General features: G+C 40.9%; 6 protein-coding genes across 10 annotated transcripts in view; 2 read left to right on the top strand and 4 right to left on the bottom strand.

The window, feature by feature from the left end:
- The window catches only part of lpar2b (lysophosphatidic acid receptor 2b), a 13888-nt gene extending 12324 nt beyond the window's left edge, over nt 1-1564 (bottom strand). Inside the window, exon 1 of one of the 2 annotated variants that reach the window (XM_026303214.2) lies at nt 1408-1564. The gene's annotated coding sequence lies outside the window, so the exon portion shown is untranslated. Of the gene's footprint in view, nt 1-1172 lie in introns of both variants that reach the window. The other variant, XM_026303213.2, reaches the window with a different exon arrangement.
- A 6720-nt stretch (nt 1565-8284) lies between these two features.
- LOC113128134 (bromodomain-containing protein 4-like) lies at nt 8285-22704 on the bottom strand. Of its 2 annotated transcripts, none has more exons than XM_026303202.1 (22): nt 22640-22704; nt 20916-21069; nt 18675-18915; nt 18493-18585; nt 17977-18114; nt 17732-17864; nt 16909-17348; nt 16451-16822; nt 15879-16007; nt 15104-15325; nt 14714-14934; nt 14531-14631; nt 14183-14440; nt 13577-13675; nt 13076-13453; nt 12330-12941; nt 11239-11339; nt 11006-11126; nt 10554-10693; nt 10226-10416; nt 9744-9987; nt 8285-9662 (listed from the first exon to the last, which is right to left on the bottom strand). In XM_026303202.1, the coding sequence occupies exons 3-22, from the start codon at nt 18801-18803 to the stop codon at nt 9594-9596; spliced, it is 4191 nt and encodes a 1396-aa protein (XP_026158987.1). In that variant the 5' UTR covers nt 18804-18915; nt 20916-21069; nt 22640-22704; the 3' UTR covers nt 8285-9593. The 2 variants fall into 2 exon arrangements, with proteins under 2 accessions (XP_026158987.1, XP_026158988.1); XM_026303203.1 differs by having other exon boundaries at nt 10560-10693.
- Nucleotides 22705-23535: 831 nt separating this feature from the next.
- Nucleotides 23536-31293, bottom strand: akap8l (A kinase (PRKA) anchor protein 8-like). Of its 3 annotated transcripts, none has more exons than XM_026303696.1 (13): nt 31169-31293; nt 30436-30474; nt 29846-30068; nt 27845-28448; nt 27207-27321; nt 27055-27101; nt 26711-26741; nt 26496-26598; nt 26037-26178; nt 25683-25788; nt 25314-25444; nt 25038-25133; nt 23536-24641 (listed from the first exon to the last, which is right to left on the bottom strand). In XM_026303696.1, the coding sequence occupies exons 1-13, from the start codon at nt 31191-31193 to the stop codon at nt 24201-24203; spliced, it is 2103 nt and encodes a 700-aa protein (XP_026159481.1). In that variant the 5' UTR covers nt 31194-31293; the 3' UTR covers nt 23536-24200. The 3 variants fall into 3 exon arrangements, with proteins under 3 accessions (XP_026159481.1, XP_026159483.1, XP_026159482.1); XM_026303698.1 differs by having other exon boundaries at nt 23536-24614; XM_026303697.1 differs by having other exon boundaries at nt 27207-27318.
- A 1203-nt stretch (nt 31294-32496) lies between these two features.
- LOC113128610 (uncharacterized) lies at nt 32497-36272 on the bottom strand. The gene is made up of 9 exons (XM_026304067.1): nt 35986-36272; nt 35673-35906; nt 35152-35256; nt 34748-34966; nt 34129-34470; nt 33370-33627; nt 33148-33235; nt 32992-33040; nt 32497-32907 (listed from the first exon to the last, which is right to left on the bottom strand). Exons 1-8 carry the CDS (start codon nt 36263-36265, stop codon nt 33031-33033), a joined length of 1536 nt encoding a protein of 511 aa, XP_026159852.1. The 5' UTR covers nt 36266-36272; the 3' UTR covers nt 32497-32907; nt 32992-33030.
- Nucleotides 36273-38354: 2082 nt separating this feature from the next.
- LOC113128552 (zinc finger protein GLIS2-like) lies at nt 38355-61870 on the top strand. Its single transcript, XM_026303968.1, has 7 exons — nt 38355-38829; nt 51301-51489; nt 52020-52213; nt 53965-54150; nt 55020-55153; nt 55918-56036; nt 58240-61870. Exons 2-7 carry the CDS (start codon nt 51324-51326, stop codon nt 58911-58913), a joined length of 1473 nt encoding a protein of 490 aa, XP_026159753.1. The 5' UTR covers nt 38355-38829; nt 51301-51323; the 3' UTR covers nt 58914-61870.
- Nucleotides 61871-64673: 2803 nt separating this feature from the next.
- On the top strand, nt 64674-68041 carry LOC113128062 (beta-1,3-galactosyltransferase 2-like). The gene is made up of 2 exons (XM_026303104.1): nt 64674-64717; nt 66737-68041. Exons 1-2 carry the CDS (start codon nt 64674-64676, stop codon nt 67863-67865), a joined length of 1173 nt encoding a protein of 390 aa, XP_026158889.1. The 3' UTR covers nt 67866-68041.
- Nucleotides 68042-68383: the final 342 nt, after the last annotated feature.

Here is a 68383-nt window from a genome sequence, read left to right as displayed (position 1 = left end):
TATATGCATCAGAAATACTTTATTCTCCCACATGAAGAGAAGAGCCAAATGTCATCAAACAGAAACTTCAATCTGTAGGCAAAGCTGATGATTCACCTATAAGGAAACAAGTCCCAGCCCAAGACGCTATCTAACTATCTGTTCCCTTTATGACCTTTCTTCACTTGCACAATCAACTGTAACTCAGCTGTCCCAGATCTTGCCCATACACATTAGCCAAGCAACAGACAGTCTCATCAACAACGATCCCAATAATCTGATCTTCACTCAACTGGTTTATCAGGTAAAAAAACTCCCAAACATTCTTCTCTTGAAGAGATTTACTGCTTCATTTCATTTCATAACACTGAATGGTTTCATTTGGACCGATGATGAGACTGTAATGATGTTTGCTAAAGGAAAAAAACATTCTTCATTCAACAGTCAAAGTTTTCACTGCTGAATCTGTACCAACACAGTACAGATTTAATATCCACCCGGGTACTGGTGTAGTACTGGATGGTATCAGATTATGTAAGAGATATAATCAGTTCATGACTTAAACAAATTGTCACGAACTGGTTTGTGGTTGCAAAGAAAATGAAAAATGCCAAAGAGTAAATTCACAGTAAGGTGTTGCTTTCAGCTGTGCAGGTGTGAGTTTCCGTTTGTTGCAGTGAAACTAATGAAAGTATCAGAGAGATTCTGCCCCTGTTCTCCACTAGTGTCAACAAAACTCTAACTGACCTTGACAATGACAGTAGCTGCTTATTGCAGGGCTGCTGTACTGGGTTGTGTTATACAGTACATGCTGCTCACAGCTGCTCTGTAAAATGTCAACTACTAGATCTTGTGCTGCTGTTTTCTTGTGCAAATCGCTCCTGTGCGCCTTTTACTGCAGAAAGGAACCAGGCTCTGAGAAAGAAAAGCCACAGCACGTTTCATCTGGAGCTGCAGAGATAACGCTGCTTTTCAGAAAGGTCCTAAGGTCCTGGTTACATGGAGGATGTTCGGGCTGTAATGGACTGTAATGGACCCCCTCTCCCCCCTGCACCCTGTGCAGATGCCTTTGCACGCTCCGACCTCCGGACAGAGGAACCACGCACACGCAGAAATACAGCCCACGACATGCTGCACTATACACAAAGAGAATGAAACCAGGCGACAACACACAGAGAAACAATTACACTCACCTTTCCTGGTGCCTACGAACTCGTTTATCAAGTATCAGAGTTCGCGTCGTGCCCGAGTCTCTCCCGGCGCAAGGTGAAGACGCAACAGGCGGCCAAAAAGTAACAATGGAAAGGTTTTTTTCTGTTTCTGTCGAGGGTCAGTTCCAGCTTTGTCCTTTCGTCACAGAAACTCAAATGTTAGTTCATAGTCTCCGTCACCTGTTTAGACCTGGCAGTCGCTTCCGGTAGTTGTTACCTGCGCGCAGCGTCCCGCGTCGTTTGGAGCCGACAGGACCAGAAAGGGTGCGGCACAATCCTCCTCCACCTCCGCCGCCGCTGCTGCTGCTGCTCCGTCACAAAGGAGCTGCTCTGAGCTCCGAGCTGTGCTGCTTCTGCCAACCTGTGAGCTCCGTGTCCGCCCGAGCTGCCCCCTGTTGGATGACGCGGACGCGGGCAGCCAATCACCGTGGAGCTAAGGAGACATGGACAGGATCAAAATCAGGCGGCTTTATACCCACATAGCAAAATTTGTCTGGCCCAACGTTGGGCCACACCCTTGCATCAGTGTTGGCCCACATCTGGCTGGGTCCCCGGCCCAACACTGGCCCACTTTCTGAAAAAGGACACAATAAATCTGCTCTGACCCAGTACTGGCCCACACACTGCAAGATGACTCTCACTGATCGTACTGGCCCAGTACTGGCCCACACACTGTAAGATGACTCTTACCCTTCCTACTGGCCCAGTAATGGCCCACACACTATAAACTGAGTGTTGGCTGAGAATCGGCTGGGTCCCCGGGCCAGTACTGGTCCAAGCACTGTAAAAAGGCTCTAATGTTGACTGATTGTCTACTTCATTCCTGAGCAACAGGTGGCACAGAAAGTGTCAAACATCCAAATAAAAGAAACACAATTATATTTAGGTTTTAAAGTGAAATTCGAAATTCTACTAAAGTACTTACAGTACAACACAAATCTTATATGCAACAAATAAACCAGACAAATACTAATACAAAATATGTTATTGTTTATTTATTTATTGTTTATTAAATTTTTACAACTTTACAACTAACATATTTGACACGAGTCACTAGACTGAGTGTAGGTGCTGTGCTGTTTTCCCCTTTTTCTGTTGAAGAGCACCTGCCTATGCCATGTTTTCTTTGGCAAGGAGCCTTCTCTTTCTCCCTCCCTCTCGATCTGCTGCAAGCTGAAGCCAGCGTTTCATGACTGCCTCCAGTTCTGATTCCGCAGCCACCCCAGCCAATGGGTTTTGTCGAACTGCAGCTAGATGGATATGGGAAATGGAATGGATACATTAATACATAGCCTTTATGTGCTGTTAAACATTATTTAATCATATCTTCTAATATTGGAATTATGTTTTATGCACAAATTTACTTACCGATTATGACCTCCCTCAAGTGCAGACTGGCCAGGGAAGTCTTTCCATTCACGCCCCTCCAGTTTAATCTCCTGGCCAGCACATTAGTCAGTAATTTTTTATCAAAATCATATATATGATTTTGATATTGGAAGGAGGATGGCAAAGAGCAGGACAGTTTTCTTTTAGACAACAATGCAGTGTATTATAGTATAATATAGAACTGTAATAAAAAAAAACGTATAAAAATCAATTCTTCATAGTCGTCAATGGAAAACACCAACCTTGTATTTCTTGTGGCCCACACCAGACAAATCTGACACTGGCTTTAGAAGAGAACAGTGTTTTGTTTTACCGTGTCCTCCCTCGAGCCTGTAAACATGGGTCAGGGCGTGAGGGCAGATCAGGAAGTTGCATTCTGCAGTCTCACCTATAGATGTCATTAAACCATTCACATTTTACACATTGCACCTTTAACTCACCCATTTCATGGTTTAATGTCATTCAGTTTCCTGCTTTCTATAAATAAGCTGCGTGCATGTGTCGTGCACGCCATCCTAATGCCAACATTGCCCGTCTGCACCTAGTAGCTGAATGTTTGGCTTTTAATTTGGGTGCTGGGTCCTTTAGTTTGCCATCAGGTAAAACCACATCAACATACCTGGTTCTTCAGAGAATCATATTTCTACTGCAGAATACAGACGCCACAACTTTCTGTTCATCTGGCATCTGTTCATGTTCTTCCTGTCATTACAACCGATGACAGACAATGACCACCACAGAAACAACCTCCAGCAACAATGGGCTTTCACACTCATCTTTTATTCACAGGCTGAGGGAACAAGGCGTGCAGGCGGCCCAGTTCACCACCTCAGTGAGAAAGCAGAATCCAGCACAGCTGTTTTTACAGCAAACAGAGAAAAGGACACATGTCAGAATCAAAACTAAAAGTAATGTGGCTATCTTTGTTTTTCTTCCATTGTTTCGTAGAGGACTGAGGCCGGTGAACCTGTAGCTTGGAACGAGCTGTTTGCATTTCAGATTGCTCCAATAAGGTTTATTATGGGAGTCCAAGAGCTTATCAGAAGTGCAAACGGCTATAAAGAAAACAGGGGGGGGGGGCTAAGGAGGGAATAACAGGAAGATTGCACAGCCCATGGAGATGGAGCAAGAATGAACGAGGCAGGGTGAGGAAAAAGTGGATACTGTTTCCTCTTCACACGAACGGCCAAATGAGTGGCAGCTAATTCATGAGAGCTGTGTTTGTACAGTCTGCTCACCTTATTATGGTTGCGTGTCACAGAGCACAGCCAGTAATAGTTTCCAGTTGGTCGTATCAGGCCTCTCTGTTCTCTTATTTCCTCTCAGTCCCAGACGGCTGCTCAATGGCGTGTGTACACTGTACACCGTTGCCATGGTAACAAGGATGCTCAAGTGCCCTCCATGCCTTCGACACCTGTTTGACACTGCACATGACCAGACACACACTTCGTGTTGACCAGGTCAGGGCCAGCAGCAGAGCAGAGCAGTGCTCTGGGGGTGAAAACTTACTGTTGCACCATCAGTTTTAAGTTACGTCAGTTTTCTTTGTACAAGTGAAAACTGAACAGAGACAAGGGAGCAGAGAGCAGCAAGATCAATAAAGGCCATCCAGAGTTGATTGGGAACACATGTGGCAATAACCTGCATGATTTTCAAGCATCAGTGGCTAACTTTATGGTTTTGAACAGATAAGGCCCAGTCATAGCCGAATTTCAAATTGCATGTTCATTTCAATGCAAAAGGCACAATCTGTGGATGTAGATGTGGATGAGTTTCTGTCACAGTCCAAAATGGAAGAGACTCTAGTGTTTATTATCGCAAACCATCCAGTTTTATTCAGCCTCCTCTGCTCCACCATGAACAAACGTGTAGCTCTGATCATGCACTGTTTCATTTGTGTTGTCTTTTTGTAAATTATATGTTGTAAATGTATATGTATGTACTTTTATTGCACCACAAGACCTATTCAATAGCAGCCCTGGAGCTTTTTGTTGCTCTCTTTGTTACTGGGAAAGAAGCCCTGGTATAATAGAAAACTCCAGAACAGGTGCTGCATATACCGCAACTGTGAAATAGTTATAACTGCTTCCATTTTTCCTGCGACTATTATATTAATCAGTAAGGTTTCATTTATTTATTTGTCCCTTGTGCTATTTAAGAGGTTCATAAAGTAACTGAAAAAAAAAAAACACACACACAAGGCCAAAAGGTTCTTTTAAAAGAGCCAAAAAAAGTCAGAACAGATAAAAGGAAGTTCTATTTTAGAGCAGGAAGGACAGAAAAGAGGGAAAGGAAACGTTGTGTGGATCCCAAGACAATAACGGAGGAAAAGCAGAAGTGCTTTGGAGTCATTTATCCAGAAGGGCGTGCCCATTTTGAAGCTGCGTGATGAACCAGCAGAGACAGAGAGCAGACACCCGGTCAGCAAGTGAATGACCCGCCAAGTTGCTTCCCACAAGGAGCCATGTGTGCTGTAAAACAGCAAGATCCAGAGCATGTTGCGTGTGAGCAGCAGAATGTGTCAGCAAGTGTGTTTTTGTCAGAATTATTTGGGATCTTGTGCAATGTGTTCAAGCCCGAATGGTGACTCTGAGTGTTTGCGTGTGCATAAATCCCATATGGAGTTGTTTACTGTCATCTGGGATCGATTTTGGGAGGGCCTTGATGTCCCAGTGATTCCCCTCATCAGCCATTTCCACCCCCCACCGCTGTTACTGCCATTTACAGGAAGACTGCAGCGGTTCTTACTCAATCTAAGCATTGAGAGGAAACCATACATGTGCTGTACAATCTGCAGGGATGAGGTTCTGCACATTTTACACCCCCTAAGTGTCTCACACACGGTTCCCTGTTTATGTGTGGAATTACAGTTCCCAGACCTAACGGCAGTGTGGTCACATCTGTAGGAGACATGAATTCATGAGGAAAACACACCAGGATGTGACTTCTCAGGTCTGTTTGTTGTAGTGAACGCTGTTACTTGGATGAAACTTAAATTTGTTCAGCTGGTTTTACTTCTTTTATGATAGCAGGAACTGAAAATGTTGTCAGGTGCTGGACACACAGCTCTGAGTGAATGCTAATGTAATGTAAGACACTGTTTGCTAAATAGTGAGACACAAACATACAGTATTAGTAGTGCATTACACTGATACTGGACAGGAGCTCAGAGTCAAAACGCAAGCTGTGATGAATGGCTGGAAACAGACACAGCTTATTTTCAGGGGCCGCAAGTCAAAGAGGCTGGGAACCACTGAACTAAACATACTATATATCATGCACTGCACTGCTGAGTTGGTTGAGCTCTGACAATTCTCCATATTTAATGATTAGGGAGAAAAAGTAACTTGTGGGAAGTGGTGGCCTCAAGGTTAGAGAAGTGAGCCTGCAGACTCAAATCCTGGCTCAGAAGGTTTAGTTTAGGTAAGAAAGTGAAAAAGCAGCACTTACCCCTTCCTCCATTACTGCTGCAGACATGCCACTGAGCAAGACAACAGGTCAGACTGTGGTTGTACATGGACTGCTCACTGGGGAAAAACGAGAATATTGTTCTCTGACAGATGTGATGTCAACTTTTCAGTTGCTCTTAAACGTACTGCATGAAACATTGTTCAGAAGCACTGGATTCAAGCCTGGGCTCAGAACCCCTAGAAAGGGTCACAAAACTCACAAAAGAGATGCAGAAAAACTCCTGCTGCACAAAAGTTTACTTTTGTCTATTGTTTTGCTTTTTTCTTAGAAATCATTGGATAATTTTAAATCTTTTTCTGGTGAACTGCTAACAAACTGTGGACATGCACCAGTTTGTAAAGGTTGAAGCTTTGCTTTAATGGGCCACAAGCCAAAAAGGTGGAAGCTGCCTTATAAATATAACTGAGTAAAAACTAGTTCTCCCCGTGAATTGCAGAGAAAAAAGTATTTAGTCTGACAAAACATAATAAGAGATTTGAGCTATAAAACTGTTAATACAGAAAAGAGTTAAAGTACCATTCGCCTGTAATGTTAGACTAGAGGAGGTCAAGAATGCAAAGAGCCATGCTTCTCTGCTTCTATAAGAGGATCACCTGACTGCACAGCTTTCTAGTTTCTCTTCACATGCAGCAATAACTAATGTTTCTCATTTCTTATCCGCTGCTCATTCATCTCTCGACGTCCCTATGCCTGATATATTTGCTCTTGAAACTTGGCACATGTTCTCAATTCATTAATGCTAATGCTCACAGCTTCTCTTTTCCTGTTTCACTTCTAAATCTCACTTCCATGTAGCTGCCAACAATCTTTCCGTTTCTCTGTCCTAGACTTTAGGTATGTTCTCTCTTTTCTGGAGAAGGAAGTGCAGTAGAGCACCAGTATGCCTTAGGTTTAGGTTCTTCTCTCCTGATACATTGAGTGGCCATTTTCCCTGATTTAGCTGCACTGGTCTTCTCCATTGTATTTGAAACGCAATAAAATTGAATCACACCCTGGATTTGATTTTCAGAAGTTAAATATGATACAAAACCAAAGGTGCTCATTTCAAAGTCAAAGACAATGGCTGGCAAAGGCTTCCTGTTTGGTAAATAAGATAGAGACGTGTTGAAGAGAAAGTCGGAGCTCATAGCGTACAGAGTGCATTATCAGACTGCTCAAGGCCACAGGAGACAGTTTAGGATCGAGAAAAAACAACTTTGTGTACCGTACTGTTTGCAGTGTACGCGCCAAGACTCCAGACATGTGATACTTGAGGGTCAAGGCTCGTCTTAAAATGCAAAGCAGTGATGTCGAAACTTTGGACCTGTGAGGACATTCAAACCAACTCACACATCCTCTGCTGGTTTGAGTGTTTTCTACATTTTCTATTGTTAAACAGTTCAACTTTAGCTTTTAATTACATTTTTATTTCCTTACTGTATCATTTTAACTATACACACTAATTATATTTTACCAAAGGGTGACATTTCCCTTTAGTTTGTTAAAGACACTAATGAAAAATATGCTAGTTGGCCAAACCTCTGTGAACAAAGGAATATTACATTGTTATTTAATCCAAACATGGATGTCCCTCCATTGTTTGAACATCTGCTTGTATGAACAACTCACAGTGCAGCAGACAAAAAGCATAAGCAAACATGGTCAACCTTTTTTTTTTTTTAAATATTATTTTAATACTTTTCTTAAAAAAAAAAAAGATGATGTACTCCATAATCTGAACAAGATGTATCTATTGACCTCAATGCCTCACTCACCAACACACCAACAGGTTGTTCTGGGTAAACTAAAATCAAAGAAAATTAGCAAAGGGAAAAGAAAACAACATAACCTCATAATCAAATATGAAAAGGAAAAAAAGAACGTAATGAGACATTTAAAAAAAGTGATTATAGAATTGAAAACACTCAAGGACCTCAGGGCCAACCTACAGAAACCAGGAAAACCTCCCGTTTCCAGTAAAGCACAATGGCACACGACATCCCAAAACTGTTACCATGAATGATGAAAACATTTAAAAAATAAAAACGAAAAGAATGACAAACAAGAACCTACTATACAGATTGCAGAAGCTGTGGATAGTGGTGGATGAGATGCTTATGAAAAGAAAAAAAAAAAAAAAACAAGTGCATGTTGAGTAGAAATAATGAAATAAGTAATGAAACAGTGCAGATTCAGAACAACTACAGAATGATCGGGCCTTGTAAAGTGGTGAGATGTAATGATTTTGGAACCGCTTTTTCAAACTATTACAGAGCGAACTGCTGCGTAAGTTCAGATTTAAAAGGGGATAAAGGAAAATTAAATAGGAATAAAAACATAGCTTTTAATATAAAGTGAAAAGAAGATGCATTTTACATGTAAAAAATGTGAATGAACTTTCAGCACTCAATAGTTTGGTTTTGGCATAGAGTTGAGAGAAAAAAAACAAAAAAAAAAACAAGGTATGAGAGAGAATAAGACAGGCGAAACAATCCTCTCAATAGAATCATAAAAAAGTTTTTTTTCCTTTACAGTAAATTCTACAAAATCAAAACCAGAGCTCAGACATGAACACAGATGAGCTTTGCTCCCCGCAATCCAAATCCCTCTTATGTTCTTTTTGTTGACGTTCGTCGTATATAATATATATTCATGTATTTATTTATATGTAATATGTATAATTTGTAGGGTGTGATCGTTAGTTTACAGGCCAGAGCTCTAAGGCAAAGACACCCTCTGAAGCCTTTAAAAAGCCACTGTTCCTTCCTCCTTGTATTCTCTTGTTGAATTTGAGCATCGCCTCTTTGATTCATGACTGCAGAGAAACAGCAGGAAGTGAAGGGAGGAAGGATGTCTTAGAAAAGTGTGTAAATGTGCTCAGGGGTGTTTCATGCCCACTTTGTCCTGAGAAAACAACTGACTCTCGGATGACCACAGAACCTGATAAACTCCAACACACCAGTGCACCCCTCCCGGTTAGAATCCAACTTAAAATAAAACAATAAAAAGACAAAGAGTAGGATAGGAAAAAAAAAAACAAAAAACAAAGTGACCTGTTTGTAATTTGTTCACCTGTTCTTTTTAAAACCCCTTCGCTCCTCTCACACATTAGAGAATAAAGTTTTCTTAATTTTCACTTAATTTCTTAAATTAAACCTTCCTATCGCTGCCATTATTCATTTTTTACCATGAAACTTCTGCCCCTTTCTCTTGTTTCTGTTTTGAGGGAGCCAACTGTTTGGAAAACCCGCGTCCACTTTCGATGTGTCATCGCTGGAGACCCAGAACTAACACCCATAAACACCAAGTCAGACACCAAAATGTATCTGAGGTTGGAGGATGTTATTTCAATGCCAGCCCCCCCCCCCATTATTCACACGACACAAGCCAGCTGTTTCAGCTACTGAGAAAAAAGGACAGTTATTAAGTCTGTGAGTGTGTGGCTGTGCATTTGTGTGAGCAGCAACCATGTATATCAGAGCATTGTGGTTTATAAACATTTTTTAAATTTGCTTATGTTTGTCTACAGGTCCTTGTCTCACACCAAACATCTTCTTTTTCCTCTCAAAACAGGTTCTCTTCAAAAATGGCCATGAGCTCACTCTGGAAGTTGATGTCAATGGTGTCTGCCATCTGTGGAAGAGAACAACAAGTATTAGAGACCATTTAACAATCTGAAAAATCTGTGTTTCTCCTTTACAGATTAGAACGTACTGCTTCTCTCCTGCGCCTCTCCTGCTCACGGCGGCGTGCCATCTCCCTCTGCTGGTCGAGAGCATTCTGTGCAGCTGAGGAAGGTGGGGGCGGGGCTTGTGGCTGTGTGGGTGGAGCCTGTGGTGAGTGAGTGGGTGGGGTCGAAGCTGGAGGTGTGGGAGCAAGTGGTGATTGCTGCTCGTGGCGACGGCGGGCATCTTCTTGTGCTCGACGTGCCTGCTCCATGGTGTCCTCGTCATCACGGCTATGAAATAATTAAAACCAAAAAAAGATTTTAGTTATGGGGTCAAACGTTGAGAGAGAGAGAGAGAGAGAGAGAGAGAGAGAACTGGCCAAAATTAGACTGACTCTAAGCCAACAGGTTTGATTCTAAACTGAACTTAAAGACTCTTATCAAGCTCTCAAATCAGCTTTTTAACATCTTAAAAGATATTTCGAGAGTATTACATTTCTCATCACTTCTCCACCTTCCTCCCACCTACCGCAGTTTTTCTTGCTCTCTCCTGGCCTGTTCAGCCTGTGCTTTCAGCTGTCTCTCCCTCTCCTCCTTCTCTCTCGCAGCACGTCTGAACTGTTCGAAGCTGTCACTGGAAGAACGAACAGATGATGCTGGCGTGGACTGGGACCTCTGAGCCAGGCTCGCCCAAGAACCCATGTTCTTTAACTTCACATCCTGAGAGAAAAAGGAGAAGGTGGGGGAAGAAAATTTCCAGGTTAAATGAAAAAAGGAAACCAAAGAAATCAGACGGGGGTGTTGAGTTTAACAGTTTAACATGGCTTATGACATTTTTTCTCAGCTCAAACACTTACACACACCTGTGTCTTCTTAGGAGCGATGGGAGTTTTGGGTTCTTGCTTGATTTTAATATCTTGCTGTGAGCAGGGTGGAGCTGGGGAGTCTGGGAGGTGAGAACCAGGTCGAGAACCGTCTAATGGCTTCATATCTAATCCTGACAGACACATAAATGATTATACACAATCGCCATAAACCACTGGACAGGAGCTTATAGCCCATAAATGCATTTGAAAGACAGCATATATCATTTTTCTGAAGTAAAAGGGAAGACATCTCTGTGACTGCAGGTGGCATTTTTTCTACACATATTACCTTGTAATGACCACAGAAGAAAAACTGTGAATATACTCTAAGATCCCCCCACCAAACTCTGGGCAATTTATTTTTCCTACTTCTAAATGTATGTTAGCTTCTTCAGCTTCAGATATGGTGGTCTGCAGAGGAGGTATAGAGCACCTGCACTCACTGTGTTTATTGTCGAGTTTGTGTGTGTCCTGACGCATGGCAGGGCTGAAGGGTGAGGGAGGCAGAACTGGTGACTGGGGAGGCTTCTCTTCTTTGATTCCCACCAGGTTGGACCTCTGCTCCTACAGAAAGTATAAAACATCGACACAAGACAATCCAAGAGTTTATTATCAGTAATCTGTTTGGTTAGCAGATGCAGGTAAAGTCACCACAAAGCATAGGTGGATCACTCACATGTTTCTTGGTCTGTGAGGGTGACTGCTGTCCCACTGTATGGAACTGAGGCATCTGAGGAGAATGCATCATCAGGGGAGAGGAGCTTTCATGCAGGCAACCTAGAAAACAGAAGATCAAATATTTCAAATTCTGCATTATTTAGCTAAATAGGCAGTGAGTCTGAAGTGAGGTTATGTGCAGTGAACTGAAGGTCAATTTTGCACAGTGAGTTGAAATTTGAAGAAGTATTTACTACAGTAGTGTTTCTATATGTAGTAAAAGGCTCACTAGCACCACAACATGGCCAAGTACAGATATGACACAGAATACATTGATCATTAGTGTCCTCTAAAAATTAAAGCACTGATATTTGTGTTTACTCTTTTCAGAACAGCAGCTGTTATTGCTCTGTCCCTGTAAATTTTTGGCTTATCAAAATACATTGTTGATTAAAGAAAAATAAAAACACTTTTTGAAAAATCTGGAATAGACCTGATTTAGTTCCAGTCCTCCATTCATTCTCTGTATAGGGAGCTGGAGCCTATCCCAGCTCTCTTTAGGTGAAAGGCAGGGGTACACCCTGGACAGGTCCCCAGTCCATCACAGGGCCACATAGAGACAAACAACCTCACACACTCACACTCACTCCTATGGGCAATTTAGAGTCACCAATCAACCTGACATACATGTTTTTGGACTGTGGGAGGAAACCAGAGTACCTGGAGAAAACCCACACAAGCACAGGGAGAACATGCAAACTCCACACAGAAAGGCCCCTGCTATCTATGTCTTGATGCTAAATAAAATAAGGTGTTGACTGACTTATTTTAACAAATGTATCTGTTCATGTACATCTTCAGTTTCTGTTATCCAATTAAATCTTGTCTACCTGAAAGATTTTTGGAGGCTTCAGAGAGACCAGTGTATCAAACAAACAAAAAGCCAAAATAAGAGAAAAGTCAGAAACAAACATTTATGCAACAAAATTGTGTATTTTCTTTTTTTCTTTCTTTCATCATCTTGTTCTCCATCATCTTTATTTTGGGACGTCTTATGGCACCAAGACCGACCGGTTTGTAAACCACTGTTCTGACACAGAGACATCTCACCTGCCGAGAAAGGCTCTGCTTTACTTCGTGGTGACGACTGTTGTTGATGTTGCTGCATCTGCTGTATCTTCTGCTGCAAGGCCACACCCTTCTGCTGCTGCTGCGCTGACGTGTGCATATTTGGGAACGGCTGCTGCATGTGAGCATGGCTCGAGGGGTGCCTCTGTGTTAGGGCAGGGGTGGACGTCGCCATAGTCTGCGTGTGCATTGAGGGCACCAGCTGAGAGGCGCTTTGTGTGGGTGAATGTGTGTGCACATGAAGTGGCTGTGTCTGCACAGTGGGTCGAGGCTGAAGCGACTGCAGGAAGGTGTGGGCCTGACTGAGCGGTGGAGTTTCAGAACTGTTGGGCGTTGGCTCTTCATCGTCCTCCAGCAGCGCCTGGGGAGGCTGTGCAGAGAGTGTACCCAGAATGCCGTGCGATGTAGGTGAAGGGACACGAGGGCGCGGGACAGGTTGGGGGAGTGGGAGGGGAAGCGAGGACTGAAGCTGGGGTGAGGAAGACGGAGGCAGCGAGGGGAGCAAGGATGGGACAGGGTGTGAGGGTTTGGGAGGAAGCGGTGCTGCTCGGTTGCTAGGTCTTGACGGTTGCTGGGGGAGTGCATTGTGGATTGCTGCAAACAGGGAAAAAGAGCAGAAACAAAACAGAAGAAAAAAAAGTTTGTTAAATTATTGCTTTGATTATAATCCTTGACATCTCTGTTCTGGTTAATTTGGCAGTAACGCACAAGAGTACAGTTTTACACACCTGGTGAAGGTACGATGGGATGTTGATTTAGGAAAAGGTGCGTCTCGGTGGTTGTCTGGCTGCTGAGTGTGTTTGGGTTGAGGAGGCCAGTAGCAACAGGGACAGCAGCAGTAGTAATGGCTGGATTGGGCTCTGTGTTTGACTGTGTCAGATGTGGGTTCATGAAGTGTGCCAGAGGATCAAAACCCGTGGGCAACAGCTGGGACGTGTCCAGAGATGGGACAGGTACGGGAGGAGGGGAGACAAATGATGGTTTGGACTGGACCACTTGAGGCTGTGTATGTGGAGCGACTGGGCCAGCTCCGCTACTGAGAGACTGGTGCTGTGGTCTCTTGCTGTCTTTGTTCATTGAGATCTTCTGCTGCTTGGGAACCAGCCCTGTAGTCAGAGACAAAAGGAGAACCAGACTGGAATATAAAATGACCAAACATAATATGATAAATTACAGCTACTAGTTAACTAAATACGCCATGCTGGTACACGGTGGTGTGTGTATAGTACCATTATCAGAGTCTTCGCTGTCAGAGGAGTCGCTGCTGCCAGAAGATGAAGATCCTGTCTTCATCTTTGTCACATTTGTCATTTCCTGAGGCTTCTCTACTGCAACAAAAACACCCACAACATTCAGAACTGTGCTGACAGCTCATACCTCACTTGTGTAATAGCAGGCTCTTCCAATGTGTCAAACAAAACTGAGTTACTGAATTTTGGTAAAATAATAACATGATATCATTATGCTGTGATTTCACTGAATGACAAAAACATTAAAATATTAAATAAAGTGCCCAGACCTAGTTATAAATTATGAATTAAATGTAATGATGATGTCTGAAAAACTAATGAGGTGTTAGGTGTAAAATTCTTTATGAGGTACTACTAAAACTAAATTCTGCAGGTAAATGCACAGAGAGAATTTAATTGATCTGAAAAGCAGAACAGCTTTAGAGGGAAATTATTCTTTGCGGTGATCTACTGTTTTATTGTTTTTTTTTTTTCTATAAACTGCAAATCAGGAGTAACTGGTCTGTGTAAGTAATGCTGAATCACTGGAATTACAACACTCAAGTGAAAGTCCTCTGCAAGAGGTGCTAAGCACAAACAGCCTACCTGACATTTTTTTCTTTTTCCTGAGGCAGCTGGAGACATATTTTTCCAGCTCTCTCAGTGTGGAGGGCTTCAGCGTCTCAAAGTCGATCTCGATTTCATCCGGGTTGGAATTCTTCAGGGAAGGCTCACGTGTTTGGATTATGTGCACGACACGGCCCAGTTTATCACCAGGCAGCTTGTTAATGTCCAGGCTCAGCTGGCGCTTCTCCTCGTAAGACATTGGCTTGCATCTGTCGGCGGATATGCCCCCAAATATGTCTGGAGAGGTAAGGATTAACAGCAGGTTGACAATGGACTCAAACACTTACAAGCACAAAATCATGCTCAACATCTTTCTCCCATACATACCCATGTCATCCTCTGCTTCAAGAGAGGCTGAGGGCACGAGAGGGGTGGGCCCAGACTGAGGTGGCACAGCTGGGCGGCTGTTTTTAACTCCTTCTTTTTTACTGTGATTGACAAATGATTTAATTAGCCCCAGTTAATGCAAACACAATAACACCACTGATTTTACTGCTCAGTAATGCTTACCCTGGCTTTTTCCGTTCCTTCTTTGCAATGGTTGGCTCCTTGCTCTTGCTTTTCTTGGCGGTCTGAAGCATTGCAGCAGGAGGGGCTTCCACAGGTTCTTCTGCTCCCATCTTCTTCTTGTGCTTTTCTTTCTTTTTCTCCTTCTTCTCCCTCTCTTTCTTCTTGGGCTTGCTTGCCTGTGGCTGGGAGAGTGCTGCCAGCTGCTCATGGACAGCTTTAAGCTACATGATACAAATACAGCAGTGGTCTTAAGAGACAAAAAAACAACAGTCTTCAAAATGATCTGTCCATGTTCAGTAATTACCCACGTTCAGTAAAGCTGTTCTGTACAGCCCACCCATCTCCTGTATCTCATAAGCCTCCCTCCCGCTTCATTTTCCATCCTCTAACCTGTTCCTGTAGCTCAGCCAATCGCTGTTTTCTTTCTTGTTCTGAGTCTCCTGCTGAGGACTCAGATTCAGAGGAACTGGAGCTGTCCTCTTCTGAGACAGCAGAAGGAGGCGGGACTTGTCGTGTGGACGGGGCAGGGTGTGGGGCCAGTGAGGGGGTGGGAACAGGAGCCTGCTCCTCTGGATCATCAGGCATTTTGGCAAAACGCATCTCAAACACGTCCTGTTAGGAAAGCCAGTGGTAGATAACAAAGAGCTTAAATGACACCTTCTGTATGTTTCTTTTTCTATGCAAAAATAACGTGTATCTTCATGTCTCAATATCTGCTATACAACATCAAAATACCTCAATTTTAAGTGTATTTGTCTTAGTAATTGTGCCTAGTATTATGTGTACCAACACAATGACATGTTTCAATGACTAGCCTATTGAACATACTGGAAAGTGTACATTACAATTGTATGGAGGGATTCAATTACTTCAAGTGTTCAACACAGAAATAAAGTCCAGTGTTTTTCTAATTTGAACCCCAGTGTAAAATGCAACCAGCTAACAGTACCTGTCCACATGCACTATATGGCCAATAGAATGTGGACACCTAACCATTACAGCCATATGTGCTGCTGAACATCAATCTGCTACTGAAACATCCTCCACTCCCCTGGGAAGAATTGATAAAGACATGACATGATGTGCTCCCTCTAATGCTTGCTGGGGTGTCATTCAGTGTATGTGTTTACAGTGGTTTGCTTAACAGGTGAGATGTAATGCATACCTGCAATTTGCGCGCCATGGCAACCACATCATGGTCTGGAGGATTGTATTTGTAACAGTTGGAGAACATCAACCTGACATCTGCTGCAAACTCTTGAGCATCTCTGTACCCTCTGCTGTCCAGCTTTTTCTAAAGAAGACAAACAATCATCATTATCAAAGTGGGTCCTGATTTTTCATTCAAATTGTTTGTGTTTTTCTTTTAAAGCCCAAATAAAAGCTGTGGATTGCTGAGGTAAGGATAAGGTACCAAAATGTTTGCACAGGATGCTTGGTCAGATTTTGTTATTCCTTACTTCTCATTTAATTACATATTACTTGTTTGCAATCTTCAAATTGATCATATTATATTGTAGCTTTTGTAATTTTTTGAGTTTAGAAACTGAACTAAATAAACATGTGAAATATATGTAGTGCATTTATAAAAATTATTTAAGCATCTGCCGGACATCCAGGTATTACACTGGGTGTTCTACTATGAGGAATGTACCACTACAAAACAAAAACATATATTTTAATAACAGACACATATAGAATATGCTATTACATGTGGACCAATCCCAATAAAATCACCTTGATGGTCCCAAGATCCATGGGATGCTTGATGATGTCATGGTAGTCATGGAGACCAAGACTTTTTGCATCAACAGGTTTGTAAAAAGGCCAGGCATATGTTATGTGTTTCTTGGATAGCATCTCTTTGACAAGACGTGCGCAGAAACGCAACTGCTCCTGACGTTTTGGTGTTATTGTCCCTCCTGTCTCCAAACTGCCAACCAAGTGATGCTGAGAATCTGGCTGCGATGTGTCGCGTTTGGGTTGCTTCAACGGGCGATTGCTCTCTCGGCGCGGCCGAGCCTCAGCAGAGATGGGAGAAGATTCACTGAGCTGGTCGTTGGCTGTGGGTGTGGTGGTGTCTGCTTTCCTTTTCTGACTTTTCCTTTGCTATTGGAAGATCGGAGATTAGAGAATGACACCCACTCTGCTTATGTATCATAAGAGTGGCACTTTAATCTTCACAGTCTCCTTACCTTAATGAGGGCAGGGGACGTCTGCATCACTGGGGTAGGATGGAGGCCTGGCAGTGTTGGGGCTGGAGGGGGAACAGAGGTCATGCCCTGGGCCAGGACATCTGGAGTTGAGAGAGAGAACGGGGGTCCAAGATGGGATGAGGGTGTGGGAGGCACACGTGGGGGAGGCTGAGGCTGAAGCTGAAGCTGAAGCTGAGGCTGAGGCTGAGGCTGAGGCTGAGGCTGAGGCAGAGGCTGAGGCTGAGGCTGAGGCAGAGGCAGAGGCAGAGCCAGAGCCAGAGCCAGAGGCTGAGGCTGAGGCTGAGCCAGAGGCAGAGGGCCTTGAGAGGCAGGTGTGCTATGGGCTTGTGGGGTGGTCGATGGGGATGAGAAGCTTTGTCTATGTGGGGTGGTGGAAGGGGATGATGATTCTTGGCCTGAGTCAGACTTTGTTATCAGACCTGGAAGAAAGAAATAAATGAAGTAATTGGAGGACCTAACACACCTAATCCTTTTGACAGAACATGCTGAATGCATTGTCAAATGGTACAGAAAACGCTTAAGAAGCATGATGCAATCAAAACCTGATTTAACAACAAACACTTTGTGCTAGGTGTGGCTGGTAAGAACCAATACAGACAATATAAGAACTATACATACAAGTTTGGCTGGTCAGATTAGGTGCATTTAACTGTTACTGAAATTGACTAATCAAATTCAGATTATACCAAGAACACACACAAACACAATCGGCAACTTCTCATAATGTAATATCGCCTTGTCCATTGAAGGGACTGAGGGGGGGGACACATTTTCAAAGCCGCATTACATCCTAAACTCATACCCGACTCTCGTCTGCCTCCACGGCGTCCTTTGGTAACCACAGCAATCTCTATCTCTTCCTGTGGCATCTCTGTTATCTTCTGGAGAAAGAGCTTTTCCAAGGCTTCTGCCATCAGGCAAATATCATCCCCAGACTAAACAAATAAATGCATACACGTTTAAGATAGCAGAAGCTCTTTGTACACTGCTTTAACTCTTTGAGTGATAAAATACTCAGTCACATGTCACAGGACTTTTATGGCTGACCTTGTTGTAGATGTAGCAGTTTGTGAACATTCTGTTGAAGTCTTGGATACACTCCTGGGCATTCCAGTAGTAGTTGTTCTCCAGACGTTTCTTTATTGTGCCCATGTCCATAGGATTCTTAATGATCTTATAGTAGTCCTTGAGAGAGAAGGAGAACAGGTGAAGACTATGGGATTAGTATATTGCCTGGACAAAAGTAATTTGAGAGAAAACAAAATCCCAAACTCCATGTTTTTGCTTTAAAAAAAAAAAAAAGACAGACTTAGGTCATTTTCCACAGTAAAAAAACACATTAAGTAAAGAAGGACTTTGTGACAATGTACCAATTGAGTCCAAAAAGAACACTGGCTTTCTGAGAAACCCAGGCAGAAAAACAGGACAGTGGCTGCTATCGCTGGGCAGCTTGTTCACCTGCAGTACTGTATGACAATTTGCATAGAATTTTTATTGGGCGGCTGTTACAGTGTTATGTGTGTTTTGGACTACACAGATTAAATACACAAACAAATAACTCACAGGCAAGTTGAGTTTGATGGCATCTACAGGAGCTTGGAAGGGCCATGCAAAGTTGTGCTTCCATAATGTTTTCAACACCACTTTTAGCAGGTACTGAAAGAGCAAAATCACAAATAATCAAATAGAAGTCAACACTAAACTCAGTTTATACGTACAACACAACAAAACAGAAATCCCTCTACCTGTAGCTGGTTAGTCTGTCTTTTGGGCCTGGAGGGGTTCCATGTTTCAGGGGGTGGAGGGTTGAAGGGGAGAGGCAGTGGGGCAGAGGGAGGGTTCTGGCTGCTGCCTGCCTCCAGTCCGTCTCCCATCGCAGTGGCAGGTTGCAGTGACTGAGCAGACAGTGTGGGCAGATTGGACCTGGCAAGGGCAGGTGGGACCGGGGGGGCCCCCCTCAGGCCATTACACTCCTCGCTCGACTCTCTGAAGGATGATCAACAAAAAAAGCAGCATTGCAATTACACTCTGCCATAACTGCACATTCCCAGTGACAGCTGGTTTTGAAGCTCCAACCTGAAATTTGCCTTAAGGGACTTTATAGTCTGAACCAACAAAAAAAATCCTTCCATGAGAAAAAAGGAAGAAACCAGAACCCCCAGGAAGAGCACGAGAGGAGGAATCCCTCTTCAAACACGGACAGACATGCAAAATATATCAGTACAGAATACACTTTATATTTACAGTATGGATACTCATGATGAAAAAATTCTACACTGTAAATATATATATGAAGAACACAAACATACATAGGAACTCCTCAAATATATCATCTCTCAGCTATTTGACAGAAGATGAAAAAGATGATACAACATGGATTTACCTTTTGTTTTAGTATTCATTTTAAGCGGAACATCAGACTGGAGTGTTCACAATATACTGTCCATGGACAGGGTTATGGTTTGCCTTCAGTTCTAATACAACATCAATTACTACCCTTTAAGTAGGTTTTAGTATGCATTCATTTTTGGTATGGCTTGAAATTTCTGACTGACTTCTGTGTACTGCACATACTGCAGAACATGATGACTGACGACCTAAATGCACCCTGAACTTGATGTTTATTTCCCATTAAAGATTGTTCCTCTGATGTATAACAATAAGGCACGCTTTACAACACACACACAAATGCATTCAATCCTGACCAACAACTTTTTTTAATGTCAAACTCACAGAATAAATACTGACTAATAGTTTAAGGTCAAAGCATTGTCCACCTGCTCTATTTGTGGCCCTTCAGGTAAAAGTGGAATTGGAAAATGTAAATATGTTAAGATTTCTGCACTACTCGTAGCACTGTCCAGCATTTTCTTAAGCTATTTAACATTAACTATAGTATAAAGCATGGTTTTCATATAGAGAAGAAAGCTGTCCTTAAAATGAAAACATGAAATAATATTCAGCAGGGTGAAATGTATAGACTGGAGCAAGAAGGAAGAAAATTAAGTCAGAAATATCTGGAGCTGTATGAATTACAGTAGACCATTATTTATGAACTGGCTGTAACACTTTCACACCAACTAGAAGGCAGCTCAACATATGCCATGAAAAGCAAGAAGCAGTAAAATGTCAGCAGTATCAGCAAGCTATCCATCAGGCATTGACTGTCCACTCCCTGAGTTTTTTTGTTTGATCTAAAGTTAGAACCAGTTTTATACAGTGGAAGGCACAACTGGTCTTTAGGTACTGTTGCAGTCAAAATGTTTGGTACATGTGGCAGGTGGTGAGTAGGTCATCAAGTACACATTTAAATGCAACTACTGTGCATGCAAGCAATAAGAATAAGCTTTTAAATATTATTGTATTAAGAGTTTTACAATTTACAGGCAATGTTTGGTATTATGTCTGCATCTGCAGGGATTTTCAATTAGAAATCAGATTTTAGTATAATAAAATCAGTACATCTATGAAGTAAATCTCCAGATGTTCTGGCAAACATTTATATTTTCTTCCCAAAAATTATTTTGGCAAATTCAGTTTATTTTGGCTTTACATTGTATAAATATATAAGGCGTCACACCACTACAGTTATACTTAAATCCTTACACTCCTATTCACACAGAATGTTTATATTGTATATATAAAGATATTCATTTAAGAATCTTGTACATATCATATCTAATTTCAATTTTTCAACTTTTCTTTTTAACTCCTATCTTCCGTTTTATAAGTATGACATTTTATGTTAGTTTTTGTAAGTAGAGAGCTTAGGCAACCAGTCACTTTTCTTGTTAAAAAATAAAGCTGATTCTGAACAGATACAACAATATAATGACAGTTATTTATACAAATAATACATTTTCCATTTGAAGCATTAGAAGGTTGAAAAGGATGGAGGACAAAATTTGCCTATCATCAAGTCTTTAAATGGCCTTATATCTGCCTGCACCAATCTAAAGAAGATCAATTATTTTCTAGGTACTTACATGTTTGTTGCCGTGCAGCTGTGGTCTAATCCAGTTGTGAGATCATAACTCAGTTGGTGAGGTGGTGATTTCCAGAGGGAACACGGGAGGTTTGTCGGCAACACGCTGCGGGGGCAAGGAAACCACAACACTGATAGAGGGCGACGTGTAACACCTGTGAGAGAGAGAGAAATGTGGGATGCCACATGAGGTCAACATGTCACATGTCAGTTGTCTCCAACTAATATGTGTCAATGTCATGTTTGATTCTGCTACCAATCCATGTCTAAGTTATAGATCATGTGTAGATCATGTGTTATCTTCTTTATTCCCCAGTAAACTGAGTGGACTTTAAGGACATCATTATTTTCAGCATTACACTTGTTTCATCATTTTATATGGCACCTTTCCTCATGTCCACGTCAATTATTTGTTCTTATTTTATCAGTTTTAAATTGTGTACTTTTTATATCCAGCTGGCAAGACTTTGAGCACTACAACTGAGTAACTTTAAGGATGAAAACACTAAATCCTGACCTTGAACCAGGACACTTTCCTCATATGTTACAATACTCAGTGGTCAGTTTTGGAATTTCTCTGTGACACAATCTGTCTATACTCGAAGACAAAGGCTTGTCTTTAGTCCACTGTGACATTTTGCTCCTTGTTCCCTACTGGTTTTCTTACCCAAACACGTAAGTCTTCCTTTTTTAAATTCATTTAGACGGCTTTAAGATGTTAAGAAGCTTGTCAACAGCTTCTCTCTGTTCTAAGAGAAACCAAAACTTCTTTTTACTTTTTCTACAAGTACCCACACTGTTATCAACATGCCAACAAGCTTCCAGACATTAATCTGTAGAAAAATATAAAATACGTATTCAAGCATGGGGACAAATGTCTTCATACTCCATGTTGTGATTTAAACTATATTTAAAATGAAGTATATACCAGTACATTTTATATAATGTTTGACAATTTACAAAAATCCAGCCACAACCTGAAAATGTACCCAAAGCCACGTATGGGTTATATGAGTCTTTAGTAACGTTATCTGAGGAAAGCAGAGAAGCTAACGAAGCTGACTGTCACCATGTCTCCTATCACCACCAACAAAAACAGTAATATTTTTATTAGAAAAAAACTTTGTGCTCCATCTTCGCCTGCTAAGCTTCCATGTCAGTGCACCGCCATGTCCACTGGAAGCAAGTGACAGCTCCGCACGTAAACGGACTTTCAGAATACGACTTGGCTGGGATTGATATTCTCGAAATGACGTACGTCGCACTTCATGTGAGCTTCTGCGCCATCGCGCGTAAACTACGCTGCCCAGAGGACGTAACTTATGTCACGAATACGGCCTACGGGGCTACAAACAAACAGCCTAGCAGCTAACTGCTAGCACTAGATAGACCTGCAGCTAATGTGCAGACTGACAGCACGGAGTGCCCGGTGCCAGCGAAACGACCTCAGCACAGGTATTGGTAGAAGAAACGTACGACACAGAATACGCAACGTAACACCAAATCGCGCTAACTTAAAAGACAAAACAGCATCTATCTCGTGTGCCCGAACCGGTGCAAGGCCTGTGAAGACAGCTCATGCTCCGCTTGCCGAAGCGTACACTGACAGGGCGCGAAGTACGCCACCAGTGCCCGTTGTAAGCCTTTCACCGGATCCAGGGGATCGTATGCTTTCGTTTCATATAGCAATGTCATCAACACAAAGACACACGCTGCTATTTTTACCTTCTTCAGTCGGCTGTCAGCGCTCGCAGACCTTCCTCGCCCCAAATCCAGAACAAACAGTCCCATTCGACGTCGATGACGTCAGACGCACGGGGGCAGGCCGCATGTTTGTCAGTCGAAATGTCACCTACGACCCCGCCCCCTCCCGCGGGTAACATCATGCAACATCTCGTAACAATTTCGGATATAAAACGGGTCAGTGTTTATCCCACTAATTAAGTCTTCGATACATATGTTTAAATATAGATGCCATAAGTAAAAAAATACAAACAAAAAACCTCACTTCGTCACTCATCGAGCATTCGTGCTCATCGTACGTACCCACGTAAGTGCCGATTATTATTTGTAGTAGTAGTAGTAGTAATGTGTGTATACATATATATATATATACATACATACACACACACATATATACATACATACAGTGTAGCTATCTATATATATATATATATAAACCTGAGCCCTTAATAACGTAATTTCACAGATCAAGTTATGTTATATAGAATTATTACAGAATGAAGTCAAATGGACACTTTCATTATTTTACTGGTAATGAGGTATTGGTGAGGCAACAACCAAATTCTGCCATTGAAAAACAGTTTGACTTATACCACTTAAATTTAAAATTAAAGCCAATGTAGAGAAATATACTTACTTGTGTTGGCTCCAGAGAATAAACACACAAAACTTATGATCAGAGAGACCCAAACTGATACAGACAGGACAAAAATTAGTCAAACGCAAGATCAGATGTTGTGGAAGGATGTCATTTAGTCTTTATAAGGTTTCACAAATGACCAGTCCTGGTGAACAATGAGGTAACGTCTACTTTTGTCATTAGATTATCACTCTTCTTACCTTAATAACATCAGGATTTTAAAAACAAAACGGCAAACGGTGACTTATTCAACAAGTTTATTTCTTACTCAGAGTGAAACATGACCAATATCAGGTGTGAATGATTATTCTACAAACAGTATCTCAATTATCTGTCAAACCAGCAGTAAAATAAAAGAACCAATCCGTTCTAGATTTTACTACAGTGTTGTATGGAAAACATCCATTCACCATCATCAATACTGTCCATAGAGAGAATGCTGTGGGGTTGTTTAAGCTCTGGTAAGAAAAAAAAAGGGTACATAACTTTACAACTCATGACATAAATTCTAACAAATCAATCTAAATTAAGAATAATTTTAACAAAGGCACAAGGAATTTGACATTTTGGGAAATGCATTTTTTTTGCCTCCTTTCCTCGGTGTTAAGACTGGAAATAGGGTCCTCTGAAAATTGGTCTAGCAACACCTCTAGAGACAATTGGTATATGCAAGACAATTGAGCAGCGTAAATCTTCTAGTGTAGCTTTTGGCTGCATTTTCCAAAATGTTGAACTATTCCTTTGAAAACAAATACATTTATATAAGATCAGAGCCACAAGACAACAAAAACTGGGAGCAGGTATGAACGTTTCTTAATATGTCCGCAATAAAGTGGGTTGATCAGGGCTGTGGAGTCACTAGGGGGTCCAGAGGTGGGAGAAGTCAAGCACAGGGTTCAGAAGTCATTCATGATTCCCGTCTTCCTCCTCGACCTCTGCTGCCTCTACTCCTTCCTCATGTTCCTCATCCTCTTCCAGGCTGCCATGTAATCCCTCCTCACCAATCTCATCGTGCACCACGTATCCCCCCTCCTCCTCCTCCTCTTCTTCTCCAACTTCAAAACCTTCATCCTCTTCCTGGTTCTCCTGGTCCTGCTCTCCCTCTCCCTCCATTCCTAGCTCCTCCTCCATCTTTTCCTCTAATGGTGCTTCACCATCAGCCACCTCTTGCCCAGTCTCTCCCTCCAACACTGGCTCTTCTTTCACTGATACCTCTGCCACTGCTGCTGTCTGGCTGTCTGCTGCTTCACTGGTTATCCCCATCTCTGACACCTCAGACACATCCATCACCATGGAGTCCTCAGGATCCTGGTCATCCTGGTTACCAGTGAATGGGTTTTCACCCTGACAGTGAAAATGGTTTTATTCATCTGTGAGGTCCTGCATCATTCATCTACTAAAATATAAATCTGAGACTGAATCTTAATTCATGCTTGTACATACAGACACTCAAACACACAAAACATGGATCTGTTATATCTTAATGTGCATTTTTCCTCTTGGCATTTAAAAATCATGAATATGCTCCATATTTTGCAGATAAGTGCTTTGATAATTTCAGTTCTCCTCTTGTAAACTTGACTTCACTGTTTTACAATATAATATAATTTTAGATTTAAAGCCATAAGTTACAAATGGGTAAGAAAACCAATGTTTCACATTCTGTGGTTTAAAAACAAGCAATGACACCGTTTTTAAATCTGTAATTCCTATTTCCCAAAGTAAAAAACAAATGCATACCTTGAGGTAACTTTCCAGCTTCTTGCCAATGAGTTTGTGGTTAAGGATGCTACGAGCAACTGATAGACTGGCCCTCTTGGACTGCTCCATCATACCCTTGAGTCATACAGGGCAGCGATATGTCACTCACAGGACAGAACACATCCAATGAAGAATCATCATTACAGTACATCAACTAGCAATGGCTTTAAGTTGTAACAGTACAGGTACAGGAGCTGTCAGTATGGAACTTGGATTGACACCCTCCCACATCATCCCACTCTCTTGATTGCATACCTTTCGATTGTAGTTGTGGTCAGGAGACTTAATGTGCTTCTGTATCAGGTGGGGCTGCATGGGAATGAAGAGGTCACAAGCTGCACAGTGAGCAGCTTCTACCTTCCTCATAAAGTGCTCCATACCAAGATCTGCAGATGTGAAAAACAATAAACAATTACCTTTCTGTCTTGGGTGGATTCACACACCCACAAAGTTCTGTTTTTGTGAGGACACTGACAATCAATACCCTGGACCCATACCCCAACCTTTAGCCTAAAAACAATAGTTAACCCTCAAACAGGAGACTGAAAAACTGAAGAATGGCTAAAGGGGCCTCACAAAGACAGAAATGTACACACAAACACCCCTGGTGCTGCTGCTGCTTACCCCTGGTAAGATCCTGCTCTTTGTACACTTGGCAGATGGCAGCACTGTGGTTTTCCAACTGGCTAATCCTCTGCTCTGTCTTCCTGAACTTGTTCTGCATATACTCCTATAAAACCAAACACATTTACGCCTTACGTAATGGCATACTCTGTGACCCAGGTGATGTTTTGACAGACAGTCCTGTGAAGTTAACCAGCTAGCATATTATATGAATACCAAATGTTTTATTTAAGTAGTGTTTAGCTTACAACACCAAGAAAGACGACAACAACAACAATAATAAAACAACTTGAAAATACTTCAATTTCAGAGTGAATGTGGCTGTGAATGTAATACATGACAAATCTCAGTCACCTGTAGAAAGTCTGTAGTGGGCTTGGACAGCTGGCTGGAAAGGAATTTAAAGTGGTCCTTGTGAAAGCGACTCTCAAGATGAGTTTCCATTTCCTCCTTGTAGAATGACCGAAATTTGCACACCGAGCATGCAAACATCACCCTGGTTTAAAAAAATAAAAATAAAAATATATAAAAAGCAAAAATCAAGGTTTTAGGAAATTTAGACAGCACTCCATGGGCAAATACACAAAAAGTTCACTTCATGTATTATATTTGTTATAAATGAACTTTGTTCTATGACTTGACTCTGGAGAAGAGAAGATAAACCATATTTTCAACAAAGGAAGAGCTAAATTCATACACAGTAAACAATGTATAGAGATTTAAAAAGGACAGAAAACCCACAGATGAGAATGAAAGCAAACAACAGATTTAGCACAGTGATAGAAATTCTAACCCTGGTGTTTGTCCTCTCACCTTTCCAGGAAGCCCCTTCTCTTTCTCATTTTGGGGTGTTTGTCCTGACCTTGGGCTGGGGGCTGTTTGCCCTGCGACGACTTCTCCTCCTGTTTAGGTGCAGCTAACCAAACAATAGCAGAAGATAAGCATGTTGAGACTAGAGAAGTGATGTAAACTGAAAACCATAGCAGAAAAAACTAAAATGAATAAGGAGCAACTATAGTTGACCTTACCTTTACCTCCATCTTCTGTAGGCTTTGTCTCCTGTGAAGAAAAGCATCCTATTGTTTATAACAAATCAAGTAACTTCATTTGTTTTACAAGAGCGATGTTCAAATTCATCTGCTATACAAATGCAAAGTTATGTCATATGTCATATTAACCTAGAATTTCAAAGTGGGCACCACTACTTGCATTAAAAAGCATACTGTTCCACTCAAAACCTCTTCCATATTTTATTCATGGATTAGATTAATACATGTGTAAAGTGTTGATGTTGCATAATAAGGGCACATTTAAGATCATTATATGCTGATAAAAATTCAGGACATCAGAAATAAAAACTGGAACTACTCACCACAACTTCAGTTTTTGGATCACTGTCACTGTTTTTCTCAGCATGCTCTTTGAAAACAGAGCACAATGTTTTTAGACTAAGACAGCAAAAGATATCTGCCATGTAATGAGGTTCTTATTTTGAGTATACCAAAAATACATTTAAGGAAGTACCTTGCTTGGCCTCCGATTCTGTACCCTCTGTCTTGTTCATCTTCGACTCTGGCTCATCAGCTGCAGTAAGTGTTTGTTTTCTCTTCTTCTGGACTTCACGCTGTGGTTTCACCTGCTACAGTCCACAAAAGTTAATTGCGTTCACAAAGATATTTCCTGAAAAAAAAGTGATAATCTGAACATGTTAACATATCGATGAAACCCAGATTTAATGCACATCAAAGCCAATTAGCAAACTTAGCATGTCTTTGTTTTCTGGGCATTTCCTCATCAATAATGTTTGCCTCATTTTAAGAATACCCAGGATTGGGGCAAAAGAAAAGCAAAGAAAGTAAAACACAAAGTAAAATCAGCACTCCAATGGCTAAACAAGAACTGGGCAGGGAGAAGTGTTACTTGCCTTTATTGTACAAAAAGGGCAGCTCCATTAAATAAGGGCTGGGCAGAGTTAGAAGGGCAAGGAATGTCAAATGAATGTTGGGGATTATTTGTGACAGATTGCTTTAGATGGCACATAGAGGATAGTAGCTCTTTAGGCTGACTTGCCAGATCACTGAGGATACAAAAAGGAGGGAATCAGAAAGGGCTTAACTTCTGCCCATTGTCTGAGGAGGTCTTATTTGGCTGGAGGTACTTACTTTGTTAAGGGGTCGCTTGCGGCCTCGCTGGCGGCCAACCCGTGGGCCCCCTCCAAAATGCCTCCCAGGGTAGTCGTGAGGCCCTTGAGTGGCACCCTGATGGAAGCCCCCAGTCTCTGGGTACATGCGATTGGACAGGAGGGATGGGAGCTTGCCTCTACCACCTCCTGGAGAGTGGCCACGGTGGGACTGGCCACCACTGCCACTTCCCCGCCCACCTCCGCCTAATGGGGTGGGGTCAGACCTGCGGCTTCCAAACCCTCCTCCAGCTCCTCGACCCCCAGAACCTCCACCCCTTCTGGGGGAACGTCGGCCTGCTCCAGCCCATCCTCCACCTCCAGAACCTCCTCCCTGGCCACTGGTGAAGGACTCCCTCATATTCTGTCGCATTTTAGCGACTCCATAGGAAGAGGAGGGACTGTCAAAGCCTCCTCCTCCCCCTAGCCCAATTCCCCCTCCGAAGCCCGAGCCTCCACGCTGACCCAACAGCAGGTTGTCCCCACGGCCATCGCCATAACCATAGCTACTGCCGCCAGATCTGTAGAGATCTCGGGAGGAGGTGAAAGCGGAGGTGCGTGAGTCGAATGACTCGTACTGGTCAAACCTGCGGGAGGGAGGGAGAGGATTGATAGAGAAAAGCAGAGAGCAAGGGAGGCAGGGAGGGCAGTCAGGTTTGGATTTCTCCACCTGCAATTCCTTCTCCTCCATGGTCTTGCTTTCTCCAGTGATTTTTCTTGTCACTCCCAACTTTATTTCATAAACTAATTAGACCAGAAATTGATGATCCAAAACTTGGGGTCTGTAAAAAATAATTTTTCTCTTGTTAAGTTCCCAGAAACTCATCCAACCACATTTTCTGTGGGAGTTCAAACTGTATCCTGTAGATTAGGGAATTGCAGTTAGACCCTATCCCTTGTTACATGACAGGCAGTGAAAGCTTATACAGACATGGATGTGGTCCCTCAGAACCACCGATCCCCTGAGACAAGTGTAGGAGGTGAAACATCCTGGAAAGTGACTGGATTATAGTAAATACTCAAGAAAGGGGGTGACATAAAATGGTCTTTTATCACGGGGTATAGATGCTTTTGTAAATACAACAAGGGACCTCCAATAAACAAATCAGCTTGATTAAATAATATCAAGCTAACAGCAAACTCATCTCTCTTGTGTTACCTAAATCCAGATCACAGGGTTAGGTCACATGGAGGATGAGAAACAAAGTGTATGAACAAATTCAAGACAAAAGCAATGTTCAGCAGTGCTACATAAAGATGGACTGGCTTCATGTGCAAGTATGTCAGTCAAATGGAAGTGTTGGCATATACCTGCACCTCAAATGATAGGCCATGCAGTTTCATAAACTCTGAAGATCTGGAGAAACCATGACATTTTCTTCCCAGCAATCAGACAGACCACAAATTGGTAAGAATTGCAGCTTCTGCAGATGCTGAGGCATTCAAATGCAGCCTGTGTGCAACTCACACCCTTTTCATCCCAAACAGGAACTCAAGCATAGACACTCTGACCATGCTAAAGTTAAGGTGTAAGTAAATCCCTGAGCAGCATAAAACTGTCCAGTTTACTGGAGCAACCTCACCAATCTAAAATAAAGTTTCCAACCATATTGACATTGCCTTGTTTTTGATTTACTTATTATCCTACCACAAGGCCACTTCAGAGTCCTTCAGAAGACAAGATCTATTGGACTTAAAAATAACCAAAAGCATTAGAAAGCCTAAGCATCTTTTTATATCTCAGCAAAATGTAATGCAAGACATTTACTGAGATTGCTTTTCATCTGAATCTACAAACCATATTTTGACTGGTTACAGTAACACCATGAGGTAATATTCAGAGAAATAATCGCAACCAATGAAATGCCACTTTATGACATGCAATGAACACTATAGGAAAATTAAACTATCCTATAGGCATGGATGTGTGGTAGTGGTATCTGACTGACGAAGATCAGTTAGAGCAGAAATTTTTTAAAATTACCTGTCACCCCGAGCCCCTTTTAACCCCCCCTCCAACTGAGTGAGCATGTCCAGGCGCTGGTTAATCTTAGCAATGACTGCATCTGCATGTGTGCCTGTGGATGCGAGCAGGGATGCTCCCGAAAGACCTCTCTTCATGTGGCCTCCTCCCCCTCCTCCATAGCCTCCAAGCCCAGATACTGAATCCTTATAGCCTCCCCCATACAAGTCAAAGCCACCAGAACCTAGTATAGTGAGGAATTAAAAAATGTTATTATAATCACGACCCCATCCCTTTCTATTTGTCATTATGTAGTTATGAATCACTAATTATTTGCTTTACATATGCAAAGAAGAGTTCACTTGTGCACCAGTTTAACATAAATGAAAATCATTTTTTAGAAGTTGGAAGTAAGGAAATGATTTCACTGGTTTCATTTGGTCAACATTAATCTACATGTTGATAAACTATCAATATCAATGCCAATATCAGTAAACGCACCGAGTCTGAATTCAACTCACTACTTAATAATAAAATGTTGTAATTGAATGCAGCCCAAAAACAGCCTTGTGTCTTGAGTTTCTGTGCAGAGGTGTATTCCATTGCCTTACCTCTACTGCCTGACCCACCACCTCCCCAACTGGAATACCCTAGAAAACAGGAGAAACACTGGCTGAAAAAAATGACTAATGAAAGCTGAGATTTCAATCTAAATCTGCCAAGACATTTGGTCACCACCAAAATGATATGGCTGTGTGGATTCTTTTTAGTAAAAGAGTCAGTTAGAATACAACACAAAATCCACTGGACTGAGCTTTTCTTATTAGACTATTAATCTTTTCCTTGATACTGGATTAATGCTAACAATGTAACCGTATTAACCAGGGTAACTTAGACTATTTTTAAACCAGCATTAAAAGACGGTTCTTCTTACAGTGATTCTATTTCAATAGACAGAGCCAGCTAACACGTCGTAGACAACCCAACAAAGGGCCACACGTCTCTCCGTGTTAGCTAGGCTAACCTAGCTAGCTAACTCGCGCTAACTCTATGTCAGGCTAATGGGCTCCTTCATAGAGGTAAACATGTTTCCTCTAAAATGGGCGTATTCACTTAAGAACAGAGAAGGAAAGCTAACGAAAGCTTATTTATTTCAAGACGCAGTCGGATGTGGGTTGGTTGTTTTTGCTGGCAGGCTAAAAAGCTGAACCAGCTAAATTAACTTGAACATACGGTGTAACAACGGTGGTTCACCGTTACACAGCACATGACTCACCGGAAAACTGAATAATAACTCGATCCATAATACCCAAAGCTAATTCAGAATAGCCAGAGAATATTTACCAGAACCATAGCCTCTGCCGTCCATGTTTTAGTGCGCTGTTCCCAGGCGATCCGACGAACAGACGCAGAGACTTAGCTCCAGTGTCGCTCTTTCAAAGCAGCACGACCACTCGGCCCGAAAAGCCAGAGAGTCACGTGATCACCAAAGCGTCGTTACGTCACACGCATTGGAGACGTATTTAACCCAGGTGTATTAGCCCATGATTCAGTTTATCTGATTGAATCATCCATATAATTAACTAAAAATCACATGGATGGTTCCCTACTATGAGTTTAAAATATATGTTAATATGTTGGAAACAAGTTCACTAAAAGCCAGGAGGACAAAAGATGTGTTGTATTGTCTTTAAATTTACTACACACCTTTTGTTCTCCCGGGTCAAATTTACCCATTCTGCTTATAAAGCATGAGGTATAAAATGATCACCAATTTTTAGTTTCACCTTTTTAGTGAACTTGTTTCCAACATATTAACATATATTTTACACTCATAGTAAGGAACCATCCATGTGATTTTTAGTTAATTATATGGAAGAAAACCAAAGTTATCACATTTTAACTTTTGAAAATGGGTCAAATTGACCTGAAGATAACAGGAGGGTTAAAATATATAAAATATAACAAGATAGATTTAATCATAACATGAAAACTTAAATATAAGACTTATAAAACTTACAATAGAAAAAAGTGTATTTGTTTGTAGTTTGTAGCTTTATGCAGCAACACACTGCTTGTTTAACAGGAAGTTAACAAGTTAATCTGACAAACAAATATCAGCATTAATAACATGGAGTTCATGAACAGATATGCGAAGAAACTGAAGATATGAGCCTTGCCTCCAGTCCCCAGTGACCGCTAAGGCAGGAAGTAGCTATTGCAAACATGTTATCCAACTAGAGTTTAACTTTACGTGTTGGGGCTATGAACTCTGCAAAATGCCCTGAAGGAGTTACTGATATAATCTGTGTAGTTGTAAATGTAGATGATAGTTGTATAATTGCAGCCTGTAGTATCTGAAGGTCCTTTTCAGAAAATTAAACACCAAAGAAAATGATTGTTATATACAACAGTTGTATTGTTTTACAGATATCCATCCATAGTCATTTAGCACTTACAGTAACATCATAATAAAAATGCTCCATCAGTGTTTCTGGTTTTTGGCCCCTTGAGAGAAATGGAACAAACCAGAAACACTGATGAACTGTGTGTCCACCTGACCATATTTATTGTTGTACATTGCTATTGCGATGCTAATGCAGTGATAACAGCAAAAACATACCTTACACCAAACAACTAAAACTGCTTTTGACCACTTGGGCTCAGAAAATATTACAGTCTTAAAGGCATACCATAACACTTAACACTGGTACGTGCACACTGAGCAGACAAAAAGCTAAGATGACAAAAACAGAAATGAAGATAAAAAGGCAGCCCTAGTGAACTGCTCAATTTACATTCTATAGCTGGATAAAAGATGTCCACATTTTAGTTTTAAAAGATTTTATGCCTTGACTATTTGGTCATAAAGAAAAATGGATGACTGTTCGTGTAAAGGTTATATTTTATTGCACTATATGATGCACAATAACTCCAAAAGTAAATATTGGGCAAAATATTAATTTCCTATAGGGCCCTAAGCAAAGAAGATTGTGTAAAATACCCTGCTGCTGGTTTGGTTATCTCATGACAGTCCGAGGATTCATGACGAGGCTCGAGATGTTCTTACGTTACAAATCCATCTGCAAAGCACAGTAATAAAAAAATTACCCAAACAGAAAAACACACATGCATCTGTGTTTCATGGTTTCAGATTCTGAACATACCTTGGACCTTTGTCATTAGGCTCCAAGGGTGAGGACAGTTTATTTTTTCCTGGATTTGTTTTGGTCAGACAAGGTAAAAAACAAACCAATCACGTCAGACAAACTATCTTGATTATAGCAATAAATTTAAAAGCATATGAACATCAAAGATTTTACCTCATCCACAGGTGGAAGAGAAGTAGCGGACCTGGGATCAATAATACAACAGCCAGTCGTATTATATTGATTATTAACATTGTCCTCCCTATAGAGAGATGGATATGAGATTTGTGTTACTATTTGGACAAACTTTAAAATATACACCAGGAGAAAGGAGGCTGTATATGTCCCATTTGTTTCAAAATTCAAATTGAGTTAATTAATTAAATTAAAGCCCACCATAAACAGTGAGAATCCTTTCATGTGAGATGATGTTTTTGTGGGTTTTAACAGCACAGGAGTAGTTTCCTGCATGCTGACTGCTGACTGGGTCCAGAACCAGGTGTTTGTTTTGGCTCTGTGGCAGGGTCACAGGTCGTCTGTTCAGGTACCAAATGTAGTTAGTGTTGTCAGTCACAGGACAGCTGGTACTGCAGGTCAGTGTGACTGTCTGGCCCTCCGTCACCATTGCAGATGGAGTGAATGTCACATTCAGGCCTGAAAGACATCTGATTGGTCACTTTACAATAAAGACACATGTTTTAGTGGTGACAAGTATTTAGACTAGATGATTAACAGGATGTGCACACACCTGTAATAAGAAGGACAGAAATCATTAACAGCAACATTCACTGACAGCTATAAAATGCTTGAACTGGGTCCTGAAATTCTGAGCAGTTTTGAGTGGAAGCAAAACAAAATTATGGGTTGAACAAAAAAACTTAAGAAAGAACAGAGGACAGAGCACCACTATTCAAATTCTGTCCCTCGTTTTTCAAATAAACCTTGACTAAGCCATGGTACCATCTGTACTGAATTTCAGGAAACATGAAACCCCATTGTGCAAACCTGATTTAGTGATAGATCAGTTTCACCCCATTATGCAATAATTATGACATGATATCTGAACCAGCCAGGTTAGTTTGCTGACTGCTGCTAGTATATCATAAACAACAACTAATGCTTATAGATATTTAAGCATTTAATTTAAATAATTACCTGTCACAATCAAAATCACTTTAGGAGAATCATATGTTGTGCAATCCTTAGCATGACTCCAGAGTCTGAATGAATATTCTGCTGAGTCATTCTTCCTTAGGTTGTTGATTTTTAGTATGTGGCGGCCATTCATGTCATGGATTAGGTCTACACGACCTGCAGCCTCCATCTGCTCTGTAGCTTCTACCTGACCATCTCGCCTTATTTTACACCAAAAAGTTTGGTTTGGATGCAGGTTGTGAAAATACGAGTATTCACTTGAAATGTTGACTGAAGAACCTTCCAGGGCACAGAGTCTTCTGCTATGGTAATTCACAGTCAAACAGTCTTTACGTGTAGTACCTGAAATTTAAATGAAAGATTCAATATTTCATTTCAATTAAGTGCTTTAACCTGCAGTAACATTTTTGTCCACTTGGGGGCTGTGTCAATAAGTTGTGAACATTGACATATCAACCCTTTTTTATAACCGTAACAATTATAAAACCCTCCAATAGTTAAAGCTCAGCAACCCTGATTTGAAAATTCCCCTATGAAACTCAAGCATGATTAAAATGTTTTCACAGATTTTCAAGTGCTCAATCTAATGATGTAAGACCATTAGTTGCCTCATACTCACAGACTTCAGGTGACAGTAGAGCCGTATGGCCTTTTACAGCGCAGGAGAGGCTTTTAGCATATCTCGACAGAACTGTAAAGTGTTGACTCTCAGTGCGTCTGTAAAGGTGTTTATTGTCATACCAGCTATAGGCAGTTTGAGGGTGCATTAGAGGGCAGAGAGGAGTGCACGTCATTCTGGTATGGATATTATCCACAAGAGTCTTCTGAATAAATACTTCTGTTAGGAGATGATGAATACACTTCAATTACCATCCTATGGCATATTAAACAACATTATTAATTTATTTAATTTATTTATATATTTTACAAAGGACCTGTTGTGTCAAAACATTTTAATGTACTTGAAATAAGCCTATATGCATCTGATGGGATCTAACAGATGATAGTTTTGGGAAACTTAACCTCTGGGATATGTGATGGAGCAGGGCTCTTCCACTGATGCGTTCTTATGGGAACACATTCTCCCTTTAGCATAGGTCACATTAAAGCAGGTCGACGTGACAGAATCTGGACAAAAGAGTTTTTATTGGTGAATCAGTATTTCATAGGTTTTAGAGTTTAATGAACTTTCCACTGCGTTAAAGTGTAACATAACATAACAAGGTGTATGAGGTGTACTATTTTGTTTACTTAGTAGCAATAAAGCTACAATTGCTTTGACTCCACTTTATGACCAGTGTGGACAGAAGCACAATATCAATGTATCAGAAGAATTTGCACAATACACTGCAAAGATATTTCCTATTTTCGATCTTATACATTTTGTACACTTTGCTATGCAGGTTTGAAGTATATCCCTATCTATCTATCTATCTATCTATCTATCTATCTATCTATCTATCTATCTATCTATCTATCTATCTATCTATCTATCTATCTATCTATCTATCTATCTATCTATCTATCAGGGTGTTGTGACTCACCCACTGAGACTTCAGGGGCTCTAAGATCCTCGTAGCCTTTGATAGCACAGGAGTATGTGGTTCCTTCCTCACTGCTGACCAGCTCTTGGTACCAGGGAGACCAGTCCTCATATAGAAACTCTCTGTTCTTGTACCAGATGTAGGCTGCAGGGTTTTCAGTCAGAGGACAGCTGGTGCTACACATCAGTGTTAGTGTGTGTCCCTCTGTGGTGGGAATCACCTTTACCTGCAGGTCTGAGATGATGGTGAATGAAATAAAAATTAATCTAGTGATGGGTTTCTAAAAGTATTAAATACCTGTCAACCACTGTACCTGTGACTTGGAGCTCCTTTCTATAAAACCAGCAGCGTCCTGAGATTTCATTTTCATCTTCACAGCAGTAAAAATTGTCATCACTCTCTCTCAGATCATTGATGGTTAGAGTAAAATTGCCCTCTTCAGACAGGTACCTTGTAAAATTTCCTTCCTCAGTGAGGTTTTTCAGAATATACTCCCTGCTCTTCCAGTGAAGAGTGTACCATTTTATCCTTGAAGTGAGATGTTTAGCGGTGCAGGGCAGAACCACTGATGAACCCTTTAAAGCACAGATCATACTTGCATGTCCATGGACCCCTTTAACAAAGGTTTTATTAGCAGACAGACACTAATCAGTTCCTGTAGTAATGACGGTGTGATGCAGCATATTTTAAACATTGCATGTGATTTCAAGCTAATGTGCAGTCTTTTCTTTTACTTTTTTCTATAAATTTCTATAATTCATATTTCAAATAATTAGCTCTGGCATTAGCTAATGACATACAACCTGTACTACAGAGTTTCTGTTAAAGATTTTAGTTCTAAGTGCAAGTTGAGATGACCCTAATGATTTCTAGTGCGCACCATGAGGTTGATGCTTTATCATTAACCAACAACTATTGCATAGATTGCCATAAAATATAGTACAGACAGTCACAGCCCCCTCAGAATGAACTGTAATAACAGTGATACCTTAACTGTAGATCTAGAGCCACCAACAGGTCAAATCATTTACTTTGATGTGTAACTAAATACCCAACAAATGCTTATTGTTCAAATTTACACCCTGTTAGCATCAGCATAGCACTGTCACTTTCCCTGCTGTTTGGTTTGTGCTGGCCTATCAGAGCCACTAGTATGGCTGCAGTATCTTAGCCTCCCTTCAGAGCCACATGTACAATTGTTTTCACAGGGTGAGGACTGCTGCACAATGTGAGTAAATTGAAGGTTATTGGTGGAGTATCCCTCTAACACTGTACAATGTTACAAGCATTGTACATAAAATATAATCATGAAAAGGTTCATTCAAACCTGAAATGTACATGATGAAACCCCAAAACAAAAACCCAGCTTCTGCCAACAACATGGCTGTTGTAGTCTCTGAAATTATAAACAGACAAAAAAATAGTGAATAACAATATTTATACTGATGTCTTTATGATGTTAGCAATCCAGAAAAGTAAAAATATACTCACCAATCAAAATAGTCTTGTTACAGTGGATAAACTGATGAGGATAAGAGGACTGTTGTGCAAGGACTGGATGAACAACACGCAGCCTCACGTCCTTCCTGCTTAAGTGATGATCCGATTTGAACCTTTCTACAAGCAGGGCTGCCCTTTATCTTTGAGTATGTGTTTTTTTTTTAACTGGTCTTCAGTGCACAGGAAACTAAAGTAACTAATGTAAAGTATGTGTTAACTGTGGGACATTTGTGCTCTGCAGAGGAAGCTGTGGGCAGAACATCTATGTAATTTATAAAACATGAAAAAAGTCCTTTATGAGCCACTTGTTTGTTGGCTTGTTTGTCCTATTATCCAATTTGGATCTGATGAAGATCTCACTAACATTAATGTTGAATAACTTTTGCAGTTTGTGTGAAGGTGGTGCTTTTTTGTTAATGGTGCTTTTCTGTGAAACACAGAACAGAGTTGATGCACTTATTCTCAATGGTTTCTCTGATTGACCCCTCTAGACCTAACTTTAACCTTAAAGGTATAATGTGTCTAATGTGAAAGATTTTGCAGCATATAGTGGTGAGATTACAGAATGCAACCATCTGAGCAACCCTCAGCCCCACCCCAACCCTTTCCAGATGTGATGGAGGATGGGTGCCTGTCAGCTTTAAAACAAAACTCTATTCCCTGTCTAGAGCAAGTGTTTGGTTTGTCTGCTCTGAGCTTCTGTAGAATAATATGGCTGCCTCTCTGAAAGGAGACCCGTTACTTATGTAACTTTAAAAAGCTCATCCAAACATTAAGAAAATGCAAGGTTGGTATTTTTCAGACAGCGTATTTATGAAGACTATATTCCATTTCTGCTAATTGGTCGCTCTAAATATTACGTTTCCCTAATCCTAACCTGATTCTAACTCTAAAACCAAGTGACAACCCTCAAACAGGAATTTGAAAAGTGAGGACGAATCAAAACTCCAATAGAAATATTCTCAAAATGGTCCTCACAAAGCTAGAAGTACAAGTACCCACACAGCACAACACAGTCCAGGGTCCTGTCGTGAGAGTCCACAGCTGGCAGAGGAGGCTGGATCTCTCTCTTACACCCCCTTGTGTCTCTCCGACTTTCTCTCTCGCCCGGTCTCTCTCGGTGTCTCTCCACCCCTCTCTCTCCCTCCCAGACAGTCTCTTCCCTCCTCTCCGCCGCTGGAAGCTCAGTTGACCAGCGTCGCAACCGAGCGATGCACCTCCAGGAAAACCTGTAGATTTGTGCGGCAGATCTGACATTCACATCACAGCCTACATCCTTACAAACGAGTGACATTTAGTCGGTTTTCCTTCTTTGGTGTTTTCTTTGGCGTAGGTCTCTCTAATTTTGAGAGAAAACTATTCACGGAACGAGGTTTTCGATTGCATATCTGAAAACTGACCACTCGCAACAGGCAATTTTCCCTCTTGAACGATCCCTTGTGGGAGGATTTGCCTGCAAAACGGGGTTTTCTTTTATTTTGAAACCGGACAAGACAACTGATAACTTAATCAAAGATGGTACGGGGAACAACAGACAAACTCGCTTGATTTTGGTCGTTTGTGTCCTCAGTTTGTTTTGATTGGAGGCTCGAAGGCATCTAGAGACAGACTACAGGGAGCAGAGGAGGCTGTTTCACTGTCTCCAGGCTGTGAAAAGGTAAATACCAACCCGATTTAACCCCTGACTTCCCTCCTTAACAACAAGAGCAATGTAACAGGCCCTTATTGTTATAGGTCTATAATGTCTGTTATGGCATATAGTGGGCTTTTATCTTATTGTTTGCATAAGGACCTAATCAATTTAACATTTGTTCATTACACTCATATGGTAATTTGGTATAAATGAGTAAAAATGAACCTCCCAGTCTTTTGGTTCCCTTCAAATATTTTTCCATTTAGTTTTGATTTGCATGTCACAGGTCAAAGCTATTAGAAGTGTCAATTATTTCCAGATACAGAGTTCCTTTCCTTTGTTATTTCTCGTATAAACTTGACCTAAATGCAAAAATATTATGGCCCCATAGCATATATGAGGAGGAAAAGTGCATGTAATACTATTCTCATGTGATTCAGTCTTTACAAATTTAAAAAGTCCATTAAAGAGTTAGTCATTAAAGAAAATAAATCTGCAAATCTTTTGCTTATTTATTAAGTTTCAGTAATTGTTCTGGTAAAACCAGGATTTGCTGCTTGTGTTTATCTTGTATAACTGTAAACTTATAGTCTTAAAATAAGTACCAACAGAGAAATGTAATGAAAATGTTTAGTTGTAGCCCTTGTGACATTCTTCCCTAGCACACCTTAGATATGGAGCCCCTCCAGGATCTATCCTGGGCCCTCTGCTACCACCTTTTATGCAAGTATGCCTGGTGAAAAAACTATGTTAGTTTTCTCTGGCATATCTTTAACAAAAACATAAACATTAAGAATGAATATCAGAAGTACACACATAATTGGGCACACATAATTTATATACAGCGAATTCGTTACCAGGAAAACAACCGCTTTATATATTTGTTCATGTGGCTTAAAACAACCTGTATGTTTTGACTAATCATGACATGTGTTTCTCAAGGGTCCAGGGTCCATCAAAGAATCTAGTAACGTTATGTACAAAGTGTTATCTGACAACTGACAAAGTGAACTTGATAGAAACATAGCAGGATGAATGAATGTACCAAATATTTAAGTTTGGCAGGCCATGTTTATTTCTTCTATGCTAATGTGGGTGGCAGACCATCAAAATGGCCAATTTGTAATATTTAGTGTTTTAAAAAAAACTGTTGTGTTTTTAATATGATCGGCCTGTTTGTGGAATTAATGCACAGTATGTCAGTTTGTAAAAGTTTCCACCCCCACACCACCATCATGTGTCCTTGTCCTCACTAATGGATTATACGCCTCTGCATCAGGAAAACATCACAACTCTAGCTGCACTTACTTTCATGCATTCACTTAAGCTAAAACTCTCCAGGGTCCCAGGAGGCAGGGCAGGTTTAGGGAGTGACCCATGGGTGTGTTAGCTACACTTCAACCCCTTGGTACATTTTCTGCGATGCATTGTGGTGGAGAATGTGAGGTTTCCTCCTGATGGCAGTGATGTGCAGGTTGCAGGGTCATTGCATCATGCTGTTTTTTAAATGTTGGACAGACACTCATGGATGGATTTTCAACAAGAAGCCAGAGCCAAGTAAACTCTTTTCCTGTTGTTGTTGGGTGCATCTGCTTTATAGACCCCTTCCACCCACACTGTCTGCTGCAGAGTGGAAGAGCTGCTCATATATTAATGGCATATTGTGTGCGTGTGTGTGTGTGTGTGTGTGTGTGTGTTAAAATGGTGTGTCTGTAGAAAGAAAGAAGGGATGGCAGGAAGAAAGCTAACAAAGTATAATGGCAAGACACAGACAATAAGAAGGGACAGTTCAGAAAAAGTGAAGATAGCAGAAAAGTCCAGGGAGGGAAAGAAAAAACATGTTAAGGAAAGACAGCAATGAGCAAAAGAATTAAAGGGAAGAAGTCCAAGCTACAAAGGAAGCAAAGGAGGCAAAAAAAACCCCAAAAAGAAAGGAACAGAAGGAAAGAAAGTAAGGCAAGAATGAGAAGAATTGAAATAAGTTTAAAAAATTGGCATAAAAGACGAACAGTGCTCTGGTGGCCTATGATTTATGGCGCCAGTCAACTACAATGTCCCTGGCTGGCGGGCTGAAGGAATGGCAGTGAGTGGAAATGGATGGAAAGAAAAAAGTGAAGGAAACAAACAATGGCAGCAAGAAGGCATGAAAAGTTGGCAGAAAAACGAGGGAATGCCAGAGGGCACGAAAAGAAAGATACACAGTGAAAGAGCCAAAGAATGGATAGTGAAGAAAGGTGGCGTAAAGGAAGCCAAATGAAATATGTCATAAGCAAAGGAAAGAAAGAACCCAACCCAGACTCATGATGAAAAGTTCAAAACAGAGTAGGAGCAGATTAAGAACAGTGATAAGTCTCCTCTTCCTTCACCATCACTTTGCTCCTCCTGTATGTACCTCCTGTCGTCCTGAAGTCCCCAAGCTGAACCCCCCCACCCCCACTAAACCCCTTGTGTATCTGCTGGCCTTGGCCCTCTGTTGTCTCCATACTTTCCCTGCTGTTTGTACATGATGGGTTCAATGGGTTCAGCTCAGCTATAAAGGCACCACTCCCCCTTTCTCCCCTGCGGCACCGGCAGGCGTTAGCAGGCCTCGTATGGGAGGAGGGCTGGAGGTGCTGCTGATGGAGCAGGAGGTCTCCCCTGGTTCCTCTCTTCCAAAGGCATCCTTTTGACTCTTTTTTTCTCCTCTCCTCTGTTCTCCTCTCCTCTCCTCTGTTCTCCTCTCCTCTCCTCTGTTCTCCTCTCCTCTCCTCTCCTCTCTCCTTATGTCGCCTCCTCTCCTCTTGCTTGGCTTGTTGGCTGGTTGTGGTATCGTTTTTGGGCCTGAGCCCTGGACCAGGCATTCATTTTTCTCCTCTTAGTTTCTAACCACTAACTAACCACTGGCTCCCTGCCCCCCCCCCCAATCTTAGGAATGTCTTATTCACCTCCTCTCTCCGTCTTCCTCCTCTGATTCTTACATGCTAACAGCTCACATTCATGCCAAAATCTGCAAAAATACAGACAAATGTACACGAGTGCTTTGAGCACAGATAGCAGTAATATGCCAACACAAATCAGTAAACACGTGAACATGCACACACGCACATTTTGACACACAAAAAGACCCCACCCCCCATCAGTATGTGCCGACCACCTGTGAGGGTACGCACACATCCATAAACCTCCCTTTCTTCTCCCTTTCTTTTCCATTATCCTCCTGAGAGCCCAGTGCTGGAGCCTTTACTTCCAAACCAAACATAGACCAAATTCCGCAAACCCCACCCCAACACCCCCCTTCGCCATCACTCCCCCTTCTTATTCTCCTCTACCCTCCCTCCCACTCACTGGCTCTCTCTCTTTTAGGCTTGTGTCTGAGAGGGGAGGCAAATGAAAAAGGCCTGACAGAGAGGGAGTGAACCACAATCATAAAAAGAGAGGAAAAATGGATAAAGAAAATAATATGTCTTGGCAAAGTTGGGAATAATTATTGTAAAGAGAGATCAGGTGGCATGGCAGCAGGGTGAAGGATCTATGGCTCCTAGTGGCTGCAGTGGACAGACTGTTAATTTCTCTCCCTTTTTCATCAGTCATTTTTCCTCTTGGCTGCTTAGATGATTTTGAGCTATTACTTAGGTGTCAGCTCATCAAGTTTCCCACTAGGGCTGCAGCTACCAAATGCTTTCATCATCTGCAATATGATAATTATTTCTTCAACTAATCATCTACTCAGAAAAAAAATGTCAGAAAATAGGGGGAAAAGCTCTTATGATTTCCCAGATCTATTGTTTGTATGCAGCTCAGAGAGATTAAATTGACTTAAGGCATAAAATGTTTGAGAAACTGGAACAAGTGTGTGTTAAGCAGTTTTGCTCGATAAATAACTCATGAAGATGTTTCAGTACTGTTCTTCACGCTGTGATCTACTGGACAAAATGTCAACATGCATGACATGACTGAACGCAGTTATGCAAAACTCCAGGTTAGCCTCAATTACAAACAGTGCCCACATTTTTAAATTCCTCTCCTTTTACAATATTCACTACTTGATTGATGAAAGCAAATAAACTTTTGTCATGGTGAAGGCATTCTGGGTAAAAGTCTTAGTATCTCATTATCAACTAGCTCAGCTTATACAGTGGTATTTTTCTCCTCGCTACATAAAAGGGACCGTGCTGCCTGTAGTGAAAGTCAATATTAATCATAAATCTTGAGGTGTCTTTTCACCAAATATGGAAGATAATTTTCAGGGGTACCAGGTGCTGGTTGGTGAGCTGTTGCGGCTGCCATATGACCCATTGCTAGTTAGCTAAGGTAAATGCCTAGAAAATGAAATATTTGTTGTTCCACATTAGCACTGCTCACAATAATGTTGCACAGTAATGTCTAAACTCACTTAAGTATGTCTAAATTAAACTCTCTTCTGTTGTTGTCTTCTAATCTTACATTATTATCCAGTCTTTCCTCTTCTTTAAAGTGGAAAAACTCTACTCTGTTAAGATTCAGACTGAGTCAGTTAGGTCCAACAAATCCAAAAATTCAAGATGAAATTGAAATGGCATTTTCCCATTGTAATAAAGCCAAATGAATGATGAAGTGATTGAAGGAATTTGGTAGGAAACTGGTGTTTATTTACCTGTATGGTTTTCCCCAGCACAAGTGCTTCTTGGCAGGATGGAAAAACCTTAAGATGGTTTGACTCTGAAACTGGCCATTGAAACGAGTACAAATTGCATTTTTTTCAAATGGCATGGGCTTTCTACACAAAGACCACTGACTACCAGCTCAACAGGACTCATAATGTCTTTTTGCATTAAAGCATTATTGATTCTTCCAGCTTAACTCTCTGCTGACTTTTTCCAGCTCATTACTCTGTTATTTGATGGAGCCTTTTTCCTTTCTCTCCCTCTTTGTTTCCCCACTGCAAATGAAAAGAGCGGCCTACAGTACAGCTGGGATTGGTTATTATTTACTGGCTTGGCACACTCACTCACACACACATACATGCACACACACACACACGCACACACACACACAGTGGAAACAAATTGGGTGAATCTGCTCTGCACGTAGGAATGTGAGGAGCATGTGTTTGTGTGTTTTAGGTCTGGATGACAGAGATGAGGGAATGAAAGTGGGATGTAGAGAAAGGGTAAAAAAGAAGAAAGATTTCTGGGATGCAGACTACTCTTGGCCTCGTCTGTCTCGCCTGACAGCGAAGGTTAAAACACTTTCCTCCCCTAGTCTTTCTTTCTCTCTACCTACTCTCCTTCTTTCCTCTGTCTTTTAGTTTCTCATGTTTTCTTTTCTCCTCAATCCTCAATCCTTTTTCTACTTTCAGTACAATCCAGCATATGTACACTCTTTTTAGTGGCATCTCTGGACCTCTGCTTCATCCTCTTCTCCATCTTTAGTCTTTCTCTTTGCTTCGCTCCTCAGAGAGCAGAGGTGGATGAAAGGATCAAGGAGGGGGAGGGATCTTTTGCTCTGCTGATGGTGAGGAATTACAGGGAGGGAAAGCAAAGAGGAGAAACGAAGAGGTTTCTGTGTTGACCTTGTCCCGTTGCCAAACGGTGGGATGGAGCTGGTGGTGCAGGGGATTATGGGTGGGAGTCATGAGTGAGGAGAAAGGATAGGAAAAGAAAAATGAAGGGAGAAAGAGGTGACTCCTATGGAAGGAAAAACTGAGGAGAAAGTCATGGAAGATTGAGACAGTAAGATACAAACTTTTAATTCAGTGGCTTAAACACTAACGTGACATGATTAAATTATTTAACAACAGAATGTACAACAACAGAAAGAGACACAGATGTGCCATCTCTGCACATTGCGCCACATCTGTGGTATAATTTCTGCAGTCTGTTTAGTATTTGACTGTCTTCCTGCCCTTCAGTGTGACCCAGAATTAAAGTGTTTGGGTTTCTGCCCTTCCTAAAGTGCCTTAGTGAGGTTGTGCTATACTGTTTTTGATGAGCTTAAAGATGCTAAAACGCTCCATAGAGCTGAGCGAAACTACAAAGTTAGTCATAAGTGGTGAATGTTACTGACTCCTACTACATTACATAAACTTACATGATCCATGTAAAAATATTGATTAGAACTGCGTTTAAAAGTAGTTAATTAGTATGATTTGCCCAGTTTCTTTTTCCTATATGTGAAAGTAATTAGGCTATAGCAAGTAAAAAGCAGCCACCACTTTAGTCAAAGAGTAAGACAGTCTGTGAGAGCTTGCTCCAAACATTTGTTGAACATGACTATACATGGTTAAATTCATCTTTAAGCTACAAAGAGACAAACTGGGATGAAGTAGGTTTATCCTTTATTAAAGACCCAACTGATCTGCTTTGCATTTGAACATCTCCTATCTGACTCCACATATTGGTTTCTGTCAAACTACACTGAATTTCTACATATTACAACGTGCTATTCACCAGCACAGCGATTATGTTTTAACTTGTTCCACTCTCTGACAGTGAATACAACAGTTTGAACAGTCAAGAAAAGTGGAGCTCTGCCTGTTATTAAGACTGTTACTTGTCAAGGCTGCGTTTCATTCTGGGGCTACTGGAGCTTCTGTGTAGGGGAAGAAAAAACTAGAAGAATTAAAATCAACAACAACTATTTTTTTTTTGAGTTGGGATGTTTTATAAAGAGTGCCATCAAAGACACTAAGCAAAACATAACATAAATAACATAAATGTACATTATCAACCAAGTGAAAGGAGAGAGGCAACATAAAGTGTTTCAGTGAGGTGCTGGACCACTTTGTGCACTCAGAATACCTTCAGTGCACCAGTTACGTAATGAGCAGCCGTGCAGTGACTTTACTAACTTTTCAAAGTTCTACTGACTTTTGCTGAAACCTTTTGTATAACGTTGAACCAAGATGCAAAGGAATTCAAAAATGAGTTTATATGTGTACAGAGACTCTGGGAAAAGAAGTGAATTACTAAATAATCCCTGTTTTAAGAGATTACTCCCCCACTTCCCCTCCCCTGACACCCGCCACCACTCCCCTCCTAAGTGGTGAAGACGCCAGTGTCAGTATGAGAGACACTGCACGCTTTACTGGTGGCGATTGCAGACTTGCCCTGCAGAATTGCATCACTTAGTGCTGCTGAGACACAAGAGAGAGGGAGAAGGAGGATAATACTGAGAGAAATAATGGGAGAGTGTGCGGAGAGGAAAGGGAGGGAACAGGGGATCTGACGCCCACTCTTTCTGTCTTCCCCTCCACCCTTTCTCCTCTCTCAAATTTTCTACTTGCTGTTTTCACCACCTACTCACTCTGTCTCCCCATACAATGTCATATTTCTCATCCTGAGGGGAAATTCACTGCTGGCATAAAAACCACATGGTGAATCATATAAAACAGTGTTTCAACTCATTCACAAGTTGTGAACACTGACAGTAAATTTCCTTTTCACTTCCGTGGCGGGCAGAAACCACCTAACTGCAGTGGCAGTGGTTTTGTTTTTGTGACTTGAGTTTGAAACATGATATGGTCTTTAGTGCTGGCATTGGTTTTTGAAAACAGTCAAAAACATATTGTGTAATCTAAAAAAATGCTTGGACTTCAATGGTTGTTTATCTTCCTTCTTCAACAAAAAAAAAATTACCTCCAAGAACTTGTCTCACCACAGGCTGTGTGAAGAGAAGAACCCTCTGCTCTTTTCTCCAAGCGTCTCATCTCATGTTTGTGTCCTTGAAATCTATTTTTCTCCTCAAAGGAAACCACTTTTTTGTTTTTGTTCACTGCTGGTAAAATAGGTGTCGACTTTCAGCCAATTACAGCCATTTTCCATGAATGCACATCAGCCTTTACAGCTAGTCTCTGTATGCCTCAAGACACAAAAACAAAGCCTCCTGTCATCCTCACTGTTGCAGCAGCATTGCGTAATACCATATAAGGACATGGGATGGAAAGATGAAAGGATGTAACCTCTAAAAAATAGGGACTGACATCGTTTCTGGAGTGATGGACTCTTATGCCTCCCTCCCTTTAGAAGTTTCTCTGCGTGCACATCAAACTGAAATCTACTCCTACAACTTTTACAATCCTGCTTGAGAACTCTGGATTAAATCCTTACAAGTTTACACTTTTACAGTTTACGCTTTTTGTTTATTCTCTGTTCAGAAAAGAAATAGAGGGAAAAGAATGAGGAAACTAACAAAAAAATGTTATAAGTATATAGAAGCAAGAATGACTTCTTGTAAGGAGTGATGAGTGATATAATTTGTTTCTCCAATGACAGAATGACAAGAAACTGAAGAATAATGTAGAAAAGGGTTAAAAATGCAGTGCAGATTTAAAAAATGGGACAGAAGAAAAAAGAGTGGGAGGTGCAGAAGAGAGGGGAGGAGAACTGGAGAGGTATGCTCTGCTGGAGCGCTGGAAGAGGAAAACCACAGGAAGGAGTGAGTGGGAGGGATGTAGGGGGAGAAAGGAGTAAAAAAATGGGGAGGGAGAGGCCAGATCAGGGCACTGTGGAAGCAAAGGGTTTTCTGTGACAGGACAAAAGACTCTCCTATGTGTGTGTTGGTGAATGTACATTATACTCAATGGGCATTTGCTCTGTGTATGTGTGTCTGTGCTGTTGTCCATATAATTGTGGAAAATATATTTATTTTCTATGACAGTCTCTAATTTTCTAAGTGAGTTTTGGTGTGTGAATTTGCTTGTTGCATGTATACATTGTGCTCAGAGGCGCAGTGCTCTGAATATGGATGTTACTGAATCTATATAGATATTAGTATATTTCTGAAGACACGAGCATCAGCGACACTGTGAAAAGTGTTTTGCTTCTGGTTATGCTCAATTTATGAGACAATGTTTTTTGTATTCCATTGTGTACGTGCACAAAATGCTGTAGCCTTCAGAATATGGACGTGTGTTTGGGTAGGGGAGCTTTTATGGTATCATTGTGGAGACTAACTTCAGTTTGGAACAGTGTAGTGAGGACAGTTCTTGATTGTGACGGCATTTTGGCCCATCTTCAGTACTTGAAGTTAAAGACTTGGTTTTATTAAGGATTGGGAGGGCTGGTGTAAGGGATGTAGTTAAACTCAGTTAAGCGCTAAGGGCTGGGGAATGCAATAAAGATAGTGAGAGCCCTGTGTGTGCTGTTGTTTTTTGCGTGAAACATTGCTACTCCTTACATATGTTGAAAATATGCACTATATCTGACTGCATGCATTTGTGCAAGGGTATGTTTGCGTGCAAGCGTGTGAACCATCAGAGTATGTGTTTTCCTAGGCAGGAGGGGATCTATAAGAGGGCCCGGGCATGCTGCCCAAGCGCAGGTCATCGGGGGGAAAAGAAGGGGAGGAGCTGCTGGAGGTGGGGGGCTCACGTGTGGTTAAGAGTTTTGCGCATGTCTGCTGGTTGTGACTTCAGCCTGCATGTGTTCCTGGACACATATGGTCCTGCATGTGCGTGCCTTCAAAATACTTCCAAATAGTAGCGTGTGTGCATGTGTGTGAGAGGGAGAAGTCAGCGAGGTTGCTGTGGAATGTGAAACCAGTGTGGTGAGGTAGCTGGCAGGCCGGCAGAAGGACCTAAACACTGACTTCATTGTGGTTTAGCCTCTGCCTCATATTATGTCGGGGGATCCTGTCAGTGATTGTGGAAGAATTTGTGGTGACAGCAGTTTAGAAGTTAAAGAGGTGTACATGTAGCTGGAAAGTTGCCTGTTTGAATGCAGCCAGTGAAAGTAAATTAAAAAGGCTCTTGCTGCCAGCTATCATTAAAGTAGTTTATTAGTGAGACACCCAATAGAGGTTTTGCAGTTGTGTCACAAATTTACTTGTAACCCATGTCTGGCGCCATTTTGAAGGTTTACTGGAGGCACGCTGGCTAAAACTACTGTCTAGAATGACAAGTACCTGAAAAGTGCTGTGTGTGTAGGTCTGTAGGACGGATTTGTAAAATGTGAGTTTGACATTTTGGAGAAAATTTTTTATTTAGAGGTGTATGAGAAAATTGGTGTCACGCTTGATCCAGGAGGAAAAGAGGAAAGAGCCAGTCTGGCTTCATCCAGAGTTTATAAATACACATAATTAACAGAACGCATCTTGTTTCTTATAAACACACATGTAAATGACCTGTTGTGATTTACAGCGATTTACATGCTCTAAGAATTTATTGGTGAATAACTATCAGCAGCTGACTTCTTTATATGATCAATCTTCTCATCATTTGACTTTCATAGTGAATGAAATAAATAAAATAAATAATAAATGTAGCTTCTCTCAGTCTCAGAGCAACAGCATTTACAAACTAATGGTGAGTTATGGAAAACTAACATGCAGAAATAATCTCAACACAAACAGACGAGTGAAGAAACGGCAGCTAGCTCTCAGGTGCAAATGTTCTGTAACAGTGTGAGCAAGAAGCAGAGTTTTACTGAAAATATGGGTCCTGTGTCAACTTTCCCAGCAGCTGTTGAGCATTTGCTGCAGGTTTGGTCCACTTCCCTGCTGCTTTCCTCCTGTGAGAGTCATTTCTTTGAAGCTGATATCTGAATCTTGAATCATTCGCTCTAACAAGAAATTACAAGTTGAGTCACAGACCAGGGGAGCTTTTTGTCTAATGCTTCATCCAGGCTATCAAACCAATGTGTGTGGAAAACTACTGTGAAATCTCATTTAGTCCCTTAGTAAAGGCAGACCACAGAAATGTGGATAATCACAATAACTAGACCACATGACTTCTCAGAGGTTTTTCACTAAAGAACAGAGCAACAGCTAAAATTCACAAAGCAGTATTTGACCCTCGCATCGCTCTCAAAATAACTGATGGTCTATTCTGTATTTAAAAGAACAAAATGTTATACAAGCCCAAGAATATCAAGCTTAGTTTATTATTTAGGTAATTATAAACACATTTGTAAGACTTTGGAAATCATTTGGAATGTACAAATTACACTCTGGAAAGTTAATGGAGTGATGAGTCACATGCAGAGATCTGTGGTTACATCTTTCTTTCCTTTGTCATAGCATTGCCATGGGACAAAAAGCACAGTTAATACACTGACAATGCTCTGCTTCATTCAGATGTCTGGCGTAGTGTCAGTGCACCAGCCTCAACAACGGTTAGTGTTAGATCCCAAAACTGGGAGTAGATTCTGCTGGAAGTGAAGCCTAATTTCACATATGTACAGTTGGCGTTCATCCTTACTAAACATCACCTTGAACCTGACCGTCGTGTCTTATGGTTCTTAACCTGACCCCAACCCTACCCTAACCCCAACCAGTTACCGTAGGCTACCTCCGAGCTTTGGGACCTAATGTTTACTAATTAACAATACCTGGACCCTGAAAGAAAGACACTTAAAAGGCTTCAGATATTATTAATTTGTATGAATATTAGTATTTGTATTCGTATACTCCACATATTCTATTTTGGTTTACTTAAATACCATACTCATTTTTGTTGTATAATATACCAAATCATCCATCCACTTGTCCTGGCAGAGCCCGTGTCAGCTGGGACTGGCTCCAATCCCAGCTATGTGTCTATCACAGGGCTAACACATAGAGACAGGCAAACATTCACACTCACATTTGCACCTACAGGCTATTTAGAGTCACCAATTAGCCTAACCGAAACTGGATGTCTTTGGGAGGAAGCCAGAGTACCTGGAGAAAATCTAAACACACACTGGGGAGCATGCAGACTCCACACAGAGAGGCCTCAGGGTCTAATGGGATTCAAACCTGGAACCTTCTTATTCCAAATCATTATGACAGTAATATTAAATGATTGTTCACCTGTGTGTTTATTGCATAAAGATGCTGTCACCTCCAATCATCCTCTGCTTTGCACTGATGTCAGTGGTAGATTGGTGCAAAATAATTGTATTCACCAGATCGGTGGATGTACCACTGTGATACGCTGTTTACCAGGCAGCAGATATGTTTTGACTGACGGATCAGACTTGCCTCACTCTACTGAGATTAAAGGAGGAGACGTCCTGTAGCAGTTAACAGCCACAAGAAACCTGTGAATCAGAGAAGGAAACACAGACAGAGACACTGAGCAAAAAAGTGCAGGTCTAGTATGTTTGTAAATCTCTAAAAGCCTTTGCATTAAATACCTTCCTACCTGCTAGGAGATTATGTGGTGAAGATATTCTTAATCTGATTATTTTGCAGCTATAGAAAGCTAATTATCTAACGGCTTTACAGAAGCACAACTCTAGATGTTGGAGCAAACCAACCTCTTCTGGAATTATTTTATTTGAAATGAATGAAATTAAATGTAGAGGCTACTTTTAAAACAAGTACATTTGAATGAATTTAGCAGCCACATGTATTCAGGTGCTCAGGAGCACAGCTTCACATTAAAATTAACGCTGCTCACTGGCTATATTGAATATCTTTCAAAGAGGAAACCAATCAGAATAGAAGTAGAACAACGTCATCTCTTGCGACCCAAACATAGGAGTCCATTAGCTGTGAGGAACGGATGTCAAAAGGCATTTGGTGGATCGGTTAACGTAGTTTTTCTCTCCACAGGTGGGCAGCACTAACCAGCAGCGATGCTGTCACTGGACGAGCCACTGGACCTGAAGCTTCCATCAGGACGGACAGATGTTCCAGTGAGATTAGGGAAGAGGCCTTATCCTTCCTCTATCTGTGCCCCCCTCAGCGCCACACGACCCCGCTTGCTATGCACAACCTTTCCTTCACCGCCCTCCTCCCCAGGTAAACGTCGCCAAACTTTCCATCTCACACTTCTTACATGCAGGCACATGCCTTTGCTGATCCCATGTTGCACTGCTGATCATCACTGTGATAATGCAATAGTATAATAACTGGAATCTCTGTTCTCACTCTGCAAGTAACTCAATATTGTCAATCCAATGAACAGTAGCTCTCTTCTGTCCTCAAAAAGACATACATTGTCCTCAGATTTGTCAGTGTGGCTCATAACAAGAGGGGTGTGACAGTGACATGAAGTGACCTCAAAGAAAACCACAACATGGCCTCTGTGACTGTTTGAATGGACCATACTACATCATACTGGATAGGCAAAGTGCTTAATAATGTGCAGAATGTATAACACATGTGTACGGTTGTCATTGTCCACTCTGTAACACTCTTGTTGATTAATAATGTCATTCTGTCATTTGTCTACCTCCCATGTTGCCACTTCATTTGAGTAATGGCTTGTTAACCGTACTGTACACCCACAGGACACATGCAGAAAGGTTTTACTCTAATCTCCAATCTAGATTCCCAGGCTTCCTCTCAAGAACGACTCGGGTCCTGCTTCACGCCTCCGGCCATGGACCTCAGGCTGTCACCCTCCTCCCGCCGGGCCTCCTCCCTCTCCCCATCTCCTTCGTCCCCCTCGTCCCCCTCCCCTTCCTCGCCTCTGGGATCTCCTCAAAGCAGCAGCAGCCCTCAGCCACATCGCTTCTCTCTGGTGAGTCAAAGCTGTAGACAGTTGTAGTCGAATTGTGTGACAGGTGTGGCGAGACAAAATCTACACACATAAATAACAATCTGATCTAATAGTGTCAGTTCAAAGTGATTCTGAAACTCGGTTTTAAAGATCACAGTGTGACGGGATAGTGTTGGGCCTTGAAGGATACTGAGCACACAAAGCCCAAAACCACCACTACATCTGGTTTGAAAATCTGATAACGAGAGGCTTGTGACCCTTTATACAAAAGTGAAACATGTCAGCACTATTATATGGGAAATGGTAGCAGCATCTTGTGTGGCATTGGACCATACACAATGAAATTTTGGTTTAACAACTGCTGAATCAAATTTTGATCCAGACCTGTCAGTTAATGGATTTTGGCACTTAGACAATAAAAACTGCAAAGAAACGACAACTAAAGTTTCACTGAGCCTTCAAATCAATTCTGATGATGCGGCCCTCCACCCCATGTGAGTCAGGCTGTATTTTTGACAATCCCGCCTGCTTCTTCTAAGAGACTGGAGAGCAAGAGCTAAGAAGCAATGGAATTTAAAGAATAATAAATAAAGCCATGTCTGTGGTTCAGGCCTTGCATTTTGGTAGTTTTTACACATGTTTCTGTATGGCAGCATTCACTGGTGGCACACAACATATCAAAGTCAATCAAATGAATAGCTCAACATTTGGAAATATGCTTATCAGAAAGGCTAGAATCAACAACTAAAGCCACGTATCAGCACCTTCAAAGGTCAATAATTAACAAGCTAATTCAACTGCCTTATCTACTGTAAACCTGTGATAAGGTGTCAGTTTTCTAGTGTTTTCTAGTGTCAGTTTTCTAACTCAAATGCAAAAAACAAATCAGCTTGTTTCTCAAAATGTTGAATTATTCTTTTAATGTACGTCATAGATACCCTGCTATTGTATTGCCAGCTCCAGTGCATATCACCACTCCGGCAAAGCAGAAATCCAATTACATTTCCCCCTGTATCGTATAATACCCAGGCTTCTTTTGTCCTCATGATAAAAATGTAGCTGGACATATCTTAAATATAACTCATACAATTCTGCAGTTTCATGAAGGTACATTTGAGAGAAAACTGCTCTGTGTAGGTGTGTATCATTATGTAATCAGTGAGTCATGCTCGTAGGGACGGTCAGTCTTGTCAGAATAATCCAGCCAGGAGCTGATTGTGCTTCACTCTTCAACAAGATTGAATTGGGATCCTGGGAGTGAATCTAATTTGTTGGTGCAGTGCCTGCACACAGCACACACACGTCCAGTGACTGCGTAAATCAAATTCTAGCCATGCTTGAATAGTAAAACATCAAACACACAGCGTCTTTGTTAAAACATCAAAATCTCCCTGTGTCATTATTCTTTTAGCCCAGAAGATATCTTTTTAAAACCGTCTTAAATATTAAAAGTGAACTGTGAGACACCTGGTTTTCTTTACCAAAGAGTGGGAATTATAAACTATTAGTAAAAGTCTAGCAACTGTAATAATCCTTATAGTAAACAAAATGTGTATTTGACAGATTTAAGAGCAGTGATTGTCACATTATATTCCACCACTCTCTCCTGTTCCCAGGCTGAGGTTCTTTCCTCACTGGTCAGGACAGAGCCCTGGACTTACAGGCTCCTCTCAGCCAGTGTGGAGCATATCACAGCTTCGTCACATCAAATATAAAAAAAAAAAAAAATGACATTGAACTTAAGTTTTTTCCGTCGTCCTCTTGTCTTTCAGGAAGCAGCTTGTCATCGAGGTGTGGAGGGTGGAACTTCACTGCAGGGTTATCCGTTTTATCTGCCCATTGGAAGCCCACCGAAGGGCTATAGCTTTCCCTCCTCCATGTTCATCAGTCAAAGCAGAGAGAAGGAAGTTTCACCGGAGCCCTCACTCGACGGTCAGCTGACCTGCCGTTGGATGAAGGTAAATATAACTATTGAAACAAAAGCAAAAACAAATCAATGCACAGTGGGGACTTGTTAGGTTTATGTGGTATAACTGTGCAAACAATTTATTTTCCCCAGGCTTTAATAAATTATCTTTACAAGCATCGCACACACAAAAACAAACAGTAAACAGTCTCTGTTGAGTAGCCAGCCCATATTAAATAACAGGCAAAAAAGTCTGCAACTATCACTCAGACCACTAGGTGGTGCTAAGAACCCAATAAAAATATGGTTGACAGAAACTTATTCTCTGAAATGATTATGATGATTCTCTGATTGAGAAAAACTGAGAGACATCAGTGTGCAGTACTGGGGTGTTTTCAGTTGGCTGTCTTAAAAAAAATGCCATCCTTTCCTTTGGAACTGGCAAAAACAGTTTTCATTATTTTATGATATTTCATACATTAAATGATTAATCAGTAAGGTATCCCATCCATCCATCCATCCATCCATCATCTATACCCGCTTATTCCTTAACCAGGGTCCCAGGGATCAGCTGGAGCCTATCCCAGCTCTCTTTGGGTGAAAGGCAGGGGTACACCCTGGACAGGTCACCAGTCCAGTTTATATATATAAAAAAATCTAATATAAAATGCTTTTAATGGATTTAGGGGGAAGATAAATAATTCAATCATGTTGGTATTTGTGAAATTATTACAGGCTCTTATGAAAAAAAAGAAACTAAATTATGGCATTCATTGTAACTCAGTGTAACAATGCATAAAACAAAACATCTTGTAAAACTGCCAAAAGGTTTGGGCCTTTATGAATTGAAAAACTAAAACTGTTTGTGATCTGAAATTGCAAAAAACTAAGTATAATCCTTCTTTGTTCTCTATCTGGCAGTGCCACCTGCTGTTCGACTCGCTACAGGACTTGGTGGACCATATCAATGACTTCCATGTCAAGCCTGAAAAAGATTCTGGGTACTGCTGCCAGTGGGAAGGCTGCGCTCGAAATGGGAGGGGCTTCAATGCCAGGTAAATTTACAGTCTTATCACAGAAGTGTCAGCAAATTTGGTTAACATGCTTAACAAATGGCTTTAAAGCAAATACACTGATTAGAACTGGTGTAAACAAGCGCTCATCTCCTGTGTACATAAGCCATACAAATACTGACATACATGACAGTCAGCATGTGTGTTTATTTATAGTCAGTATTTGTATGGCTACATGTGCTACATTGGCATAAATTATTCAGTAAATGGCTGTTAAACAAAATGAAAATTACACTTTTTAAGTGTGGTAATTCATTTTAAATAGATTTTTAGGCTTAGGATTTAGGGGTTTTAGTTTGAGCATATAAATTAGTATGTATTAACCTTCAGGGCTGTCCTACAATCAGCGTCTTCGGAGATAGTTTGCAAGACATCATATTTAATGCTGGCTGATTTGGTGGAGCATTAGTTTCAAACATTAAAAACTATTATAAGAAGAGTTCAATTCTAAAAAAAAAAAAAAATTTTCTAAAAGATCAGATATACAAAGAAAGAAAAGATGTTTGCTTAACACTAACGCAAACTATGTTAATGCCAACCAGGATCTGTTGAAACCAGAGTCTAAACTACATCTATATTGTGTTCATTGTGTATATAGTGTCTTGTTTCATCTGTCACATGTAAATTAAACAGTAAACAGAATAAAGTGTTCTACCAACATCTACCAATCATTTCAAAAGCAACATGCAGCATGTGTGAGGTTTGCTTTCATAAGCATTCATTGTTTGATTTGTTGTGTGCTCTAGGTATAAAATGTTGATTCACATCCGCACACACACAAATGAGAAGCCACACCATTGTCCTACCTGTAACAAGAGCTTTTCACGTCTGGAGAACCTGAAGATACACACCCGGTCACACACAGGTGAGTTCACAACAAAATAAATGCAACATACAGTATATACATCATGTGCTCAGAGATCATTAGTTACAGCCAAAGCTCTAGAAATGTTGTGTTACGTCGTGCTAATGTTTAAATTTACTATTGCACTTTCATGAAGTGTGAACCCATTTAATAGATCAAAATCTAAGCTCCTCTAAGTGAGCTCAGAGCTCAAAGCAACACTAAGTGTCTTGGCATTAGGTTCTTTATGGCAGGTAAATGTCTTCTAATAAAAAAGAACATCAGGACTGTTTTAGAAAGCAGACCCATGGGTGACATTTTACAAATGTCTTCTTAGGGTGAGTAATATTACTCATGATAAGTAAACTGACCTTAATGTCACCTGCCATCATTCCAGGCAATGACAATGCATTTGTAATCACTCATATTGTGTGGCTGTGGGATGAACCCAGGGTGTGGGATAATCTGTCTCATTTGAAGTATATGTGAATATTGTGTTTTGTGTAATTTCCTCTGGTGCTGCCAAGGTCACCCCACTGTTTCTTATTTTCACTGATGCTTATAAACTTTTTGTACAGTTCATCAGTTTTGCAGACAAAATCTATTTCAGGCTGACATTGTTATTGTGTGAAGAGTTCATGTGTTGTAGGAGTTCTCAACTACTACATCAGGACAGTTAACTGAGGCTGTTGAATTTAGTGTCAATAACTAAACTAAACAAGAAAATTAGACACAGTAATAATGTCATTTTGTTTTTGTCATGAAAATGGTTTTGTCCTTGATCTGACCCAGTTCTTACTTTGAGACACTTCAGAGTAAAACCTGACTCTCTTGACCATCACTTGTGTTTTCAAAACAAGCTCGAGCCAGGAGGCATCTTCTGTCTGCACGATTAAGTCTCATTTTACCTTAAACAACAGACAGAAACCAAATATATGAACATAAAGGTTACATGAACAATGGCTGATATGAAACAAAGTCGGGACTACAAATGACATGACCCTGTAGATAAATAATTATAAGCTTCTTAATTAAATAAAATGAATCTAAAAGTAAAAGATTGCTTAAAATCAGCTATCTTGGAATGATGTTATTAGCGTGGCTATAATGGCAAAGCTCTGCAAAAACTGAAAACATGTTAGGTGACGTCTTTTGATGCTGTTTATTTTATGCAGCTAATACAAAGATGGTATGAAACTTCCCAGTTCAATGTCTGTTCTAGGAAGGTCATCGATGTATCATGGCAATTTTTTAAATTTTCAAAAGATATCGTACTGTTAATGTAATATTTATTGTATTTATTATCATAAGTGTTTAAATGTATAGATTTGATTTTGGTTTCTGTTTGAATTTGCTATTTAAAACACATTTAGCTGAGGCATTAGGCAGGTTAGTGGTCAGTACATGTTACTGCAACATCTGTGGTTGTATTCCAGCCTTTCGCATATTTCATACCCCATTCTCTCTATCTGCATAGCTGTTTGCATCTCTACTATCACTGCCAGAAAAATCATTGTAATTATGTGTTAAGAGGTGACAGACACAAGAGAACAGGAAGGTAAATATGTATTTCCATGGTGTGTGACTTTCATAATATGTTCTGTTCCCGATAATAAATGACACACACCCATGGATTACACATGCACATGGTGGGGTAACCTTTAAACAATATAGGCTTGTGCAGTGGTTCAGTATTGACAGTAATTCATTAACTGACATATTCGACAATGGGGACTTGTTGACTTTATCACTTAGTGGGTGTAACCAGTGAGCTGGTGTTGAAATCTTTATTCTGCTGCCTGTCATTCCTGCCATATGTTTGTGTAACATGTGGCACAAGAGCTGAACAGCCCGTATAAAGGAAAGATTTCCTTGTGCTTTTGGTGGTGGTCTCGTTGCATTCAGAGGGACGTCACAGTGGAGTAGTGGGAAAGTGTGTAATATTAATGAGTTTCTGAATATAATCCTGTGTTGTATTGTCGAGGGGTTTTCTCCATAATGTATAGATATAATAGAATTTAATAAAAAAGTATCAGAAATAAACACAAATAATTTTACATACTATTTCTGCAGTATTACTATAATATATTTCAATATTTTATTGGCTCTTACAACCACAGTGAAACCAACTGAGTGGTCTCTGGCTTTGTATTTTTACCTCAATTATTCATTCTGCCTCATTTTGTCTCATATTACCTTTTTTCTCTTCCCTTTTGTCCTCTAGGAGAAAAACCCTACATCTGCCCATATGAAGGCTGCAGCAAACGTTACTCCAACTCCAGCGACCGTTTCAAACACACCCGCACCCACTACGTTGACAAGCCTTACTACTGCAAGATGGCAGGCTGTCTGAAGCGCTATACAGATCCCAGCTCACTACGCAAGCACATCAAGGCCCACGGGCACTTTGTTGCCCAGGAGCAAGGTGCTCCAAGCAGGCTGGGGACAGGGCAAGGCCTCCCTGGGCACCAGAGCACCACCGAACTGCCCCCTGTAGCTGGAGCCCACATTATCATACCAGGGGCTGCAGCAGCTCTTCTTGGTAGTCTTGGGACCACTTTGCCTCTCTCGGCTTTCTGCCATGCCAGAGCCTTGGGTCACCATGGGACCCCACTCTTATCTGTTGGAGGAGGCGGCAGCATGGGGCCCCTCGGCCTTTCAGACTCTCCTCTGTTACACTTCGGACTTTCTGCTGCATCAGTATTGGGGCTGGGAGGTCTGGGAAATCTGGGGCAGATGGCAGGGAAAAGGGCAGGGGGTGAAGAGGAAGAGGAAGAAGGAGAGGAGGGGGAGGTGCTAAACCTGTCTGCAGGAGTGGGTCCTAGACGAAGTGACCCTCTGTCCTGGGTAGTTGTTCCCCCCAGGGCATTATTCCTCAAACCCGCTGTTGTCAATTAGGATGTGCACTCAGCAGTGCATAGGAGCAGAGTGTGTGTTTGTTTGTCATGCCTGTGTTCGCATGCAGTATATCTGTGTGTTTTCAGATATACTTGATTATTAAGTGGTTGCGTGCATGTGAGGGATCAAAGGTCACTGTCACCTGTAAAGCCATAAATAGCATTTTAGTCATTCCAGCCCATGAAAACAACTGAAGCCAAAGTGATAAGTATAGCAGTCTTTGTGCTGAGGGCACAAAACTAACTAAGCAACCCTATTTAGTGTCTGGTTGCTCCACATGTTGCACCAAGCATGTTTCAGCTGCTGTTCATCCAAACTGCAGTCATTTATATGTGTAATCTAGTATCTAGCCTTACAGATGTCTGAGATTTTGAGATATTCTTCTCACAGCGAGTAAAATCTCTGAAAATAGATTTTTAAATGTAATTTTAGCCAAAAAAGTCTTTGCATTGTCAGTATTGAATGCATCACCATTGGACTGGATTGCTGTGAATTTTTATACAAGCATTCCTGGTTCCAAGAAAATGAATCCTACCAACTTTGGCAATCCCTGACCCAGTATCCAATATTTTGGTGGACTGTATAAACAAAAGGAAGCAGGCAAACCAACACAGCCATACTGTTTTAGTGCTTCCTAGTGAGATCGTAGGCAGATGAGATAATGATGGCATGTTCTGGGTCTACTACCAGGGTTCTCCTACCAATTGAACATCCCCCCAAAAAACCTCCTGGTCAAAAAACCACACCTCCTCCATAGGCTTTTTTTGATGTGAAATGCAGTGACTATATTTTAAGATCCTTCTGGATCTCTAAGCTCCTTTCTCTCTCTCTAAGAGTGTAGCCACTAACTACAGCGAAATTCCAGTTTGGTTGCTTGTATTTGTGATCAGATTCAATGTAACTGAAAGCTTCAGCTCAACCCCTATTCTCCAGAACAGTCATATCATTGAAACTCATTTTTCCATTACAGTTGCAACACCAATAATGCTGCTGACAGCGCACCTGTCAGCCTGTCAAGTTCACAGTCTGTTTGACCTCACTTCTAAAGAAGATCCTAAAATATTTCAACTCCTTCACTTAGGGCAGCAACTCATTCCCATCCCAACAGGAGTAATCCACCAGACGACCATAGCCTGAGACCTGGACATGCTGACTCTCAGCATTCTTCGCTTTTCTGAAGCATGCTAATAGACTGTACTGAACTATAAACAATACACCTGCTAATCTGCATGATAGCATTTTAATAGCATTAGCCTGTTAGCAATTATCACAGCCTCACACAGACTCTGGAGTGACTGCAGACTTGTCTTTGTGCAGTTTTATGAACTTTGTAAATCCAGTTCTGTTCTTTGCACATGTGGCATATGTTTTAGGGGTGGATATCTCAAAACCTCAGGACACAAAACAACATCTACCTGGATGGCTTAGTACCACGTATGTGAGAAAATATGTAATTCAGGCAAACTGACGCTTCAGTATTTCTTTCTATTCACCCACATCCTCATTTAGCTACACTTAGACTTTTCTGCCCAGCTTTTCTCAGTGGACGATCACCTGCATTAGATTCACTAAACCAAGTCATGAAAAAAGTGCAGGTGCACAAACTGTTCTTGTAGATTTTTTTTAGTTTGACAACCCCCACTGGCTGCCTTCACTGACCAATACTGTGTATTCCTAAATAAAAGTGGGGGGATTCAGGACTTTGGGGTGCAATGGGAAATTCAGCCCATACATTATAATTTAATGTAATGTTAAAGAATATGCATTGTAGACTTCATTAAGGCCTACCTAGTTACATCCATCTATATTTTTTCCTTCAGGCAGAGTCCAGAGTTTGTGCAATTAAAAGGATACATTTCCAAATAAGATATGAATTATTTGAAAAATTGACACCTATTCTAATGAAATGATAGCTAAAAGCATTTTAGGTTATTTTATTCAAGTGTTTACAAAATATTTATGTAGTTGAGAGGATAATTCTGTTTTTAAAACGGCTTTTGCACAATCATCTTAGTACTAAAAAGGTTTACGATGCCTTGGACTCAAACTCTTCAAGGTTTTGTCATTTAAAGCATCTATATGTGAATTAATCTTGTACATCAGCTGTCGTGTGCAGTGTATCCACCAAGCACTGAGGAAGAAGACTAAGCATCTTGAGGTTTAATGCCACAAGCATATTTATGGTGGTTAGCAAAGTGACTGTCTCCGTGTTGCTCTCAGCTGCTCTGCTGTTACTTTTTAAGTCAGAGACACCTTGACTGACTTTTGGGACATTCGTAAAAATTACAATGTGTGTGACGAGTGTGAAGATTATAATCCACACACAGCTGGTTAACTGTGGAATTTTCCAAGTCGCAAAATGAAAGAGAAGAAAAGATACCGATCTAGCTGAATGTTGGTTTTAGATTAATTCCTTTGCTTGCATATTATTTTAGCTAATTCTTTGCTTAATCAATCATTCCAGGACAATGATCTAGAACAGGATCAGCCCTTCCCTTAGAAACCAACAGTGGAACAGGTAGACAAAGGTGTGTATTGGGTAATGATGGGTACACATTTGCTTCAGATCAATATGTTTAAAAACTCAAAGGTACACAAGAAGCCATACAACGCTTTAAAAGTAGTTTCTCAAGTATTTTTGAAGGGGAAATGTTTGACGATGGCCACATGTAGCCAGGATCTGTGTTGTTTTATCTTGTACTCTTGTTTGCACTTTGCCTTATTCCTAATCTGTATTTGGAAGGTGCCCAAGTGCCTTGTGTTTCAAGTGAAATATATCACACAGTATATGAAAAATATTTACACAAATGTAAAGTGTATAAATGTACTTTTTATTACATGTTAGAAACCTGAATTTTAATAACTTGACAACAGATGTGATTGGTACATCAGGGCCACTGCAACACTTTGAATGGACGTCGTCAGTGTTGAAGACTATGTGAATAAACACAAACAGATAAAAGAACATCTGTCTTATCTGTCCTCTGTTTATCTTTGTGTTTGTGTGTGGGTTATTTCATTTTAACTTCCTGTAGAAGTTTGGAAAAATTAACTGACAAAGGCAAAATCAAGAAAGAGAGAAAACACGAGAAAACAACACGTAAAAGCAAACCTATCAAATCTAGGTAGATGGATTTGTATTTGGTTAGAGTTGTGTTATGAAACTTACACTTACACACACACATATATATATATATATATATATATATATATATATATATATGTGTGTGTGTGTGTAAGTGTTTGGGTCCAGTTCCTTTAACAGGCCTAAGAAATATTTGTAAGTGACTGCAAATTTATGCTTTTATTTGTAATTTCAGTATTTCTCTCAATTTTTATATTTGTTTCTGCCTGTATTTGCTTTCATCTGGATTTTCATTCAGCTGACCCTCAGGTGTGAAATGCTGTTTCATTAGATATAGTAATCAAACATTTTGATTTTGGAAAATGTGCTTATCTGCTTCCTTACTCAAAGTCAGAAGAGAAAAGTTATCACACTGCCCAGTTATGTCTGCCAGTTAAATATGAGGCTACAAGATGTGACTAGAACGCTTTGACACAGAGAGGGGAATCGGAGAGAGAAAGTTGACTTTCAGGAACTAAGTATTTTGAATAAATACACACACACACACAGACCTGCCCATGGTTGCATTGTATTTGTTGAACTGAGCGTAGAGAGATCGTCATAAGAGTTATAAAAACAGTCACCATTGAGATGGGTATTCGTTTATAACCTGCTCAACCAGATTCTTTGGTTTCACAGATAAGGAAGACCAAAAGGAATAGTAGTGCTGGCACAGCATTAGTTACAGAGAACAGAGGGACTGAATAATTTAAGATCTATATCCTGTTAGTGACCTCTATTCATGTAAATGATAATAATACAATGCAGTATAGATACTTTGCACTTGCACATTTTTCCTTTTGAAATCTGTCCCACTGACAGCCTGTCTCTTGTACATGGTCACGCACTGTGTGTGACACACAGCACCATGATTCAATGTACGCTGAAATGAAAGGATAAGCCTGAGACACTGGCCTTCTTTGCCAGTTCCTTTCTTACACAGCCTGGAAGTAGTGTTTGCCTCATTATCCTAAATTAAACATTTCTCTAAACATTCATAAATGAGCCTATTGCATACAAAATGGAGAGCCAAATGTCACTTGCTGCTATTTAGTCTTTAATTATCTGAAAGGTGGCAGCAAAGTGTGAAACTTGAGAAAAAGATAAGTGTGAACCTGAGAAACATAATTTTTACATTTAGCGGTCTAACACTAGTCCGTGGACCATGATGTTTGCAAATGACATTGTCATCTGTAGTGAGAGCAGGGAACAGGTGGAGGAAAATCTAGAGAGGTGGAGGTTTGCTCTGGAAAGGAGAGGAATGAAGCTGAGCAGCAGTAAAACAGAGTACATGTGTGTAAATGAGAGGGACTCAAGTAGAACGGTGAGGTTACAGGGAGTAGAGGGGAAGAAGGTGGAGGATTTTAAGGACCTAGGGTCAACAGTCCAGAGCAACGGAGAATGTGGAAAAGAAGTGAAGAGACGTGTGCAAGCAGGTTGGAACGGGTGGAGGAAAGTGTCAGGTGTGATGTGTGACAAAAGAGTGTCAGCAAGAATGAAAGGAAAGGTGGACAAGACAGTGGTGAGACCAGCAATGTTGTCTGGTTTAGAGACAGTGGCACTGAGACAAAGACAGGAGGCAGAGCTGGAGGTAGCAGAGCTGAAGATGTTGAGGTTCTCTCTGGGAGTGACGAGGATGGATAGGATCAGGAATGAGGACATCAGAGGGACAGCTCATGTTAGATGGTTTGGAGAAAAAGCCAGGGAAGCCAGATTGAGATGGTTTGGACATGTTCAAAGGAGGGACAGTGAATACATTGGTAAAAGGATGCTGAGGTTAGAGCAGCCAGGAAGGAGGCCTAGAGGAAGACCAAAGAGGAGGTTCTTGGATGTAGTGAAGGAGGACATGAGGATAGTTGGTGTGGCTGAGGAGGATACAGAGGATAGGGTTAAATGGAGGCAGATGATTCACTGTGGAGACCCCTGAAGGGAGCAGCCCAAAGGAAAAGAAGAAGAAGACCACTAGTGTTGTGACACTAGTCCACAACACTGACCAAAATCACTGATAAAAATTACTCACAATAAAAAAAGAGATTCCCCTCCATCATGACAGAAGACAAGGAGCTCATTATTTCCACTGCACAGTTAATGTATCAATAAAATATTTGTGCTATAGTGCTATCGTGTGACCGGCGCAATGGCTACATGGATCTCTGTTTCCCACCTATAGTATTTCCAACTATGACATCAACAGGAGTGTGTCTCCTCCCATTTGCTCATTTACTGCCCCCCCCCCACTCTTTCTCTCTCTCACGCGCACTAACATAATATATAAACACAACAACACAAAATGAAAGATTCAATGCAATAAATTGTCAGATTACAGTCTAGATGTGGTTGTGGCGAAATTTTAATTTAGAGTCATTTCCAAACCTGGAATTTCATTGTCCGCTATTGTCCATATTAGTATGTTTCCGTGTGCAAGAAACCAGGTGACCACTTAAAAAGCCTCGCCCTAACCTACGAGGAAGGTGTAGCCACATAATCCAGTCCCCTCATCCTCTCCAAGTCACTGCGTCTTCCTCCCTCCTTCACTTGTTACTTTGTGAGAAATTCGTCCTGGAGTTAATGGCTGAAGCCAAGTATATAAGATAAAGAGAAATTAGACTAAGGAAACAGGAAGGGTCGCTGCAGTCATGGGGGATCTGGAGTCTGTCTCACATGTCAGTGGGCTGAAAAGGTAAGCACCTAAAATCATCTCATTCCTTTCAAAGTAAAGCTGGTCTACAGTGAGCTTCAGCCCGTCAGCGTTACGGGTCAGTGAAGTGTTTGCCTTAAAATGACGCACAGATTTGGCGCTATTGTTTTCCACTATTTTGTACGCAGAGACTTTGAGCCGCACATTCACTGAACATAAATCCGTGTTAGGGACCATTTGTAGGCTGCTTAGATAAAGATTATTGCCTTCCTGTTCCCATTCAAAGCTCTGCTATAAGCAAAAGACAACTGCAGGCTGCTATATTATTATCATTGATGTCATTGATCTCTTCTCATTTCAAGCTTCATGAGGTTAAATTATTATCATTAGTTTTACAAAGCTGTTGTCAAGAAAAACAATGGCAACTCTGAGGAACCTAAAATCTGAAACGGATTTTACTTTAAAACTTTTTTATCCCTAAATTCCATCTCTATTATTTGGTTTGAGTCTTTGGTAAAAATTCACAATGTAGAAAATAACAGGAACAAAGAAACAAACTGAATGAGATGGTTTATGGTTAAACCACAGCTCCTCATCTTAAAGATCTAGGCCCTTCCTGATGGGAACAAAATAATTTTGAGTTTTTTAAGCACTTGTTTTAGTTTTATTGTGAGGGGTCACAAGCTGATTATTATTGTTAATAGTAGCATTAATATTAACATTACTCTAAGAGCTGCTGTAGACACTTCAATTAGTCATTATCAGTAGGCTATTTATGATAAATAAATGAATGGAACTCACATAGATTAACCCTACTGACCTCCAAAAGCCCAAACCTGTACACTCTACCCTGAGGCATACTTTAGTGCAAGCTGCAGATTATGGAAGCTTCATTATATTTTTCCCAGAGACCCAGAAACTTATCAAGAGGCACAGGTTCTGTAATTAGTCAACATATTTATCACTTTGCTGTCAAACGCTACAGCTCCAGCAGTCATGCAACAACCCCTGCTCTGAGTAGATGTATTATATAGGTTGGAGGTAAATAATGAAACTGATAACTAAATGAAACTGATAAAGCTAGTGACACAGCAACTGTACCAACAGTTTCGATGAACAGCACACATGTAACCGTCATCCTGTAGATAATGTAAACTGGTACAACAGGTTAACATATAATGATGCATCAAAAGTTCAGGTATTTCTGAAGGTCCCATCCCTTTTTGTCAAGGACATGTATGCTGTTTTACCTCATGTTTTTTTTTTTTTTTTTTGATTATATTGGAAGCATGTTTAGTCACAGCAGTGCTCGTCCCAAAGGTTAACACCACAGGTAGATGGTGGACCTCTCTGCTTACTGAGCTGTTTCTTACTCCTTCAGTTAAAGATAGATGGTAGTTTGGGCTTAATATGTGCCTCAGATAGTTTGCTAAACCAGACAGCTGTCAGACAGCTTAGCAAATTCCCCCTGAATGGTTGGAGTTGCATCTCTGGTAAAAAATAAGGAAGCAGATATCCTGTGCACACATTCACACATTGGGGCATGCATAAAACAAACTGAGCAAGAAACAGCAATGAAAGATGGGCCTAAGGGAGGAATGACCTGCAAATATTGGGGTTTGATGCCAGGTCTTGACCTTAGTAGACTTAAGTTTGTGGGCATGCACAAAAAAACGTGCACAAGCAGCGCCGTTTATTGTGCAAAAGCTAATAATCACAAATTTTGGTATTGTTGAAGAATCACTAGAGATAAATAACATTAGTAAGTAAACAGCCATCTTTTTAAAGCCATGACAATCATAGACAGCTATATTCTTGAAAAAAAAAAAAAAAGATTAACCTCTGTGCAATGTAGAGAGCAGATCCAGCAGCTACATGAATAAACACAAGGTCTTACAGCTGTTATTCTACAGGATGGTGGACTGTCTGTCCATGTCAGATCTAACATCCAGTATCAGTTGATCTAGATGGCGATTATTGCTAAGTCTGCTCATATCATGATGCTATATCACCCTATTACAAAGTGTTGTCTGTCTTAACTTTGTTTTTGTTGCTTTTTAGACAATTTGTTGAGGGCAAATGTCGTCTGAAGACTTTCTTTCAATCCTGGTTCCAGTTCCTGATCCTGCTTTGTCTAATGTTCTTCGTCTTGTATTACATTCAGTCCAGCAGCTATATACCATGGTGGGAGAACTTTCGACTCTATCAACACTACCAGAGGTTTTTCAATCAGAATCAGTGGATGAATCCTCCTCCTCCTCATGTCAATCCAAAACACAGAATTAAACCTAATGAAACCACTGAAATTACACACTCACCTAGTGCACTGCCGACTGTAGAACCAACCGTGATTAAATACCACGAAGCATATCCAGGCAATTACCACTTTATTATTGATAACACAGAGGTGTGCAAGAATAAGCCCCCTTTCCTAGTCCTTCTGGTCCCAGTAGCCCCAAATAATGTGGTGGCGCGAGATGCCATCCGTCAGACATGGGGCAAAGAAAACCTGGTTCAGGGAAAGGTGGTGATTACTCTGTTCATGTTGGGCCTCTCTGGTGGAAGTGATGCTGAGCAACAGGAGGAGAAGCTCAAAGAGGAGAACCTACAGCATCATGACCTGATCCAGAGTGACTTCATGGACACTTACCTCAATCTGACAATCAAAACCATGGTGATCATGGATTGGTTGGCCACACGCTGCCGGACAGCAGCTTATGCCATGAAGGTTGACTCGGACATGTTCTTGAACATTGACAATCTAGTAATTATGCTGCAGAAGCCTGGCATCCCCAAGGTGAACTACCTGACAGGGTTGCTTATGTGGAATAGGCCAGTCATTCGTTCCAAGGACTCCAAGTGGTATGTCCCAGAAGAGATGTACCCAGATCCTGAGTACCCAACCTACACTCTAGGCATGGGGTATGTCTTCTCCAACGATCTCCCAGAGAAATATGTGGAGGTCTCAAAATCAACAAGGCCTTTTAACATAGAGGATGCTTATATTGGAATGTGCATGAAAAAACTAGGACTCACACCTACATCACCACCAGATCCCTCCCAGTTCAAGGCCTATAGCACAGGATACAATCGCTGTGAATACTCCAAGATCATCACCTACATTCTTAGTTCTTCAGAACAGCTGGTGAAATACTGGACAGACCTAAAAAAACCTGGACCACCTTGTTAGGACAAAGATTATAGATGCACTAAGAAATCGCTGAGGGTGGTTGGCTGGATTTATAGTCCGGAATATACGGTAACTTAATTATAGATAGCTACTTTAATGGTAATATATAATCTTTTACTTTGTTGACGCCACAAATGAAGAGGTGATTTACGTTGAAAGAACATCTCGTTAGCACAATGACCAATCTTTCAGTACAGTTTAAAGCTTTGGATGACTTTTCTTAGCAGTTAGGGTGCTCACATTGTGAAGTACGTGGGAATGTGTTTGACTAATGTTGAGCTTGACAAGTGACAGTTTGTTCTAAAGCAAAATTTTGTTTAATTGCCCAAAGGGGGAATTTTCACTGTTCTCAAGTGATTTTAGTTAATGTGGCATGAGAACAGACACTGACTTTCCTCTGGCTTGTCTTTCAGTAAAAACAAGATAGAAACTGAACAGACTTTGTGACAGACAGCGTATGAGAATCTAAAGATGTGAAACCACATGAGAGTAAATTTCTTTAACTGAATGAAAAAAGT

The sequence above is a fragment of the Mastacembelus armatus genome, chromosome 1 (assembly GCF_900324485.2).
Source record: "Mastacembelus armatus chromosome 1, fMasArm1.2, whole genome shotgun sequence".
NCBI lineage: Eukaryota > Metazoa > Chordata > Actinopteri > Synbranchiformes > Mastacembelidae > Mastacembelus > Mastacembelus armatus.
Note: the sequence above shows the minus strand (reverse complement) of the source record. Positions and strands in the feature narration are given on the sequence as shown.

What these genes read in the sequence shown, in the direction of transcription:
- LOC113128134 (XM_026303202.1), bottom strand. Translation starts at nt 18,803, where the DNA reads ATGGGAGACGGACTGGAGGCAGGCAGCAGCCAGAACCCTCCCTCTGCC. An exon ending in TGAAGCAGAGGATGACATGG is followed by an intron (nt 14,441 to 14,530) that starts GTATGTATGGGA and finishes TTACCTCTCCAG; the next exon opens with ACATATTTGGGGGCATATCC. An exon ending in AGAGAGCAAGAAAAACTGCG is followed by an intron (nt 9,988 to 10,225) that starts GTAGGTGGGAGG and finishes ATTATTTCATAG; the next exon opens with CCGTGATGACGAGGACACCA.
- akap8l (XM_026303696.1), bottom strand. Translation starts at nt 31,193, where the DNA reads ATGGACGGCAGAGGCTATGGTTCTG. An exon ending in AAAGGGGCTCGGGGTGACAG is followed by an intron (nt 28,449 to 29,845) that starts GTAATTTTAAAA and finishes TCCCTCCCGCAG; the next exon opens with GTTTGACCAGTACGAGTCAT. An exon ending in AGAATCGGAGGCCAAGCAAG is followed by an intron (nt 27,102 to 27,206) that starts GTACTTCCTTAA and finishes CTGTTTTCAAAG; the next exon opens with AGCATGCTGAGAAAAACAGT.
- LOC113128610 (XM_026304067.1), bottom strand. Translation starts at nt 36,265, where the DNA reads ATGATCTGTGCTTTAAAGGGTTCATCAGTGGTTCTGCCCTGCACCGCT. An exon ending in TCTACTGTCACCTGAAGTCT is followed by an intron (nt 34,471 to 34,747) that starts GTGAGTATGAGG and finishes TTTAAATTTCAG; the next exon opens with GTACTACACGTAAAGACTGT. An exon ending in AAGGATTCTCACTGTTTATG is followed by an intron (nt 33,236 to 33,369) that starts GTGGGCTTTAAT and finishes ATCTCTCTATAG; the next exon opens with GGAGGACAATGTTAATAATC.
- LOC113128552 (XM_026303968.1), top strand. Translation starts at nt 51,324, where the DNA reads ATGCTGTCACTGGACGAGCCACTGGACCTGAAGCTTCCATCAGGACGG. An exon ending in TTCACCGCCCTCCTCCCCAG is followed by an intron (nt 51,490 to 52,019) that starts GTAAACGTCGCC and finishes TCTCCAATCTAG; the next exon opens with ATTCCCAGGCTTCCTCTCAA. An exon ending in AGCCACATCGCTTCTCTCTG is followed by an intron (nt 52,214 to 53,964) that starts GTGAGTCAAAGC and finishes CTTGTCTTTCAG; the next exon opens with GAAGCAGCTTGTCATCGAGG.
- LOC113128062 (XM_026303104.1), top strand. Translation starts at nt 64,674, where the DNA reads ATGGGGGATCTGGAGTCTGTCTCACATGTCAGTGGGCTGAAAAG. An exon ending in CATGTCAGTGGGCTGAAAAG is followed by an intron (nt 64,718 to 66,736) that starts GTAAGCACCTAA and finishes GTTGCTTTTTAG; the next exon opens with ACAATTTGTTGAGGGCAAAT.